This window comes from Triticum urartu, chromosome 2, assembly GCF_003073215.2.
Source record: "Triticum urartu cultivar G1812 chromosome 2, Tu2.1, whole genome shotgun sequence".
NCBI classification, from domain to species: domain Eukaryota; kingdom Viridiplantae; phylum Streptophyta; class Magnoliopsida; order Poales; family Poaceae; genus Triticum; species Triticum urartu.
Window position 1 is genome coordinate 465385449 of NC_053023.1, and position 72089 is coordinate 465457537.

Sequence of the window (72089 nt, forward strand, 5' to 3'; positions counted from 1 at the left end):
ATCATGTCATCTTGCCTAATGCGTTACTCTGTTCTTATGAACTTAATACTCTAGATGCATGCTGGATAGCGGTCGATGTGTGGAGTAATAGTAGTAGATGCAGAATCGTTTCGGTCTACTTGTTGCGGATGTGATTCCTATATACATGATCATGCTTAGATATTCTCATAATTATGCACTTTTCTATGAATTGCTCAACAGTAATTTGTTTACCCACCTTAATACTTATGCTATCTTAAGAGAAGCCACTAGTCAAACCTATGGCCCCCGGGTTTATCTTCCATCATATAAGTTTCCAACCTATTTTACTTTGCAATCTTTACTTTCTATCTATATCATAAAAATACCAAAAATATTTATCTTATTATCTCTATCAGATCTCACTATTGTAAGTGACCGTGAAGGGATTGACAACCCCTTTATCGCGTTGGTTGCGAGGTTCTTATTTGTTTGTGTAGGTTCGAGGTGACTTGCGTGTAGTTTCCTACCGGATTGATACCTTGGTTCTCAAAAATTGAGGGAAATACTTACGCTACTTTGCTGCATCACCCTTTCCTCTTCACGGGAAAACCAACGTAGTGCTCAAGAGGTAGCAAGAAGGATTTCCGGCGCCGTTGCCGGGGAGGCTTACACCAAGTCAAGTCAAGATTCGATCTCCCGCAAATGAGTGATTTCTGGCGCCGTTGCCGGGGAGATCTACGCACAAGTCAAGACATACCAAGTACCCATCACAAACTCTTATCCCTTTGCGTTTTCTTTGCCTTCTTCCCGTATGTATCTTTGTTTGTGTTTCCATGTGACTTCTATTTGATTGCATATTTGCTTGCTAAAAATCTATTGATATGGATCCACTTAAAGTGTTCTACTTGGATCATCTTCGATCCTTATATGCTCGTGCTGAAACCCCAACTAGCCTGGTTGATGGGAAATCTTTAGATGAGCATGCTCATTTTGTGCGTAACCGTTTGTCTGAAAAAGGGTGTCGGTGTACTAAAGAAGGGGTACCCTTAGTACCCCGAACTTGTGCACGGGCAGTCGCAGCGTCCCGCGGCAAGGCCTGCCAGGTCACCGCCAAGAACCTCCGTGGTCCCTTTGAAGACCATTCAAGAACAAAGTACTCAAGACAAGACCCCGACAAGAGGAGCTTGCCGGGAAGAAGGCAAGACCCCGGCAAGAGGAGCTTGCCGGGAAGGCCATCAGAAGCATCCCAAGGCCCCGGCAAGAGGCGCTTGCCGGGAAGGCCATCCAAGGCATTCCAAGGAACTTGCCGCGGCGCGCTACGCGCCCCGACAAGGCCCGGTGAGCGACAAGCTCCCGGAAGCGACAAGTCGACGGCCGCGGCAAGGCGCTTGCCGCGGCAAGCCCCCACTCCACGCCCGCGCTCCAGCACATCCACCCACGTGTCGCTCCGGGGCCCCTCCCAAGCGCACGTGGCAGAAGGCTGTGCAGCTAGGGGCGTGCGGTGGCACGCAGGCGCTGACAAGACAACCATCGTGGCAAGACGGTGGCGTCCCTAGCGGTCCCTTTCGGTGCTGTCTAGGCGACACAGACGGGCATTTAATGCCCTTGTCCCCTGCCGTCAGGGTTAGGTATGATAGCAGTGTAGCAGCTAGCTATGCCTACTACAGCACCTAGCTGTGCCTACCCACGGCACCCTTTTCCACTTTTGCCCTCCGTTGCTCTATGTCGGTAACCCCTTGAGCATATAAAAGGAGGCCCGGGGCAACGTAGAGGGGGGTTCAGCAATTCCACACACTCACGCTCGATCTCGAGTTGAGCATTTCCACACATCCACGCTCGATCTCGCTCCCGAGCTAGAAATCAATACCAATCCACAAAGCAGGAGTAGGGTTTTACGCATCCGTGCGGCCCGAACCTAGGTAAATCGCTCGCGTGCTTCGCTTCGATTTACTCCTGGCATGACCAGACCGCCCGCGAGCTTCGCCTCGATCTGCTCTTTGCGCGACCTCCGCCCCCCGCCGAACCAAAAGGGACCCGGTCCGCCGGTCCCATAGGTGCCCGTGGATCAGAAACCCCGGCAAAGGGAGACTCTTATGGGATCAAATAAACAGATTGCTGTGTTATGCTTGGAATCTTTGTGAAATTTATGATTTTACTTGTTGCTCTAAGAACCCTAAAAAACACCTCCCCTACCTATGTGAGTTTAATGATAATGAAATCTTATCTTCTTATGCAAAGGGTGTTTATAGTTACTATGATATCGAACAAATTGAAGAATTTGTTGCTTTTAAGGGTGCTTATGAAGTTGCTTCTTTGATTGAAAAGTATGATGTTACTCTCTACGAATCTGAAAATTTTGACATACTTAAATATTGCTATGAAAACTATGCTCATAATGTCCATGTCAAAGAATTTATTGAAAGCATGACCGCTGCTTGGGAAGAAAATAATGATATGCATGAATCTATAGATAATTATGATTCCGATGATTTGATTGAAATATCCCTTGATGAACATGATGCTTGCTATTCTTGTGGCCATGATGCCAATATTTATTAAAATGAGTTTGCTATAGTTCCTTATGTTAAACATGAGATCGTTGCTATTGCACCCATACCTGATAGTTCCTTCAATGAAAAGCATGATTGTAATGATGTTATTATAAATTGTCTTAATGACAATTGTGTTAATGATATGCAAAACCTCAAGCTTGGGGATGCTAGTTTTGCTATGACTACTATTTGTTGCAATGATCATGATTGGGGTGATTCTTCTTTTGATCTTGAAAATTTATTTAAGCCCCATGATGAATATGAGATTGATAATAGTGTTTGCAATATTATTGAAAGTGGGTTTGGAAGAGTGTCAACTTTAGATCCCACATATTTGGAGAATGTTCAATCTTATGAAGTTTTTGATAAAAGTGGGTTTGGAGAGGTCATGACTTTAGTTAATGTTAATCCCACTATTTTGGAAGAGTGTCAACTTTGCATGCATGTGGATCGTGTTGAAAATATCTTATGTGATAGCTATTTTGTTGAATTTGCTTATGATCCCACATGTAATTATTATGAGAGAGGAAATATGATTGTAGAAATTTTCATGTTACTAAATTACCTCTCGTTATGTTGATATTGCTATTGTTTCTTTCCGCTTCCTTGCATATGCTAGTTTTTGCTTGCTATGATAATTTGTTTGCCTATAAGATGCCTATGCATAGGAAGTATGTTAGACTTAGATGTGTTTGTCACGTGTTTCATGATGCTCTCTTTGTGCTTCAATTCTTGTCTTTCATGTGAGCATCATTGAAATCTCTATGCCTAGACCGAAGATCGTCCTCTCTAGAGCCCCGAACAGGCTCCAAATATGGCCTCCCGGTGAAGAACATGAGGTGGTGGCGGCTCCTAATTTTTTCTAGCATCGAAATTAGGGTCAACGGAGCTTCTTGGGCCCCACTACCCACCAGGGCACGCCAGAGAGGGGTGGCGCGCCCTGGTGCCTTGTTGCCGCGGCAAGCCCCCACTCCACGCCCGCGCTCCAGCACATCCACCCACGTGTCGCTCCGGGGCCCCTCCCAGAGCGCACGTGGCAGGAGGCTGTGCAGCTAGGGGCGTGCGGTGGCACGCAGGCGCTGACAAGACAACCATCGTGGCAAGACGGTGGCGTCCCTAGCGGTCCCTTTCGGTGCTGTCTAGGCGACACAGACGGGCATTTAATGCCCTTGTCCCCTGCCGTCAGGGTTAGGTATGATAACACTGTAGCAGCTAGCTGTGCCTACTACAGCACCTAGCTGTGCCTACCCACGGCACCTTTTCCACTTTTGCCCTCCGTTGCCCTATGTCGGTAACCCCTTGAGCATATAAAAGGAGGCCCGGGGCAACGTAGAGGGGGGTTCAGCAATTCCACACAGCTCGACGGTTCAGCACACACTCACGCTCGATCTCGCTCCCGAGCTAGAAATCAATACCAATCCACAAAGCAGGAGTAGGGTTTTACGCATCCGTGCGGCCCGAACCTGGGTAAATCGCTCGCGTGCTTCGCCTCGATTTACTCCTCGCACGACCAACCGCCCGCGAGCTTCGCCTCGATCTGCTCTTTGCGCAACCTCCGCCCCCCGCCGAACCAAAAGGGACCCGGTCCGCCGGTCCCATAGGTGCCCGTGGATCAGAAACCCCGGCATCAGAAACCCCGGCATCTCCGGCGCGCCAGGTAGGGGGCGTCGAAGTTGTGTGAATCAGATCCGGCGTTCTCGCGGGCTAGATCTTCATCTTCTTCATCGATCTTCGCCATCTTCGTCAACATGCCGCCGAAGAAGAAGGTTTCGGAGGCAGCTGCTCCGTCCGCTCCGAGCCACCCACCGCCGGAGCAAACGGCCGGTGGGGCAGGCGCCGGCGGAGGAACACGCGTCGACGAGGGAACTCTCGGTGCTGCCAGGTCCCAGGGCAGGGCTGCGCTGCCCATCGGCGGCGTGGCCGGCTCCCACAACGACCGGGCGCACTCCAAGACCTCGGCGTCCGTGCATGCACCGCGCCCATCTCGGGAGGCGCGGGGCCGACAGCGTCATGGTACTCACGGTACCATGCGCTCGCTGGATCAAGATCGAGCTGGTGGATCTCGGAGCGCCCAAGGTCACCATGCGCGTCAACACACCCAGAACAGATAAGTTGCCAAAGCCTGAGCAACCAGATCTCTAATTTTTGAGTTATCTCCCCTGGATCGGCTCACTTTGTATGAGAAGTCTGTGCGCGGAGGAGCCAACTCGTAGCTGGCTGCGCCCTTGCGTTGTTTCGAGCTCGCTCAACAACATTAGGTGAGCTGCGGCTGGTTGCTACACTAGCCACACCCTTGCATTGTTTTGAGCCTTCTCAACAACGTAAGTTAGCTGCGGCTAGTTGCTACACTAGCCGCGCCCTTACTTTGCTTCGAGCCCCGCTCAGCAACTTAAGTGAGCTGCAGCCGGCTGCGACAAGGTTTCTTGCTGGTAGCGGCACCGCCAGTTCCGCGCTCAGCGCTCGCGGTCTGGATGCCTGCACTGGCAAGTTCCCTAAAAGCGAAGGGTAAAAACATACAAAGTTGACGCCGAAATGGGAAGGCCCTTACCGGGTGAAACGAGTCACAAGGCCCGGCACTGTCCGCCTTGGGACCGAAGATGGCATCCCAGTGAGTAATTCCTGGAGCATCGAGCATCTTCGTAAGTTTTACCCGTAAGGCGCGGTTGTCGGAACCCGTTCCGGCAACCACCTCTTGTACAAAGTCTTGCCGCTGTTGCATGTAATCCTTTGTACGAGGCCGGGCGCAGATCCCGTGCGCAGCAGAGCTCGCGTGCTCCGCACATTTTGTCGATTTTATGCTTTCTATTTTCTGGCATATATGATCTGACATTTGTGCAGCACCAACCCCACGGCAAGCGTTGACGAGCTGCTAGGCTCTATATCTTTATTTTCTCTTCTTTCTTTTCTTCCTTCTTCCAAGGAAAGAAAGGATCCCTCGCCCACAAGTTTGCCGGGGGGGAAGGGAGAAGAGAAGGGTATGGACCAGGCGTCGTTCAAGAATTTCATCTTGCTGGGAAGCAAACGACAGAAAAACTAAGTTGCCAAAGTTTGAGCAGCCAAATCTTTTAAATTCCAAGTTATCTCCCTTGAACGACTGCACTTTGTATGGGAAACCTGTGCGCGGAGGAGCCAACTCGTAGCTGCGCCCTTGCGTTGTTTCGAGCTCGCTCAACAACATTAGGTGAGCCACGGCTAGTTGCTACACTAGCCGCGCCCTTGCATCGTTTTGAGCCTGCTCAACAACGTAAGTTAGCTGCGGCTAGTTGCTACACTAGCCGCGCCCTTACTTTGCTTCGAGCCCCGCTCAGCAACTTAAGTGAGCTGCAGCTGGCTGCGACAAGGTTTCTTGTCGGTAGCGGCACCGCCAGTTCCGCGCTCAGCGCTCGCGGACCGGATGCCTGCACCGGCAAGTTCCCTAAAAGCGTAGGGCAAAAACATACAAAAGGAGGAGTCAAGTAAAGGGAATAACATTGCAATGGCTATCCAGAAGAAATTTATATTACAAAATAGCTTGTCGCAGCTCTAATAAATGTTCTCTATGACATAGCTAGCAGCGACAAGGAAAGAAGGAAGCCGGCGGCCTAGTCGACGTGGTCGCCCTCAACCCTCTTGATCCCGCTCACCTTGTCCACAATGGGCGCGATAAGGGCCTTGAGCTCTTCCTGATCGATATCAGGCGGCAAGGATCTGAGGACGTTGTGGAGGCGGAGGCCTGGATTGCGGAAGGCCACCTTAATCAACACCTTCTGAAGGGCTCCCGCACAGATCTCGCGCGACTCGTCGGCCAGCCGCTTCGGGATCTCATTTCGGAGCCACTGGAGCGCCGTCGCCACGCCTTGGAAGAACATAGTGAGCTTGGCGCTAGGTTGGAGGTTCTCGTCGGAGGAGTACCCGAAGTCCTCCACCCCCAGCTGCGCCAGCTCCTTATCGATGTCCCCGGCGGCGTTCACAAGGCTCTCCGTCCAGTGCTCCACCGTGTCCCTAAAGGCATTTTGGGTGGTGGCAGCACTCTCCAGCAACGCCTTGTCGGCATCGATCTCCTTCTTCAGGGCCACCTCCCGCTCCTTGGCGCCGTCCAGCGCCTTGGTCAAAGCGACCAGCCTCGACTCGAGGGCGGCGTTGGAGTCCTTGGCGGCGCTGAGCTCTTCGCCATATGCTTTGCGGTCGGCCTCCAGCTGCACCACCTTCATCTCCAACACCTTTTTGGCGGCCTCGGCAGCGGCGGCAGCATCCTCCGCTTGCTTGAGGGCTCCGCCAAGCTTCTCCTCGCGCGCGGAAAGTTCCTCCTCGTGAGCGTCGAGGTGGACCTTCCGCTGCGCCTGCTCACCCTCTTCCGCAGCTAGCTTCACGGCGGCCAGTCGCTGCAGCTCTTCGGCTTCGGCCTTCTCGAGGAGAAAGGCCTTCTTCGCTTTAGCGAGCTGCTTCCGCTCCTCCGCCAGGGATCGGAGAGCTTCCCGGTGGAAACCCCCGAGCTCGTCTGCGTGCTTCTCAATGTCTGTTCCCGCCTTCGCGACAAGCGCCTCGCGGGACTCCAGCTTGGCTTGTCGCGCGCGGTAGAGCGACATCAACCTGCGCAGCAGCCGCTCCTCTTCGGGCTCGTTGCTGCTGCTGCTCGGCGCGTCGACCAGCTTCAGACCCGCGGAGGCAAGCACTTCCCCATCGAAGACCTCCCCCTCGACCGGCGCCCTGGAGCTTGACGCCCAGGGGAGGTTGATGAAGACGCCTTCGCCGGCCTTCAAGTAAGCGCCCGGCTGGGGCTCCTCGGTACTTGGCGCTGCGGCTTCGGCGGATGGATCGGCGGTCGGCGTAGCGCCTGGCGCTCCTGCGGCCCCAGGGCCGTCAGTACGATCGCCAGGTTCCTCGCCAGTTGCTGCGGCACCAGCCTTGGCGGCCTCGGCGCCGGCGGCGTCTCCAGCACCGGCAGCTTCGTCGGTGGCGACCTCTGTCTCCATCTGCTCCGCAGCGGATGGATCTGACGGCCGGCAAAGGGGGGAAGAGTCAAGCAAAATCCAGCCAGAAACTCAAGAAGATCAGAAGAAGAAGAACCCAAGGGAAATTTTGAAGCAAGGAGATTACCTGCGCTGGGCTCGGTGGCCATGGTCTCTGCCGCTGGGGGGATGCTGGTACCGTCCCTTGGCGGAGAGCTTCCCCTTGCCGGAGAGCCACCCCCTGCCGGAGAATCTCTTGCCGGAGAATTTTCCCTGGGCGGCGTAGTTGAAGCAGATGGCATGCCGGGGGCTGTCTCCGGACGCTCCTGGTGAGGCTGCTCCGCTTCTACACAAGGCAACAAACGGATATCAGCAAAGACAAGTACCCATGCGCGCCTCACCGCGGCAAGTAGTTCACACACTTACGCTGGGGGCTGCCATGGAGGAAAGTCGCCAGGTCCGGCAAGGTTGTCTCGGGCGCGCCACCCGTTGTCGCAGTGGGAACGTCCTCGATGATGACCACCGGGGCCTTAGCTCTCTTTGCCGCTCTCTGGGCCAGAGTCCTAAAAAGGAGCAGGTTCAGGGAAAAGCAATTGAGAAACAAGAACAACAGCAAAAACCGAAGAAATGCGAGTGCAGCAAGAGAAGCTTACTCTTCTTCATCCTCCTCGTCGGAGCTCAGCGCGGAGAAGTCGAAGCCCGGCGCGCTCCCAGAGCGAGGAGGCGGAGGAGAAGCTTCCCTTGGCCGCTTAGCGGGAGCAGTGGTGGCGGTCTGAGAAGACCCCGCTCCGGCTGTCAGCGTGGCACGGGAAGCAGTAGGGACCGAAGCGGCGGTTTGGCTAGACCCCGCTCCAGTTGCCGTCGTAGCATGAGGCACTCCCGCGGCAACGGTGTTTGCCGCGGTCGAGCGCGTCACGCGGCGTGGCGACTGTTGACCCGCTCGCCGCTCCGCCTCGTCGCCAACCTTGCGGAGACGCCTTCTGGGCGGCGTTGGGGGCTCTGCTTCTGGTGGGCTGTCCGGAGGCAAGGAGGAAGAGGAGTCGATTTGCCGCGAGCTGCCCGTGTCTTTGGCAGGCTCGCCCGGATCGGCGTCTTGCCCGGCAAGCCCCTCCTTGCCGGCAGGCTCCCCTTGCTCGCCACAGCTCGCCACATTTTCCGCGTCTGCTTCCGCGGTGGTGAACCCAAACTCGCCCGCGGCCGCGGCTTCCGCCGCCTCCTCCAGCCTGGTGGCGATGCGCGCCATCTTCGCGTCGGTGGTGTCGCGGGTAAGGCCGTCCTTCTCGTCGGGGCGGACTGCCACTTCCACCAAGTTGTCGAAGAACTGCTGCACGACCTCATCGGCAGGCTCCTGCCAAGTTGGCACAATCCCGTGCGAGTCGCATTCCGGCATCATTGCACGGATGCGGTCGAGCGCGGAGTTGTTGCACAAAGGCACGACGCCCCCCGGCAACCTGAACACCTCGGGATGCTGGGGGTCATATCTGAACAGCTCCTGCAGCATCGCATGGAGCTCCAGAACTGTGAAGTTGAAGTTGAGGCCCGGCCGCAGCCTCATAATGTCTGCCGCGTTCTTGAACTCCCAAGTTGGCCTCCCCCGCTCTTGCAGGGGGGCGATGCGGCGGCGGAGGAAATCTGCGCCAACCGCGCCGACAGTGAGCCCGGCATTCCGGAGGCGCAGGATCCTGGTGACGGCGATCCCCAGCCTATCGTCCTCCGGGGCCAGGACGCTCCAGTCGTCGCCGCGCGCCACCGGGGTTTGGCGCCGGGCGGTGAAAGGCTGCGGACTCTCCTCGACAATCCAGCACCAATCAGCCCTCCACTCCTCCCACTTGCCGCGGAACTCTCCCTCCAGATAGGTCTCCTTCTTGCCGGTCCTCGAGATCCAGGCGATTCCGCCGGATAGAGGCTCTCCCCTCTCTACTCGAGGAGTGAAGAAATGGCGGAAGAGGGCTACGTTGGGAAGAACTCCGACAAAGTTTTCGCACAGATGCGCGAAAACTGCCATTGTCAGAACGGCATTGGGGGTGAAGTCGAGGAGGTGGAATCCATAGGTGTTCATGACATCGCGGAAGAAATCAGAGAAAGGCGGGCAGAGCCCGCAGTGGAAGAACAATGCGAAGAAGGCGTATCCAGTGGGAGCCTCCTTGCAAGCAGCGGCGGGGAGTACCTTTGTGCGCGGATGCGCGCGCGTCTCCGCCGACCAGAACAAAGAATAGTCCTCCCACAGCTCCTTCGCGCCGAGCCCGGGGGGGAAAACAGCCCGCGTCTTCCGCAGCGCCGCGAGCCGATGCGCCTCGGTCGTCTTCACGGTCTTCCCCCTGTCGGCTTTCGGAGCCATGGCGGAAGCAGTGGAGGGGGTCGACGGCGTTGGTGGTGCTGGCGGCGGTGGGGGGCGAAGCGCTGCTCTCTCTCTCTTAGCTTTGGGGAGGCGAGGGAGCGGCGGAGATTTCTGAGATTGGGAACGACAACGGGCGAATGGCCTGACTGCCCCTGTTTCCCCTGCTTATAAGGGGGGAGGGGGGCGGACGTTCCACATTTCGAGAAAAGGAACCCCCACGACCTCTCCCACGACGCCGCATTCAACGCGTGCCGTTCGGGGGGAGGGCGCGGGGGAAGCGGAGGAAGATTCGGCGTAACCTAGGCCGCGCGTGCCCGTGCACTGTTTTGGGCCTGGCCCAACAGCGCTCGGCACCGTGTCTGGCCCAGGCCCGGGGGCTCCTGTCGGTGTACTAAAGAAGGGGTACCCTTAGTACCCCGAACTTGTGCACGGGCAGTCGCAGCGTCCCGCGACAAGGCCTACCAGGTCACCGCCAAGAACCTCCGTGGTCCCTTTGAAGACCATTCAAGAACAAAGTACTCAAGACAAGACCCCGGCAAGAGGAGCTTGCCGGGAAGAAGGCAAGACCCGGCAAGAGGAGCTTGCCGGGAAGGCCATCAGAAGCATCCCAAGGCCCCGGCAAGAGGCGCTTGCCGGGAAGGCCATCCAAGGCATTCCAAGGAACTTGCCGCGGCGCGCTACGCGCCCCGACAAGGCCCGGTGAGCGACAAGCTCCCCGGAAGCGACAAGTCGACGGCCGCGGCAAGGCGCTTGCCGCGGCAAGCCCCCACTCCACGCCCGCGCTCCAGCACATCCACCCACGTGTCGCTCCGGGGCCCCTCCCGAGCGCACGTGGCAGGAGGCTGTGCAGCTAGGGGCGTGCGGTGGCACGCAGGCGCTGACAAGACAACCATCGTGGCAAGACGGTGGCGTCCCTAGCGGTCCCTTTCGGTGCTGTCTAGGCGACACAGACGGGCATTTAATGCCCTTGTCCCCTGCCGTCAGGGTTAGGTATGATAACACTGTAGCAGCTAGCTGTGCCTACTACAGCACCTAGCTGTGCCTACCCACGGCACCCTTTTCCACTTTTGCCCTCCGTTGCCCTATGTCGGTAACCCCTTGAGCATATAAAAGGAGGCCCGGGGCAACGTAGAGGGGGTTCAGCAATTCCACACACTCACGCTCGATCTCGGTAGCACCACACTCACGCTCGATCTCGCTCCCGAGCTAGAAATCAATACCAATCCACAAAGCAGGAGTAGGGTTTTACGCATCCGTGCGGCCCGAACCTGGGTAAATCGCTCGCGTGCTTCGCTTCGATTTACTCCTCGCACGACCAACCGCCGCGCTTCGCCTCGATCTGCTCTTTGCGCGACCTCCGCCCCCCGCCGAACCAAAAGGGACCCGGTCCGCCGGTCCCATAGGTGCCCGTGGATCAGAAACCCCGGCAAAGGACTCTTATGGGATCAAATAAACAGATTGCTGTGTTATGCTTGGAATCTTTGTGAAATTTATGATTTACTTGTTGCTCTAAGAACCCTAAAAAACACCTCCCCTACCTATGTGAGTTTAATGATAATGAAATCTTATCTTCTTATGCAAAGGGTGTTTATAGTTACTATGATATCGAACAAATTGAAGAATTTGTTGCTTTTAAGGGTGCTTATGAAGTTGCTTCTTTGATTGAAAAGTATGTGTACTCTCTACGAATCTGAAAATTTTGACATACTTAAATATTGCTATGAAAACTATGCTCATAATGTCTATGTCAAAGAATTTATTGAAAGAATGACCGTTGCTTCGGAAGAAAATAATGATATGCATGAATCTATAGATAATTATGATTCGATGATTTGATTGAAATATCCCTTGATGAACATGATGCTTGCTATTCTTGTGGCCATGATGCCAATATTTATGAAGATGAATTTGCTATAGTTCCTTATGTTAAACATGAGATCGTTGCTATTGCACCCATACTTGATAGTTCCTTCGATGAAAAGCATGATTGTAATGTTATTATAAATTCTCTTAATGAATGTGTTAATGATATGCAAAACCTCAAAGCTTGGGGATGCTAGTTTTGCTATGACTACTATTTGTTGCAATGATCATGATTGGGGTGATTCTTCTTTTGATCTTGAAAATTTATTTAAGCCCCATGATGAATATGAGATTGATAATAGTGTTTGCAATATTATTGAAAGTGGGTTTGGAAGAGTGTCAACTTTAGATCCCACATATTTGGAGAATGTTCAATCTTATGAAAGTTTTTGATAAAAGTGGGTTTGGAGAGGTCATGACTTTAGTTAATGTTAATCCCACTATTTTGGAAGATGTCAACTTTGCATGCATGTGGATCGTGTTGAAAATATTTTATGTGATAGCTATTTTGTTGAATTTTTATGATCCACATGTAATTATTATGAGAGAGGAAAATATATGTAGAAATTTTCATGTTACTAAATTACCTCTCGTTATGTTGAGATTGCTATTGTTTCTTTCCGCTTCCTTGCATATGCTAGTTTTTGCTTGCCTATGATAATTTGTTTGCCTATAAGATGCCTATGCATAGGAAGTATGTTAGACTTAGATGTGTTTGTCACGTGTTTTATGATGCTCTCTTTGTGCTTCAATTCTTGTCTTTCATGTGAGCATCATTGAAATCTCTATGCCTAGACCGAAGATCGTCCTCTCTAGAGCCCCGAACAGGCTCCAAATATGGCCTCCCGGTGAAGAACATGAGGTGGTGGCGGCTCCTAATTTTTTCTAGCATCGAAATTAGGGTCAACGGAGCTTCTTGGGCCCCACTACCCACCAGGGCACGCCAGAGAGGGGTGGCGCGCCCTGGTGCCTTGTGGGCAGCTGGAGGGGGGGCCCTCCGGTGGGTCTTGGTTCCAGTATTTTTATTTATTCCAAAATAATTCTTCAAAAAGTTTCGTCCAAATCTGAGAACTTTTATTTCTACGCAAAAACGACACCATGGTAGTTCTGCTGAAAATAGCGTCAGTCTGGGTTAGTTTCATTCAAATCATGCAAATTAGAGTCCAAAACAAGAGCAAAAGCATTAGGAAAAGTAGATACAATGGAGACAATCAGGATCAACTTATAGACTAGAAGCTAGTGTGTACCACTGTTGGGGAACGTAGCAGAAATTCAAAATTTTCCTACGTGTCACCAAGATCTATCTATGGAGAGACCAGCAACGAGGGGAAGGAGAGTGCATCTACATACCCTTGTAGATCGCTAAGCGGAAGCGTTCAAGTGAACGGGGTTGATGGAGTCGTACTCAGTCGTGATTCAATCACCGATGACCAAGTGCCGAACGCACGGCACCTCCGCGTTCAACACACGTACAGCCCGGTGACGTCTCCCACGCTTGATCCAGCAAGGAGAGAGGGAGAGGTTGAGGAAGACTCCATCCAACAGCAGCACAACGGCATGGTGGTGGTGGAGGAGCGTGGCAATCCTGCAGGGCTTCGCCAAGCACCACGGGAGAGGAGAAGGACTTGGGAGAGAGGGAGGGCTGCACCAAAGCAAAGGTGTATCTCAAGAGGCCCTCCTACCCTCACTATATATAGGGATCCCAAAGGGGGGGGTGCGCCAGCCCTAGGAGATCCAATCTCCTAGGGGGCGGCGGCCAGGGGAGGAGTCCTTCCCCCCCAAGGCACCTAAGAGGTGCCTTCCCCTTCTGGGACTCTTCCTTTAGGGTTTCCCCAGGCGCATGGGCCTCTTGGGGCTGGTGCCCTTGGCCCATGTAGGCCAAGGCACACCCCCTACAGCCCATGTGGCCCCCGGGGCAGGTGGCCCCACCCGGTGGACCCCCGGGACCCTTCCGGTGGTCCCGGTACAATACCGATGACCCCGAAACTTGTCCCGATGGCCGAAATAGGACTTCCTATATATAAATCTTTACCTCCGGACCATTCCGGAACTCCTCGTGACGTCCGGGATCTCATCCGGGACTCCGAACAACATTCGGTAACCACATACAAGCTTCCTTTATAACCCTAGCGTCATCGAACCTTAAGTGTGTAGACCCTACGGGTTCGGAAGACATGCAGACATGACCGAGACGTTCTCCGGTCAATAACCAACAGCGGGATCTGGATACCCATGTTGGCTCCCACATGTTCCACGATGATCTCATCGGATGAACCACGATGTCAAGGACTAATCAATCCCGTATACAATTCCCTTTGTCTAGCGGTACGATACTTGCCCGAGATTCGATCGTCGGTATCCCGATACCTTGTTCAATCTCGTTACCGGCAAGTCTCTTTACTCGTTCCGTAACACATCATCCCGTGATCAACTCCTTGGTCACATTGCATATGATGATGTCCTACCGAGTGGGCCCAGAGATACCTCTCCGTTTACACGGAGTGACAAATCCCAGTCTCGATTCGTGCCAACCCAACAGACACTTTCGGAGATACCTGTAATGTACCTTTATAGCCACCCAGTTACGTTGTGACGTTTGGCACACCCAAAGCACTCCTACGGTATCCGGGAGTTGCACAATCTCATGGTCTAAGGAACTGATACTTGACATTAGAAAAGCTTTAGCATACGAACTACACGATCTTGTGCTAGGCTTAGGATTGGGTCTTGTCCATCACATCATTCTCCTAATGATGTGATCCCGTTATCAACGACATCCAATGTCCATGGTCAGGAAACCGTAACCATCTATTGATCAACGAGCTAGTCAACTAGAGGCTTACTAGGGACATGGTGTTGTCTATGTATCCACACATGTATCTGAGTTTCCTATCAATACAATTATAGCATGGATAATAAACGATTATCATGAACAAGGAAATATAATAATAACCAATTTATTATTCCTCTAGGGCATATTTCCAACAGTCTCCCACTTGCACTAGAGTCAATAATCTAGTTCACATCGCCATGTGATTAACATCACAGGTCACATCGCCATGTGACCAACATCCAAAGAGTTTACTAGAGTCAATAATCTAGTTCACATCACTATGTGATTAACACTCAATGAGTTCTGGGTTTGATCATGTTGCTTGTGAGAGAGGTTTTAGTCAACGGGTCTGAACCTTTCAGATCCGTGCTTTACAAATCTCTATGTCATCTCCTAGATGCAGCTACCACGCTATTTGGAGCTATTCCAAATAACTGTTCTACTATACGAATCCAGTTTACTACTCAGAATAATCTGGATTAGTGTCAAAGTTTGCATCGGCGTAACCCTTTACGACGAACTCTTTACCACCTCCATAATCGAGAAAATTCCTTAGCCCACTAGTTACTAAGGATAACTTTGACCGCTGTCCTGTGATCCATTCTTGGATCACTCTTGTACCCCTTGACTGACTCATGGCAAGGCACACTTCAGGTGCGGTACACAGCATAGCATACTGTAGAGCCTATGTCTAGCATAGGGGACGACCTTCGTCCTTCTCTCTATCTGCCGTGGTCGAGCTTTAAGTCTTAACTTCATACCTTACAACTCAGGCAAGAACTCCTTCTTTGACTGATCCATCTTGAACACCTTCAAGATCATGTCAAGGTATGTGCTCATTTGAAACATACGATTAAGCGTTTTGATCTATCCTTATAGATCTTGATGCTCAATGTTCAAGTAGCTTAATCCAGGCTTTCCATTGAAAAACACTTTCCAAATAACCCTATATGCTTTCCAGAAATTCTACGTCATTTCTGATCACAATATGTCAACAACATATACTCATCAGAAATTCTATAGTGCTCCCACTCACTTCTTTGGAAATACAAGTTTCTCATAAACTTTGTATACCCAAAATCTTTGATCATCTCATCAAAGCATACATTCCAACTCCGAGATGCTTACTCCAGTCCTCAGAAGGATTGCTGGAGCTTTGCATACTTATTAGCATCTTTTCAGGATTGACAAAACCTTTCGGTTGTATCACATACAACCTTTCCTCAAGAAAAATCGTCGAGGAAACAATGTTTTGACATCCTATCTGCAAGATTTCATAAATAATGCAGTGACTGCTAATATAATTCCAACATCTTAGCATCGCTACGAGTGAGAAAGTCTCATCGTAGTCAACTCCTTGAACTTGTCGAAAACATCTTAACGACAAGTCGAGCTTTCTTAATGGTGACTTACCATCATTGTCCGTCTTCCTTTAAAATCCATCTGTACTAACAGCCTTACGACCATCAAGTAGTTCTTCCAAAGTCTACACTTTGTTTTCAATATGGATCCTCTCTCGGATTTTATGGCCTCGAGCCATTTATCGGAATCCGCCCACCATCGCTTCTCCATAGCTCGTAGGTTCATTGTTGTCTAGCAACATGACTTCCAAGACAGGATTACGTACCACTCTGAAGTAGTACGCATCCTTGTCATCCTACGAGGTTTGGTAGTGACTTGATTGAAGTTTCATGATCACTATCATAAGCTTCCACTTCAATTGGTGTAGGTGCCACAGGAACAACTTCTTGTGCCCTGCACACACTAGTTGAAGAGACGGTTCAATAACCTCATCAAGTCTCCACCATCCTCCCACTCAATTCTTTCGAGAGAAACTTTTCCTCGAGAAAGGACCTTTCTAGAAACAATCCTTTTGCTTTCGGAATCTGAGACAGGAGGTATACCCAACTGTTTTGGGTGTCCTATGAAGATGCATTTATCCGCTTTGGGTTCGAGCTTATCAGCCTGAAACTTTTTCACATAAGCATCGCAGCCCCAAACTTTTAAGAAATGACAGCTTAGGTTTCTCTAAACCATAGTTCATACGGTGTCATCTCATCGGAATTACGTGGTGCCCCTTTTAAAGTGAATGTGGTTGTCTCTAATGCCTAACCCATAAACTATCGTGGTAATTCGATAAGAGACATCATGGTATGCATCATATCCAATAGGGTGCAGTTATGATGTTCGGACACACCATCACACTATGGTGTTCCAGGCTGTATTAGTTGTGAAACAACTTCCACAATGTCTTAATTCTGTGCCAAACTCGTAATTCAGATATTCATCTCTATGATCATATCATAGATATTTTATCCTCTTGTCACGACGATCTTTCAACTTCACCCTGAAATTACTTGAACCTTTCAATAATTCAGACTCGTGATTCATCAAGTAAATATACTCAACATCTACTCAAATCATCTGTGAAGTAAGAACATAACGATATCCACTACATGCCTAGCACTCATTGGACTGCACACATCAAAATGTATTACTTCCAACAAGTTGCTTTCTAGTTCCATTTTACTGAAAACGAGGCTTTCAGTCATCTTGCCCATGTGGTATGATTTGCATGTCTCAAGTGATTCAAAAACAAGTGAGTCCAAACGGTCCATTTGCATGGAGTTTCTTCATGCATATACACCAATAGACATGGTTCGCATGTCTCAAACTTTTCAAAAAACGAGTGAGCCCAAAGATCCATCAACATGGAGCTTCTTCATGCGTTTTATACCGATATGACTTACGTGGCAGTGCCACAAGTAGGTGGTACTATCATTACTATCTTATATCTTTTGGCATGAACATGTGTATCACTACGATCGAGATTCAATAACCATTCATTTTAGGTGTAAGACCATTGAAGGTATTATTCAAATAAACAGAGTAACCATTATTCTCCTTAAATGAATAACCGTATTGCGATAGACATAATCCAATCATGTCTATGCTCAACGCAAACACCAATCTCGATGGTAGAGGGAGCGTGCGATGCTTGATCATATCAACATTGAGAACACTTCCAACACATATCGTCAGCTCACCTTTAGCTAGTCTCCGTTTATTCCGTAGCTTTTATTTCGAGTTACTAACACTTAGCAACCGAACCGGTATCTAATACCCTGGTGCTACTAGGAGTACTAGTAAAGTACACATTAACACAATGTATATCCAATATACTTCTATCGACCTTGCCAGCCTTCTCATCTACCAAGTATCTAGGGTAATTCTGCTCCAGTGGCTGTTCCCCTTATTACAGAAGCACTTAGTCTGGTTTGGGTTCAACCTTGGTTCTTCACTAGAGCAGCAGCGAATTGCCGTTTCATGAAGTATCCCTTCTTGCCCTTGCCCTTCTTGAAACTAGTGGTTTCACCAACCATCAACAATTGATGCTCCTTCTTGATTTCTACTTTTGTGGTGTCAAACATCACGAACATCTCAAGGATCATCATACATGTCCCCGATATATTATAGTTCATCACGAAGCTCTAGCAGCTTGGTGGTAATGACTTCGGAGAAACATCACTATCTTATCTGGAAGATCAACTCCCACTTGATTCAAATGATTGTTGTACTCAGACAATCTGAGCACAAGCTCAACAATTGAGCTTTTCTCCTTAGTTTGCAGGTTAAGAAAATCGTCGGAGGTCTTATACCTCTTGACGTGGGCACGAGCCTGAAATTCCAATTTCAGCCCTCAAAACATCTCATATGTTTCGTGACGTTTCAAAACGTCTTTGGTGCCTCAACTCTAAACCCTTTAACTGAACTATCACGTAGTTATCAAAATGTGTATGTCAGATGTTCGCAACATCCACAGACGACGTTCGAGGTTCAGCACACTGAGCGGTGCATTAAGGACATAAGCCTTCTATGAAGCAAATGAGGACAATCCTCAGTTTACGGACCTAGTCCGCATAATTGCTACTATCAACTTTCAACTAAATTTTCTCTAGGAACATATCTAAACAGTAGAACTGAAGCGCGAGCTACGACATAATTTGCAAAACCTTTTGACTATGTTCAGGATAATTAAGTTCATCTTATGAACTCCCACTCAGATAGACATCCCTCTAGTCATCTAAGTGATTACATGATCCGAGTCAACTAGGCCGTGTCCGATCACACGTGAGACGGACTAGTCAACGTCGGTGAACATCTTCATGTTGATCGTATCTTCTATACGACTCATGCTCGACCTTTCTCTTCTGTGTTCCGAGGCCATGTCTGCACATGCTAGGCTCGTCAAGTTAACCCTAAGTGTTTTTGCATGTGTAAAACTGTCTTACACCCGTTGTATGTGAACGTAAGGATCTATCACACCCGATCATCACGTGGTGCTTCGAAACGACGAACTGTAGCAACGGTGCACAGTTAGGGGAGAACACTTCTTGAAATTGAAGGGATCATCTTATTTACTACCGTCGTTCTAAGCAAATAAGATGTAAAACATGATAAACATCACATGCAATCAAATAGTGACATGATATGGCCAATATCATATTGCTCCTTTGATCTCCATCTTCGGGGCTCCATGATCATCATCGTCACCGGCATGACACCATGATCTCCATCATCATGATCTCCATCATCGTGTCTTCATGAAGTTGTCACGTCATCTATTACTTCTACTACTACAGCTAACGGTTAGCAATAAAGTAAAGTAATTACATGACGTTTATGTTGACACGCAGGTCATAAATAAATAAAGACAACTCCTATGGCTCCTGCCGGTTGTCATACTCATCGACATGCAAGTCGTGATTCCTATTACAAGAACATGATCAATCTCATACATCACATATATCATTCATCACATCCTATGGCCATATCACATCACATAGCATACCCTGCAAAAACAAGTTAGACGTCCTCTAATTGTTGTTTGCATGTTTTACGTGGCTGCTATGGGTTTCTAGCAAGAACGTTTCTTACCTACGCAAAACCACAACGTGATATGCCAATTGCTATTTACCCTTCATAAGGACCCTTTTCATCGAATCCGATCCGACTAAAGTGGGAGAGACAGACACCCGCTAGCCACCTTATGCAACTAGTGCATGTCAGTCGGTGGAACCAGTCTCACGTAAGAGTACGTGTAAGGTCGGTCCGGGCCGCTTCATCCCACGATGCCGCCGAATCAAGATAAGACTAGTAACGGCAAGCATATTGAACAAAATCAACGCCCACAACTCTTTGTGTTCTACTCGTGCATAGAACTACGCATAGACCTAGCTCATGATGCCACTGTTGGGGAACGTAGCAGAAATTCAAAATTTTCCTACGTGTCACCAAGATCTATCTATGGAGAGACTAGCAACGAGGGGAAGGAGAGTGCATCTACATACCCTTGTAGATCGCTAAGCGGAAGCGTTCAAGTGAACGGGGTTGATGGAGTCGTACTCGTCGTGATTCAAATCACCGATGACCAAGTGCCGAACGCACGGCACCTCCGCGTTCAACACACGTACAGCCCGGTGACGTCTCCCACGCCTTGATCCAGCAAGGAGAGAGGGAGAGGTTGAGGAAGACTCCATCCAACAGCAGCACAACGGCATGGTGGTGGTGGAGGAGCGTGGCAATCCTGCAGGGCTTCGCCAAGCACCACGGGAGAGGAGAAGGACTTGGGAGAGAGGGAGGGCTGCACCAAAAGCAAAGGTGTATCTCAAGAGGCCCTCCTACCCTCACTATATATAGGGATCCCAAAGGGGGGGGTGCGCCAGTCCTAGGAGATCCAATCTCCTAGGGGGCGGCGGCCAGGGGAGGAGTCCTTCCCCCCCAAGGCACCTAAGAGGTGCCTTCCCCTTCTGGGACTCTTCCTTTAGGGTTTCCCCAGGCGCATGGGCCTCTTGGGGCTGGTGCCCTTGGCCCATGTAGGCCAAGGCGCACCCCCTACAGCCCATGTGGCCCCCGGGGGGCAGGTGGCCCCACCCGGTGGGCCCCCGGGACCCTTCCGGTGGTCCCGGTACAATACCGATGACCCCGAAACTTGTCCCGATGGCCGAAACAGGACTTCCTATATATAAATCTTTACCTCCGGACCATTCCGGAACTCCTCGTGATGTCCGGGATCTCATCCGGGACTCCGAACAACATTCGGTAACCACATACAAGCTTCCTTTATAACCCTAGCGTCATCGAACCTTAAGTGTGTAGACCCTACGGGTTCGGGAGACATGCAGACATGACCGAGACGTTCTCCGGTCAATAACCAATAGCGGGATCTGGATACCCATGTTGGCTCCCACATGTTCCACGATGATCTCATCGGATGAACCACGATGTCAAGGACTCAATCAATCCCGTATACAATTCCCTTTGTCTAGCGGTATTGTACTTGCCCGAGATTCGATCGTCGGTATCCCTATACCTTGTTCAATCTCGTTACCGGCAAGTCTCTTTACTCGTTCCGTAACACATCATCCCGTGATCAACTCCTTGGTCACATTGCGCATATGATGATGTCCTACCGAGTGGGCCCAGAGATACCTCTCCGTTTACACGGAGTGACAAATCCCAGTCTCGATTCGTGCAAACCCAACAGACACTTTCGGAGATACCTGTAATGTACCTTTATAGCCACCCAGTTACGTTGTGACGTTTGGCACACCCAAAGCACTCCTACGGTATCCTGGAGTTGCACAATCTCATGGGCTAAGGAAATGATACTTGACATTAGAAAAGCTTTAGCATACGAACTACACGATCTTTGTGCTAGGCTTAGGATTGGGTCTTTGTCCATCACATCATTCTCCTAATGACGTGATCCCGTTATCAATGACATCTAATGTCCATGGTCAGGAAACCGTAACCATCTATTGATCAACGATCTAGTCAACTAGAGGCTTACTAGGGACATGGTGTTGTCTATGTATCCACACATGTATCTGAGTTTCCTATCAATACAATTATAGCATGGATAATAAACGATTATCATGAACAAGGAAATATATAATAATAACCAATTTATTATTGCCTCTAGGGCATATTTCCAACAGCCACAAGCCATTATGGCCTCTAGCTTAGTTGGGCAGTTAGTGTGACCTGTTTCTGGGATAGGCTAGCAGATGTACAATATGTAGGTGTATCGGCCTATCGGTGGGTTAAGGGGGAATACATTTGAAAGACTATGTCTCGGTCTTTCGATCAAGGAGGTGGTCAAGTCTTGTGGGGAAAAGTGTGCAAACCTATGTAGAGTCAACCTAATCGATTAGCCTTGTCCCCAGTTACAGACATCTTGAGCACCTAGAAGTGGAATTGTCGGGAGATGTCATCACCCTTACTTTAATCAATTGGGTGTAAATAAACTTTAGGAATAGATTGATTTGGGGGGGGTACTATCTCAATCATATGCTATTTGTAGTGGTAGAATAATTTCTTTTATAATAGGGAGAAATCAACTTTATGTAAAAAAAATTAAACTAAGAGCTTTCCACCAGCCAAATCGAATGTACAAGTAGGATTATTATACTCTTATGATGTGGCTTGCCAGTACATTCCATGTACTTACCTACACGGCTGCAACCTATCATGTTGCAAATTTATCTGACAAGGACTAAGGTGTGGTAGGTCGATTGTCTACACTCAGCTTTTGCTCGTGGAGTTGATGGACTCATTTACTTCTATGCTTCCGCAATATTTGTTTTATTTGGCCTTACGCCATATCTTTGTAATAAATTTGTATTACTCCTGGACTATCAATGAAATAAGGATGTGTGTTATTTCTGTTATTTCATTGAGTACTGTGTGTGCTAGCAAGTCGATCCAAGGACTAGCACAGTAAGCACAGAGACTCCAATCCTTTTTGGGTTGGGTCGCTACAAAATTCCTTTTATTCTCCTACACATAAACCACCTGCCTTCCTTAAATTAGTCACCATATCTACTTATCATGGCATCCATGACCATTCCAAGATATATGTTCATGCAACTTCCTTCATCGTTCATTGCATGATTAGAGATATTTATTTGCCTTGCATGATGGTTAGAAAGCTAGCATGATATTTACATGGCTTTTCCATTTTTTATTTATTTGCTATGCTAGATCATTGCTCACATTGGTACCCTACCAAGGCATTCAATAGATGTTTTTGCATCATGTTTACTACTTGCATCATGTTCCAGTATCTTTAAGCACTTCAGAAAATGACTCGTGATCAAAACCTCATCCCCTTTTATTAGTATTGGCTTTCCTATGGACGAAATATGATATTTGATCACTTAACTGAAAATGCAGAGTCTTGAAGCTTTGCCAATCCATGTCCTTTGTAGCTTGAGGGATCCACATCTCCATCCATCTACTTGCCTAAGTTGAACCTTTCCTGAAATGTACTTGAGGAAAAAATTAGTCCAACAATATGTATGTTGACATGAATTACCAAAACCACCAAGGGAGCAAATGTGCTTTCAATCTCCCCCTTTTTGGTAATTGATGACACCATACATCAAATCTTAAAATAGGAGTATATCATAGAATTACATTAAATCTTTAAGACACATGTAACATACATAAGCTCCCCCTACAAGTGTGTAGTCTTTTTAAAGATGATTGCTTTTGGAATGCAAATGCACACTAGGGTAGGAAACTCAATATGTCACATGCATCTTGTACATATACATCAGAGTGAAGGATGTGAACGAAAGTGTTCATGTGTACATGACGACTTCTTGCAAACAAGTATGTGCAATAAGTAAGATACCATCATGCACAAGAGTGTGATGCATACATTTACCTTTAGGTGCTTGAGCATTGTACCCGAAGAAACAAAATTGAGAAAATACCAAGACTGGGATGACATGTATGGGAAGTAGTATCACAAGGTGAGTACTTATTCAAGAGCTGACATGTCCCCAAGAAAACAATAAATATTTGCAATAAAATTCCAAGGATTATTCTCCCCTAAAATTATAACTTCTCCCCCCTGAATCTGTGAGATTGTAGATACGGGGAGTAGGTAGGGTGAGACAAAATCAAATCAGAGAATTTATAGAATGATCAAGCAGATAAAAAATATATTAGTTGTATGTTTCTCCCCACTTGGAAACATATAGGTCTCTCTACTCTTATAATTGTGCATTCGCTTCATAAAGAGACGCTTTGCTGTATACCTTATACCTCTCTCTAAGTGAGGTTTTAGATAAGCTTTGATGCGATATCTCTCTCCTCCTTTGACATCAATTTTCAAGAAGGGTTTAGCTCATGGTGATGAATCAATTGGTAGGGTCCTTGAGGAGCACATCTAGCTGAGATAATACTGATTTTTGGTATCTCCGAGTAGGATCAATCAGTGAGTCCGAGGTAACTTGGAGCCAGGGGTTGATCACATCGGTGGGTGCGAGCCAGTTCACCACAATAAGACCTATGAACTTGTTAAGCAATCTAACTTGCAAACTCGGTGGCTCCGATGCATTTCGGATAGGAGGGACCGACTTCACCACAGAAAGAATGATTTGTCAATCTCAGCTCACTTTGCAATAAGGTCTTTCAAGGATTTGCAGTGAATTCAGATAAGATTTGCGAGGAATTAATATAAGAAAGTAAATAGCCAAATGAAGTAAAAGTAAAAACAACATGCAGTGACCCAACCCAAATGGATCGGTGCGTCTGTGCTTTTCTTTGCTATCCCTGGATTAGTTTGCTAGCACACACAGTACATCGATGAAATACCCTAACATCACATGTTAAAAAGATAATGTAGATTCAGAGTATACCTCAAATAACACAGCGGAAAAACAATCATAAGGGTGTGGACTTCCACCAACGCCAACGACAAGTTGAGTGTAGACCGCAACCCTACCATGTAACTCTTACTCGTCGAAATAAAATCCCGCAACATAAGTATTGCAGCCATATAGGTCAATATATTGAATGTATTGGCAAGTCACTCATAAAATGTCGGGGATAATTCTATCTCTATATGCAATTTGGTTGTTGGAGGCTCTGAGTTTAAGCTTTTGCATAAATACTAGTTTTTCCCTAACTCAAGATAAATCATAATAAGTAAAGTTGATGTCACTAATGAGATGGTTCCACCAAGCAATTCTCATATCCAAAAGTTGTAGGGTAATGTAGCATAAAAAAAATTCCGACCTACGCACCAGCCGAGGACCACTATGGAGACTGCATACAAGGTTTGATCTATAACCTCCCAACTAACGTAGCGCAGCGGGAAGTAGAGTCAATGACGATCGGCGGTGCAGATCCCCGCAGCTGGATTTATAACCTCCCAACCGCGAGGATGTATACCCTCATCTGCCCCTTGGACAACCCTCGGGGAGGTGGTCGGACAGTCCCCCGGACGGTGTCGCGGACAGCCCTTCGGGAGGACCTTCGAAACATGGATGGTCACTCGGATAGCCCTTCAGAAGGACGTTTGAAACTCGGACGGTCACACGGACAGCCCTTCGGGAGGAACTCTCGAACTAAGACCGAAACTACGATATCTCTACAGAGTTGCACACATACGGTGTCATCTATCCAGCAGGGCTTCGTCGTCCAGAACTAGTTCCCACCAGAACCCAGACAACCTTTCGGCTCTACGAAACTATTTGGCGGGGAGGGAGAGAGAAGACAGATCATTGCAATGGAACTTGTATGTGAGAAAGAGTGAGTGTGGAGAGTGCCTCTCCACCTCTATTTATAGGAAAACCCAAGGGGTAGGAGGCACATGAAAAACCCAAAATGTCCATACTTTATGTCACACATAAAGGGCATAAAGGGATGACAAGTGGAGCCCCATGGAGGAGCTGCACCCTCCAACGTCCCACCTTCATGGGACCCCCAAAGGGGGTTCCTTGATCCCCAAGTCCTTCTAGAAGCCTTTTGGGAAAAGCCCCAAAAGGTGGCTTTCCATAAATATCCCAAAAGGCACTTTCACTATTCACGACGACATTTTTCAGCGTCCGTTCAAACTAAAAATATTTATGTGGGCTTAGAACATTTCTAGTACCCACTAAAATAATTTTCAACACGTTCCGAAACAATTCTAGATTAATGATTTTCATCTGCGAAAAGCATATGAAGTGGTTCCGGTAGCTCCGGAGCATTTCTAGCTTTTATCCCGGAAAATTCGAGAAAGTTTGCAGAATGACTCTGGCACCCTCCTAGAATTATCAGGCATGTGCCGAAACCAATTTGACTTAATAGTATATCCCGAAAAAACTTTTTGGTTTCACCGAAACTCATCCGATGACCTCTCTCTGCGAAACTTCTCCGGTGTCTGAAACTTTTTTGGTGATTTTCTCTTAGACTCCCTGTCTAGTATTCAGCAGATAGATGACCCTTAAGCATGTGACCCTATAGGTTTGGTGAAGTATAGACATGACCCGGAACCCCTTCCGATCAATGATCAACATCGGAGCCATGGACACCCATATTAACCCCTATACCCACACAAAAAATATTTGAGTAAACCTCCAGTTGCAGTGAGCTATTCCTGTTGCTTCGTGATATGTCACAAACACCCGAGGTGAGATTTATTGCATCCCCGTGGACAAACAATTTGTCCACCATGCAAGTTACCTCATTACCGGTTTTGTTCTCTTTTCTCGTTTCCGTGTTCCGGCATCCCTGTGTTCAAATCACACTGTGTCTGGACAGATGATGATGGATACCGTAACACTGAGAGGGCCCGAGAATATCTCTCCACCATCGAAGGAGCAAATCCCAATCTTGAGCTATCTTGTTACTTGCCATACTTTTCCGTGAACCCGTAAGCCGCCGTAATAGCCACCCAGTTACGGATGACGTTTAACAAACCCCATAGTTCACAAAGCAAGCACGAAGGAACTCGATACTCTCATGGTCTAAGGTATTGTGCAAACATTAACTATCTCTATGATATTAACCATAAACTTGTGACGAAAAGAATCTCATAGCATACCATCAACTTGGGTCAATTCAACACATGTGTTCTACCAACATTGTGCCCTCAAAAATTGCCAGCATAGACATATGCCCATGATCAGGAAAATGGGATCATCATGCAATACATGAGCCAGTCTTAGAGGCAAGACTAGGAATACATTTTACTGTTTAGTATACCACACGTGCACATGAGTTTCCCTCCGAGCCTCGTGGATATTGCAGATTCGAGAATCATTGCGGTTATAACATGGAACATAAACATAATTATGAACTTGGAGATAAATAATATCATTTATTAGTGCCTCTAGGGCATATCTCCTACAGACTCCCACTTGCACTAGAGTCAATAATCTAGTTAATGCTAATGCACTTTACACCTATGGCATACAGGTGTAAAAAATGCTTCGCATGTGGTATAGCCTGATGTCCATCGGATCTGACAACTTCTGCTCCGTGTGTATCTCTGCATATCCTTGCGTTTTCACGCTTTCACAAAATTCATATTTTGTGTGGACTTGGCTTTGTATATATGTGAATCATTGGTCGAAACCTGATTCCTTAGACTGAGTTATGGAGCAACTATCTGCAATAGTATCCCATTGACCAAAGCCTTCTTGGAACCATACTAAGTTAATGAATGAACTATATGATTCATCATCTTTGTCTTTGTCGCTTCTAAAGCAGCAACATACTTAACCTCTATTATAGAATTCGCCACAGTAACTTGTTTTGAACAATTTCCAACTAACTGCCCACCATATTGTGTGTTACACAAAACCCTCAATTTAAATTGAAAATCGCATGGAGAAATGATGAAGATTTTATCGATGTAACCTTTTACAACGAACTCTTCATGATCTCCACTTGCGAGAAAACATGTCATCAGTGCTACTTTAGTACTCAATGATCCCTTTTCACTGTTGTCCCATGATCAGTACTTTTGGTCACTTTGGTATCTATACTCGCAACCGCTTGGGAGTATTGGACATATCTGGTTGTTTTACATACCATGGAATACATGATTAATCCAAACACAGGAGTGTGTGAAATCTCCATCATGTATTTTTCTCATTAGTGTTTTGGGACACTGATTCTTGCAAAAACTCTTTCCATGTGACTTCAGCAAGAATCATTCCTTGTCGTTCTTAGTGCTAAACAATTTTAGCATCTTGTCAATATGTATTTTTGCTCAGCCCTATTAGGTAAATCTATCTCCATAGATCATTATTCCTAATATCAAGGCTATTTAGCCCAAGCACTTCATCGAAAAACTATTTTCAAATGAAGTCCTAATTCGTGTCAAGAAATTTATTTCCAATTAACAATGTGTCAAGCACACAAGGTTTTCAGAAATATTACTATGCTCCCACTTACTTTCTTGAAACCACAAGCATCTTCATTACCCATTGATGAAGTCAAACCCCTTTGACCATTCCATCAAAAATGAAGATTCCAATTCCATTTTGCTCTCTTCTGTCCATTGCTGGAACTCTGAAGCTAGCATATTTACTAGCATCCTCTGGACCGACAAAATACTTTGGATTGTATCACATACAAGTCCTAGGTTATATTTCCATTTCATGGAAATTCTTTTGTCATCCATGTCTCATATCTCATGTTTGAAATATGTATTAATTGCTAGTTTAACCCGAACTGAATTTAAGCATTGCTATGGTGAGATAATCTCATTATAGTCAACTCCTTGAACTTTTTCTTGCAACAAGTCGAGCTTAATGGATAAAACATTTTTATCCGTATTAGTTTATAGTCCCATTACAATCTGTTAGACTCTAGGTCTTTCGGAGGGTTTATCAAGATTTTAATCTTGAATCATTTATGGAAACTATCTCGGATTACATTAGCATTTAGCCAATTCCGTAGTCAGGGCCCATCAATGCTTCCTTGTGTATCGTAGGTATACTGTTGTCTAACAACAATATCTCGTTTGTGCACTTGAGAGGTTTGCACGAGCTTTGCCTATGCTGTTCAGCTACAAGGTCGAACGAAGTCCATACATCTCATCTAGAGGCTTCCACATCAGTCGCAGTAGGAAACTCTGGAATTACTTCCAAGGTTCCATTCCTTTAACCTGATGACGAAGATACTTGTTATCGCGTCGAGTTGCACTATCCTCCCACTCACCTTTTGCAAGAACTATTCTCTATAAAATCATACCATTTTGTGGCAAAATCCTTGGCCTCGGTATAGTAGTAGGGGAATACCCAAAGTAGAACTTGTATGAAATAGGTATGTAACCTTTTACACAAGCCCCATATTCCAAATGTTAAGAAAAGATATATCATGGTTGGGCGTACCATACCATGTCGTCATTTCAACAAACCTAATGGAGCTCTTTTCAGTGTAAAAACCTCAGTCTCTAAAGCATTACTCTTTAAAAGTGATAATGGCAAATTTATTTATGTATCTTTGATCTTACCATGTCATAAATGGTTTTATTACATCTTCACAGACATTTCACTCATAGTGGTGTTCCGGGAGTTGTAAGTTATGAAAATCTTTTCACAACTCATCAGACATTCGCTAAACTTGTAACTCAGATATTCCTTTCTGCAATCAAATTGTAGAAACATAATTTCCGTGTTACAATAACTTCTACTTCATTTTTGAAAACCTTTCGAATGATTTCAAAAGATTCATACTTACGTCTCATCAAGCAAATATCCATATATCTACTTGAGTCATTTCTGAAGATATATAAATCCACTACTTGCAACAACATTTATTGAACTACACACATCAAAATGTATGATACCAATAAGTTTGTTGCTCATTCCTTATGGCCTGTGAACGGTATTTCAATCACTTCACTTTCCGGAGGAAAGTTGCAAGTGTCAGATGATTCAAAATCAAACAACTTCAAAATCCATCATAATGGAATTTTTCCATGCAAGTTTCTCCAATGTGACCAAATGCAGCGCCACACATGTGTGGTATTCTAATAGTCTTGCGACATTTAGCGTCAGTGTTATGGATGTATCGTTTTACCATCAATATTCATAACATACATCCCATCTTGGATGGAAGCATGGCCCTTCATGTTATTCATAATACTGAACAACAATTGTTGTTTTATGAACAACCCTTTTGCAATAAACATTGTGCAATGGGCTAGAGTGTAAGAAACTCTAAAATGAATTCTAAAAGTAAACACTGAGGTAATATACTAATATCATTATTCATAACATACATCTCATTCATAATGAAAGTATGACCCTTATGTTTATTCATAATACTGAACATCAAAAGTTCTCTTATGAACAACCTTCTTGCAAGATACCTTATGCAAATGGCTAGAGTGTGAGAAACTCTAAAATGAATTATGAAAGAAAATACATAGGTAATACACCGATGGAAGGTATAGTAACTTTTACTATGTTCCCAACACGTATTGAAACCTCATTCCTGGTTAGTCTTTCTAGGCCATAGTAGCTCTTACATCGATTCGCAACAGAATGCAATCGAGCGGGTATCTTTGTGATTAACTCACAATACCCAAGAATTAGTGGTTAATATGTTTAACCATAATTCCCAAGAACTATATCTTCGACTAGCCTTCTATACATCAAAACTTGTATGACATTCATACATGAGCTGGATATTCCAGTCATCTTTCTTCTGCCTTTATACTTCTAACAGTTTAACTTTTAGTATTTCTCCTACTTGCAAAAGAAGCACCCAACTTAAGAGTGGCGTTAGCCCTAGAATTCCTAGGCATGAAATTCATACTAACACCCTTTGGACACTTCCTTTCTCTTTAGGTTGTTGTTTTATTCACCTTTCATCATATGACATGCGTTCTTCTGGATCCCTCTCTTATCAGTCTAATGCATAGTAAACACTTTACTAATAATTTGCAAACAAACATTGCTTTGGATATTTCAAATCTTTTCAGCCTTTGTTTTTATTTGAAAATTAATTTCCAGTTCCATGAATATCACATAACTATCCCAAACTTTCGAAGTTCAAGTTTCATCGAAGCAAACATATTGCACTTGACCGCAATGGAATTCTAGCTTTTGGATCGAAGGATGAGAGTGTCATCATCCATTGCATTTAGTGGGAGTATACGGAAAGCATGCGATAGGACAAAGTCCTTCTCAGCACTTTTGAGGACAATCCTCACATTACGTTACCAATCGTAAAGTTGTAACTAGATATTTAACAACTATTCAATTTTAATAGGGAAGGTGGAAACGCGAGCCATTATTCTACAACTATTTTGCAAGAAACACTTAGAAAATGTTCATAATTAATTGCACTAAGAATTAAACATGTTAATTCAATAGTGTGCTCCCACTCAAATCAATGTCTCTCATAATTGATTTAGAGTGATTCAAGATCCATATTTCTATTCGATGCCATTGACGGGTTCATCACTGATGAGACGAATTTCAATCAGTAGGCAAACTTGCCGATCACATCTCTATGTGATTCTTGTTCATCTTTCGGTGGGCGTGTTCTGAGCTCAGGACTCTCCTGCCTAAACGTCAAAGACAACCAAGTGATCTTTCTATGAGGTCTGACCTCACCCGCCTCATTCCTCTCGATTCATCCGTGCTCATGTGTACATGGCGCACCCCGAAAAGATATGAATTTCAGATGGTGCTACACTTGGGTGAACACTAACTACTTTGATATTTTAAGTGAGAGGTCACCCTAATAAAAAGTGGCTACCGTGAAATCAAGAAGGGTGCATCATAAGGGATAAACATCTCAAGCAATTCATAATAGCATGATATGGTATAGCCCTTTATGACGGAGAAGTCTTTCATTCCTTCGTCTTCGGCATTCGCGTCGGTGTTCACCTTCACGAAGATTGCCACCACCTTTTCAATGCACCAGATAATATTGCTATCTCTATCAGTAATAAAATAAGTGCATTACTTAAGGTTGACACGCAGGTCATTAAAGTGACAATCATATGGCTCCAGCCATCATGCCGAATCATGACACGTAGGTCATGTTAATCAATTTACATCATATAGTCATTCCATACATAATCAAATTATTATGAGCACTGCTATACCATATGACATGCACATGCAAACCCTCCTGCAAAACCAAGTTAGATGCCTCTAATCGGTTCATGCAAAAACTTGTTTTCCGTGGCTTCTAAGGTTTCAAAACAAACCGAAGCTACCAATGTCCATCATCAAGTATGATAATTCAAGTCGCTAGATTAACTTTGTGGGGTGTATGAAGCACAAGATAATAAAATTTCAAACCCCATACTAAACTTCATCATACACATGACCCCCGTGCAGATCATATCTGCATTGCCCTTTCGTCTGCGAAACATCCATCTTTCTTTAACTATGGTGGAACCCAAAGAACTGTTAGCACTTCGTTGATCTGTCAATCAACATACTCAGGAGCAGCATGAAAGGATCGCGGATTGCTAGAACTTTGTGATATTCCACCATGCCGTCAAGATCAGGATTATGCAAATTCAAGGGAAGCAACAAGAACATCGGGTACCATATTTCATCTCCTACCTGCACAAATAATTTTTAGTAATAGATCTCATCTATTACCTAATTTTATTGTGCAACACCCATACATCTCTATGTATTCTAGATCGCAACCTGCATCTACGCATAGCACGACTCATGATGCCACTGTAGGGTAACGTAGCAGAAAACAAAAAATTTCCGACCTACGCACCAGCCCAGGACCACTATGGAGACTACATACAAGGTTTGATCTATTTCGTTACCGACTCATAGCGCAGCGGGAAGTAGAGTCGATGACGATTGGTGGTGCAGATCCTCGCAGCTAGGATTTACAACCTCCCAACCGTGAGGATGTATACCCTCATCTGCCCCTAGGACAGCCCTCTGGGAGGTTGCCGGACAGTCCCCCGGATGGTGTTGCGGACAGCCCTTCGGGCGGACCTTCAAAACTCGCACGGTCACTCGGACAGCCCTTCGGGAGGACCTTTGAAACTCGGACGGTCACACGGACAACCCTTCGGGAGGCACTCTCGAACTAAGACCGAAACTACAATCTCTTTACAGATTTTCACACATACAGTGTCATCTATCCAGCAGGGCTTCGTCGTCCAGAACTAGTTCCCACCGGAACCCAGACAACCTTTCGGCTCTACGAAACTATTTCGCGGGGAGGGAGAGAGAAGCCAGATCATTGCAATGGCACTTGTATGTGAGAAAGAGTGAGTGTGGAGAGTGCCTCTCCACCTCTATTTATAGGAAAACCCAAGGGGTAGGGGGCACATGAAAAACCGAAGATGCCCACACTTGATGTCACACATAAATGGCATAAAGAGCATAAAGGGATGACAAGTGGAGCCCCATGGAGGATCTGATCCCTCCAATGTCCCACCTTCATGCCCCCCCAAAGGGGGTTCCTTGATCCCCAAGTCCTTCTAGAAGACTTTTGGGAAAAGCCCCAAAAGGTGGCTTTCCATAAATATCCCAAAAAGCACTTTTACTATTCACGACGACATTTTTCAGCATCCGTTCAAACTGAAAATATTTATGTGGGCTTAGAACATTTCCAGTACCCACTAAAATAATTTTCAACGCATTTCGAAACAATTCCGGATTAGTGATTTTCATCTGCGAAAATCATCTGAAGTGGTTCCGGCAGCTCCGGAGCATTTCCATCTTTTATCACGGAAAATTCTAGAAAGTTTCCAGAATGACTCTGGCACCCTCCAGGAATTATCAGGCATGTGCCGAAACCAATTTGACTTAATAGTATATCTCGAAACAACTTTTTGGTTTCACCAAAACTCATCCGATGACCTCTCTCTGCGGAACTTTTCTGATGTCTCGAAAGATCCATCAATCCCTTTGGGTGTGGGTGGCCTTTACAAACTGGGTGATCACTGGTACATCCCCAGTATCCCCTGGCCAAGTCCTGATAGATATTAGGTGCCTTGGCAAGGTCGTAGAACTAGGTGATTACAGGTACATCCCCCGGATCCCCTGGCATGGCCGTAGAACTGGATGATCACTGGAACATCCCTAGGATCCCCTGGCAAGGTCGTGGAATTGGGTGATCGCTGGTACATCCCAGGATCCCCTGGCATGGTCGTAGAACTGGGTCATCAATGGTACATCCCCAGGATCCCCTAGCAAGGTCGTGGAACTAGGTGATCACCAGTACATCTCTAGGATCCCCTCTCCTTGCAATTAGTCCACCCAGAGGTGTATTGAAATTGTTGAAATCTTGAGGTTGATTTTGTCATCTTCACTCTCACAACTTTCATGCATCACTCATACCAATCCCCGTCTACTAAAGCATAGCAATAACAACTATTCATTGATTCTCAGGGCTTAGTAACAAGGGTGTTGGGGTTTCTACCTCATGATACTACTCAGGGACTAAAAATTCAATTTACCTATACTTGACGCAAGGTGGAAGGTGGCACTAATGCAATAAAACCTAGGAATTATAAAGAGATGATCAAAGTGACCTGCGTCAGTCTCTTGAAGATGAAAAATTCTACTCTGAGTCGTCTCTCCTTCACCTTATGATATATCTAACGATGAAAGAAAATAATTCAACACACTAAGAAAATCTAAATGAAGATCCAGATAAAAGATACAAATTATAGTAGAAATTATTTAGCAGGTAACTTTCTTAGGGAAGTTGTTTGGTTACTGGTTGAGATAAGATCAAGAATGGGAATATGACATAGGTGTTATTTGAGGGTTGGGTCAAATTGGAACAAAGTGAACATCAGGGGTTGAAGGGTTGTGAGGCAAGGTTCTATGACAAAGTCTATAATGGGTTTGATCGGAATATTTGACTTGGGTCCAATGAAAATGGTGGATGGAGTTGGTGGCATAAAAGTTTATGTTACAAAGATTTATGAAACATTTCCTAAGTCAAAATTTGTATAATGATGACACATGAACAGAGACAATACCTTCATTAACCATAAAGTGACACTTCTCCCAATTCAAGACAAGATTAGTTTGCTCAGATCTCTACAAAACTCAATCAAGGTTGCTTAAGAAATCATCAAAAGAGTTTCCGTAAACAGAAAAATCATCCATGAAAACCTCAACAATCTTTTCGCAAAAATTAGAGAATATAGCAGTCATACATCTTTGAAAGGTAGCAGGTGCATTGCATAAACCAAAAGGCATACGTCTATTAGCATAAGTTCCAAAAGGGCAAGTAAAGGTGGTTTTCTCTTGATCAGGTTGTGAAACAGGTATTTGAGAAAAAACAGAATATCCATCAAGAAAGCAAAAGTCCGTGTGCTTGGATAGTCTTTCTAGCATTTGATCAATAAAGGGCAGAGTGTAATGATCTTTTCTAGTTGCCTTATTTAATTTTCTAAAATCAATTACCATTCTATAACGAGTGACAATTCTTTGTGGAATAAGTTCATTTCTATCATTAGGAACAACAGTAATACCTCCCTTCGTAGGGACACAATGAACGGGACTTACCCATCTACTATCCACTATGGGATAGATTATACATGCTTCAAGAAGTTCTAATATTTCAATACGTACCACTTCTTTCATCTTAGGATTCAAACATCGTTGGTGATCAATAACGTGTTTAGCATCAGGTTCCATATTAATCTTGTGCTGACAGAGAGTGCGACTAATGCCCTTAAGACCATCAAGAGTATACCCAATAACAGCTCGGTTCTTCTTTAGAATTTTCAATAATCTTTCTTCTTGATGTTCTGAAATGTTAGCACTAATAGTAACATGATATATCTTTTACTCATCAACATAAGCATATTTCAAAGTGTCTGGCAACTATTTTAATTCAAACACAGGACCACCCTTAGGTGGAGGAGCACCTCCTAGAGTTTCAATAGGAAAATTGTGTTTGAGCAGAGGTCGTTGTTCAAAGAAAATTGTATCCATTTCATTTCTTTCATGCATATGCATATCATTTTCATGGTCTGGCTAATATTGTTCTAGTGGATCAGTAGGAGGCATGACAATAGAAGCGAGACCAATTATTTCATCCTTATTGGTAATTCTTTTTTATGAGGTTGTCTAATAAACTTGTGGAAATTAAACTCATGAGACTCATCACCAAAACTAACATCGACAGTTTGTTTCTCACAATCTATTTTAGTATTAACTGTGTTTAAGAAAGGTCTACAGAAAATAATGGTACAAAAATCATCTTGTGGGGAACCAAGCACTAGAAAATCAGTAGGATATTTTACTTCCCCACAAAAGACTTCGACATATCTAACAATCCCAAGTGGTGTGATAGTATCTCTGTTAGCATGTTTAATAGTAACATCTATGTCTTCTATTTCAGTGGGTGCTATGCCATTCATGATTTCTTGATATAAGGTAAAAGGAATAGTACTCACGGTAGCACCCAAGTTGCATAAACCATGATAAAAATGATCTCCTATTTTGACTGAGACAACAGGCATGCCAACAACAGGTCTATGTTTATCTTTTTCATCGGGTTTAGCAATTCTAGCAGCTTCATCACAGAAGTAAACAACATGCCCATCAATATTTTCTACCAGGAGATCTTTAACCATAGCAACACTAGGTTCTACTTTGACTTGTTCTGAAGGTCTAGGTGCTTTTGTATTACTTTTGCAAACCACAGTTGAAACCTTAGCATGTTCCTTTATCCTAACAGGGAAAGGTGGTTTTCAATATAAGCAGCAGGCACAACTGGATCAACATTGTGAATAATAGTTTCATCTTTAGCTATTACCGGTTCTTTGATTTCTTCTTTAATAGGTGGATGATATTTAAACCACTTCTCCTTAGGGAGATCAACATGAGTAGCAAATGATTCACAAAAGAGGCTACCATCTCAGAGTCAAGTCTATGTTTAGTGCTAAACTTGTGAAAGGCATCAATATTCATAAAAGATTTAACACAATCAAACTTAAGCTTAATACCTGACTCTTTACCTTCGTCGAGTTCCCAATCCTCAGAGTTGCGTTTAATTCTTTCTAAAAGATCCCACCTGAATTCAATAGTCTTCTTCATAGAAGAACCAGTATAGGAAGTATCGAGCATGGATCGATCATCATGAGAAAGCCGAGCATAAAAAATTTGAATAATAATTTCTCTTGCGAGCTCATGATTGGGGCATGAATATAACATTGACTTAAGCCTCCCCCAAGCTAGAGAAACCCTTTATCCTTCACACAAGGCCAATATATTCTGATCATGATGAACTAGATGCATAGAATAATTTTTTTGGTGAAATTCCAATTTCAATCAATTCCAATTCCAAGATCCAATATCATCGCATAGCCTATACCATGTCAATGCTTTTCCCTTCAAAGATAAAGGGAAAACCTTCTTCTTAGCTTCATCTCCAGGTAAACCTGCAAGCTTAAATAATCGACAAATTTCATCCACATATATCAAGTGCATATCAGGATGTTCAGTTCCATCTCCTTTATAAGGATTAACAAGTAGTTGTTCTATCATACCCGAAGGAATTTCATAACCAATATTTTCAGTAGGTGCAGTAGGTTGAGGGGCAACTAATTGTGGTTCCGGTCGAGGTGAAGATACCCCGTACAAACCCCTCAAAGGATGGTTCTCCATAGTAACAAGTAGCAATAATTTTCAGCACATAGTAATAATTTTTCCTTACCAATGTCCACTCACCAAGAGCACTTAACTCCCCGGCAATGGCGCTAGAAAAGAGTCTTGATGACCCACAAGTATAGGGGATCAATCATAGTCCTTCCTATAAGTAAGAGTGCCGAACCCAACAAGGAGCAGAAGGAAATGACAAGTGGTTTTCAGCAAGGTATTTTCTGCAAGCACTAAAATTGTCGGTAATAGGTAGTTTGATAGCAAGATAATTTGTAACGAGCAAGTAATGGTAATGGTAAATAAGGTGCAGCAAGGTAGGCCAAACCTTTTTTGGCAAAGGACAGGCCAAAACGGTCTCTTATAATAGGCAAAGCGTTTTTGAGGGTACATAGGAAATTCATCTAGTCACTTTCACCATGTTGGTTTGATTCGTGTTCGCTACTTTGATAATTTGATATGTGGGTGGACCGGTGCTTTGGTTCTGTTCTTACTTGAACGAACCTCCTACTTATTATTAACCCCTTCACAAGCATCCACAACTACGAAGTAGCGCATAAACTAGGGTTTAAGCTTCTGTCACTCTAGCAACCCATCATCTAATAACTACTCCACAATGCATTGCCTTAGGCCCAAATATGGTGAAGTTCTCCTGCCCAAGTTCCGCCTCGAGAGGACGACACTCCATCCCGAAAGTCCTCCCCTTATTTTATCTAGGTCAAAATGACCTATATACTAGAAGATGGGCACCGAAGGTGGGCCATGCTGGGCACAATCCACTAGGGCGCGCTTGGGGGCCCAGGCGTGCCCTGGTGTCTTGTGCTCACTAGGTGAGCCCCCTCTGGTAGTTATTTGCTCCAGTATTTTTTATATATTCCAAAATAATTCTCCGTAAATTTTCAGCTCATTTAGATATGTGTAGACTAGGTAACTCTCATAAAGCTTTTTCAAGTCCAGAATTCTAACTGCCGGTTGATACCTCTCCAACTTATCTATAATTTTTGATTGTTGCATGCTATTATATTATGTGTTTTGGATGTTAATGGGCTTATTTATACACTTTTATATTATTTTTGGGACTAACCTACTAACCCAAGGCCCAGTGCAAATTGCTGTTTTTTGCCTATTTTAGTGTTTCGCAGAAAAGGAATATCAAACGGAATCCAAACGGAATGAAACCTTCGGGAGAGTTTTTTTTGGAACAAACGTGATCCAGGGGACTTGGAGTGGACATCAAGAAATCAACGAGGACAGGAGGCAGGGGGCGCCTACCCCCCAGCGAGCCCTCCACCCTCGTGGCTCCACCGACCTACTTCTTCCTCCTATATATATATCCATATACCCCAAAAACATCCAGGAGCACCACGAAACCCTATTTTCCACCGCCGCAACCTTCTGTACCCAAGAGATCCCATCTTGGGGCTTTTTCCGGGCCTCCACCGGAGGGGGAATCGATCACGGAGGGCTTCTACATCAACACCATAGCCTCTTTGATGATGTGTGAGTAGTTTATTTCGGACCTTCGGGTCCATAGTTATTAGCTAGATGGCTTCTTCTCTCTCTTTGGATCTCAATACAATGTTCTCCTTGATATTCTTGGAGATCTATTTGATGTAACTCTTTTTGCGGTGTGTTTGTCGAGATCCGATGAATTGTGGGTTTATGATCAAGTTTATCTATGAACAATATTTGATTCTTCTCTGAAATCTTTTATGTATGATTGGTTATCTTTGCAAGTCTCTTCGAATTATCAGTTTGGTTTGGCCTACTAGATTGATCTTTCTTGCAATGGGAGAAGTGCTTAGCTTTGGGTTCAATCTTGCGGTGTCCTTTCCCAGTGACAGTAGGGGCAGCAAGGCACGTATTGTATTGTTGCCATCGAGGATAAAAAGATGGGGTTTATATTATATTGCTCGAGTTTATCCCTCTACATCATGTAATCTTGCCTAATGCGTTACTCTGTTCTTATGAACTTAACACTCTAGATGCATGCTGGATAGCGGTCGATGTGTGGAGTAATAGTAGTAGATGCAGAATCGTTTCGGTCTACTTTGTCGCGGACGTGATGCCTATATACATGATCATGCCTAGATATTCTCATAGTTATGCACTTTTCTATCAATTGCTCGACAGTAATTTGTTCACCCACCGTAATATTTATGCTATCTTGAGAGAAGCCACTAGTGAAACCTATGGCCCCCGGGTCTAGTCTCCATTATATTAATCTCCCGTCAACAAGCTATTTCTATTACCGACCATGTATCGCACATAAGACCGACATCTCGAGCCACTACTGGATGATGCCTCTGTAGACCTCCTCCTCGAAGAACTCCTAAAGATTTGCATTTTTATTTGCGTACAATTTCTGAAAATTTTAAGTACACAGAATATTTGTCAACAACACTTCACAATATGGATAGAAACTACTCATAAGGATGCATAGAGACCATATCAAGCATTCAAACTACTTAGAACTCTAAGCATTCAACAAGCAAGCTCATCTACAACATCACCAAGAGTACTAACTATTGAAAATACAAACCACTAAAGCAAAAAATAATTGGAGCAATGGAGGAGTCACATACCAAGTAGCAATCCCCCAAAACAGTTTTGGGAACGGAACTTCGAGCAAAGAGATCGAAATCCGCGGGTTTGAGAGCAAGAACACGAGAGAGAGAGAGAGCAATCGTGATTTTTTTCAGGAGGTAGGAGATGACATGGGCTAAAGAGATAAGTGAGGGCACCCATGTGGGGACCACAACCCACCAGGGCGCGCCTGGGGTTGCTGGCGCGCCCTGGTGTCTTGTGGTCACCAGGTGCACCCCTCTGATGTTATTTGCACCAAAAATTAAGAGATATTCAGAAAAAATCGTATTAAATTTTCAGGGCATTCTAAGCACTTTTATTTTTGGGTCATTTTTTATTGCATAGAAAATCCAAAAAATCCAGAAAACTGGATAAAGATGGCATTTTATTTTATTTAACCAAGAAAAACAGAGAACAAAGGGTAAGGACAACAGGTAGTGCCTACTAAATTCATCAACTTCATACCGCTCAAAAATGATCCATTAATAAGGTTGATAAGTCTTATTAACAACCACCTTCGATTAGCATGAAACTTAAGAACTTTTGTAAAACACTAAGTTACCTCAACATGGATATGCATGTACTACTGCAGGATGTGCTAACGCGACACTACGATCAGAGACCCTTCGACGAAACTGTGTGCGATGCAATAATCGCAAACGGTGGTGTAAAAAACCCGTCAAAAAGGTGCAAAATATTTGCGATGGAGGATGCATCAAACACGGTTCAGATTTTAGTTGCGTGTGCGATGCAGGGCACACGGTTCAGTTTAATTAAATGTTTGTGATGAGGAGGAACAAAAGAAACAGGCAGCTAGATGAAGGTGTGTGCGATATACAACATACGGTTCACTCGGATGAACTGTTTGTGATTAGGCAACATAAAAGAAATGGTCAGCCAGATCAAGGTGTGTGCGATATACCGCATGCGGTTCACTCGGATGAACTGGTTGCGTTGAGACAAGAGAACAGAAACGGTTCAATATATCAAGATGTGTGTGATACGCGACAAACAGGTCTGTAATCAGAAATGTGTGCGAAGACCGATAATAACACAAACAACTGCTTCTAATAAGGCGTATGTCATATGCTCTGTCTACACAACATCTATTGGCCATTGGGGGACGGGCGGTCATCTGGATATGCCATAAGGATGCGAAGAGGCATCCTATGTCAGCAAGGACTAGCTGTTCCACCAGTAGCTCATGTAAGAGAACTCTCAAGTTAAGTGTGCTCAGGCTAGAGCAGCCATCAGATGGGTGACTGGATGAGAAGTTCTGTTGATGTTAAATTAACTAATAGGATGGGTCATATCTGTCAAATTAAATGACTGATATGACCCATCCCATGAGTTAATTTAACCTCAAGGTCCTTGTTTTCATTTTTATTTTATTTTTAACACATGTTAAAGAAGGTCTACCGCATTACTTTTTGACAATGTGCGATACGTGGCATACAGTTGATACATCCGACCTGTTTGTGATGGAATAAGCCATGTGTGTTGTGGGCAAACACTTGCTAGTATTCAACTATTTGTGATTAATGAATTCTTCACCGATGGGTTCCCTAGTGTGGTCCATGTTCATCTGATCATCATCTACTTCTTGTGCTAGCTCGATGTTCCTTCTATGCTAATTTTCCATTAATTGATGGCGTTTTATGAACACACCACCGTTTGCCGCCATTTCCTCACTTGTTTCCCGCCACCCAGCGATATTGCGCATAAACCTAGGCGGCGCACGACACACGGAGGCGACAAGCGCAGCCTATAGCATGATAACCCACAAGTATAGGGAATCGTTTGTAGCCTTTTTCGATAAATAAGAGTGTCGAACCCAACGAGGAGCTAAAGGCAGAACAAATATTCCCTCAAGTTCTATCGACTACCGATACAACTCTACGCACACTTGACGTTTGCTTTACCGGAAACAAGTATGAAACTATTTTGCGAGGATAAAACTACAAGTACTTTGCGAGAATAAAACTACGAATAAATTGCAAGGTAATAAAATTGGATAGCTTGTGTCAACAAGAAAGTTATTTTTCCCTAGGCAATCGATAACAAGTACCGGTAATCATTCTTGCAATTTTATATGAGGGAGAGGCATGAGCTAACATACTTTCTCTACTTGGATCATATGCACTTATGATTGGAACTCTAGCAAGCATCCGCAACTACTAAAGATCATTAAGGTCGTGAAACCCAACCATAGCATTAAGTATCATGTCCTCTTTATTCCCATACGTCATACCCCACCTACTCGGGTTTAAGTTTCTGTCACTCTCGCAATCCACTGTAAGCGAACCAAGAACATATTGCAACACCCTACAGCGGGGGCCCCCTCACGTTTGCGCAAGAACGGAGGGCACCGTAGGACAGCACCATAAATAAAATATACAATCATACCAAGCAAGATCATGATTAACCCACAGGACAAAACGGATCTACTCAAACATCATAGGATAAACATAGATCATTGGGAAATAATATATGGAGTTGAGCACCATGTTTAAGTAGAGACTACAACAGGGGAAAGAGGTGTTACACCGCTGCATAGAGGGGGAGAGAGTTGGTGTTGACGGTAGCGAGATTGTTGATGTAGATCTCCGTCCCGATCATTGCCCGTCCCTAGTGGCACTCCGCGCCACCGGAAGCGAGGGGGAGAGAGCCCCCCCTGAGGGAGTCAAGGATTACGGGGTCCTCGGGCGTCCGGGCTATGTGATGTGGGGCAGACTGGTGGGCCGTGAAGAAACGAGACAGAAGACTTTCCCCCGTGTCCGGATGGGACTCTCCTTGGCATGGAAGGCAAGCTTGGCGTGCGGACATGAAGATTCCTTTCTCTGTAAACCGACTCTGTACAACCCTGCTACCTCTTGAGCACTGCGTTGGTTTTCCCTTGAAGAGGAAAGGGTCATGCAGTAAAGTAGCGTAAGTATTTCCCTCAGTTTTTGAGAACCAAGGTATCAATCCAGTAGGAGATCATGCTCAAGTCCCACGCACCTACACAAACAAATAAGAACCTCGCAACCAACGCGATAAAGGGGTTGTCAATCCCTTCACAGTCACTTATGAGAGTGAGATCTGATAGATATGATAAGATAGTATTTTTGGTATTTTTATGATAAAGAGAAATAAAGATGCAAAGTAAAATAAACGGCAATAGAAATAGCTAAGTGTTGGAAGATTAATATGATGGAAGATAGATCCGGGGGCCATAGGTTTCACTAGTGGCTTCTCTCAAGAGCATAAGTATTACGGTGGGTAAACGAATTACTGTCGAGCAATTGATAGAACTGAGCATAGTTATGAGAATATCTAGGTATGATCATGTATATAGGCATCACGTCCACGACAAGTAGACCGAGACAATTCTGCATCTACTACTATTACTCCACACATCGACTGCTATCCAGCATGCATCTAGAGTATTAAGTTCATAAGAACAGAGTAATGCTTTAAGTAAGATGACATGATGTAGAGGGATAAACTCATGCAGTACGATATAGACCCCATCTTTTTATGGAAAACTTTGTTTTTGCGACTCTAGCTTTTGCCAATTTTGCTTATGCCACTCTTGAATTTGACATCTCACTTTTTCCACTCTTAGCTTTTGACAATACATCACAAATGCCATTCCATGGCAAAAAGGATAATTTTTCATTTCACTTTTGCCACTGTTAGATTTTGAGAACGTATCACAATTGCCACTATGAAAATTTTGCTTTTGCCACGGAATGGCAAAAGTGATACATTGTCAAAAGCTAAGAGTGGCAAAAGTGATATGTCAAATTCTAGAGTGGCATAAGAAAAATTGGCAAAAGCTAGAGTGGCAAAAACAAAGTTTTCCCATCTTTTTATCCTCGATGGCAACAATACAATACGTGCCTTGCTGCCCCTGCGGTCACTCGGAAAGGACACCGCAAGATTGAAACCAAAGCTAAGCACTTCTCCCATTGCAAGAAAGATCAATCTAGTAGGCCAAATCAAACTAACAATTCGAAGAGACTTGCAAAGATAACCAATCATACATAAAAGAATCCAGAGGAGATTCTAATATTGTTCATAGATAAACTTGATCATAAACCCACAATTCATCGGATCTCGACAAACACACCGCAAAAATAAGAGTTACATAAAATAGATCTCCAAGAAAATCGAGGAGAACTTTGTAATGAGATCCAAAGAGAGAGAAGAAGCCATCTAGCTAATAACTATGGACCCAAAGGTCTAAAGTAAACCACTCACACATCACCGGAGAGGCCATGGAGTTGATGTAGAGGCCCTCCGTGATCAATGCCCCCTTCGGCGGAGCTCCGGAAAAGGCCCCAAGATGGGATCTCTCGGGTACAGAAGGTTGCGGCGGTGGAATTAGGTTTTCGTGGTGCTCCTGGATGTTGGGGGGGGGGTACGTGGATATTATATATATATATTATATAAAGTACATCAGTGGAGCAACGAGGGGCCCACGAGGGTTGAGGGCGCGCCCAAGGGGGGTAGGCGCGCCCCTTCTTCGTAGCCTCCTCGATTGTTTCTTGACGCCCACTCCAAGTCTCCTGGATCACGTTTGTTGAGAAAATCACGTTCCCGAAGGTTTCATTCCGTTTGGACTTTGTTTGATATTCCTTTTCTGCGAAACACTGAAATAGGCAAAAAACAACAATTTGGGCTGGGCCTCCGGTGACAAGCAAAGCAATTGTTTCATACTTTTGATGTTCTCAAACTTCTTCAATATTCACGCAATACATGAGCGTGAGCCATGGATATAGCACTATGGTGGAATAGAATGGTGGTTGTGGAGAAGACAAAAAGGAGAAGATAGTCTCACATCAACTAGGCATATCAACGGGCTATGGAGATGCCCATCAATAGATATCAATGTGAGTGAGTAGGGATTGCCATGCAATGGATGCATTAGAGCTATAATTATATGAAAGCTCAACAAAAGAAACTAAGTGGGTGTGCATCCAAGTTGCTTGCTCACGAAGACCTAGGGCATTTTGAGGAAACCCATCATTGTAATATACAAGCCAAGTTCTATAATGAAAAATTCCCACTAGTATATGAAAGTGATATCATAGGAGACTCTCTATCATGAAGATCATGGTGCTACTTTGAATTAAAAGTGTGGAAAAAGGATAGTAGCATTGTCCCTTCTCTCTTTTTCTCTCATTTTTTGGGCCTTCACACCTGTTTTATGGCCTTTCTCTTTTTTTTCGTCCAGAGTCTCATCTCGACTTGTGGGGGAATCATAGTGTCCACCATCCTTTCCTCACTTGGGACAATGCTCCAATAATGATGATCATCACACTTTATTTACTTACAACTCAAGAATTACAACTCGATACTTAGAACAAAATATGACTCTATGTGAATGCCTCCGGCGGTGTACTGGGATGTGCAATGATGCATGAGTGACATGTATGAAGAATTATGAACGGTGGCTTTGCCACAAATACGATGTCAACTACATGATCATGCAAGCAATATGACAATGATGAAGCGTGTCATAATAACGGAACGGTGGAAAGTTGCATGGCAACATATCTCGGAATGGCTATGGAAATGCCATAATAGGGAGGTATGGTGGCTGTTTTGAGGAAGGTATATGGTGGGTGTATGATACCGGCGAAAAGTGCGCGGTATTAGAGAGGCTAGCAATGGTGGAAGGGTGAGAGTGTGTATAATACATGGACTCAACATTATTCATAAAGAACTCACATACTTAGTGCAAAAATCTATTAGTTATCGAAACAAAGTATTACGCTCATGCTCCTAGGGGGATAGATTGGTAGGAAAAGACCATGGCTCGTCCCCGACCGCCACTCATAAGGAAGACAATCAATAAATAAATCATGCTCCGACTTCGTCACATAACGGTTCACCATACGTGCATGCTACGGGAATCACAAACTTCAACATAAGTATTTCTCAAATTCACAACTACTCAACTAGCATGACTCTAATATCACCATCTCCATATCTCAAAACAATTATCAAGTATCAAACTTCTCATAGTATTCAATGCACTTCCTATGAAAGTTTTTACATTATTCCTAAAAGCAAATTTCCATGTTGTTCTAAAGGACTCTCAAAATAATATAAGTGAAGCATGAGAGATCAATTATTTCTATAGAAAAAACCACCGCCGTGCTCTAAAAGGTATAAGTGAAGCACTAGAGCAAAAACTATATAGCTCAAAAGATATAAGTGAAGCACATAGAGTATTCTAATAAATTTCAAATCATGCGAGTCTCTCTCAAAAGTTGTGTACATAACGGATGATTGTGGTAAACTAAAAAGCAAAGACTCAAATCATACAAGATGCTCCAAGCAAAACACATATCATGTGGTGAATAAAAATATAGCTCCAAGTAAAGTTACCGATGGACGAAGACGAAAGAGGGGATGCCATCCGGGGCATCCCCAAGCTTAGGCCTTTTGGTGTCCTTTCATTTTACCTTGGGGTTCCATGGGCATCCCCAAGCTTAGGATCATTCCACTCCTTGTTCCATAATCCATCAAATCTTTACCCAAAACTTGAAAACTTCACAACACAAAACTTAAATAGAAAATCTCGTGAGCTCCGTTAGCGAAAGAAAACAAAACACCACTTCAAGGTACTGTAATGAACTCATTATTGATTTATATTGGTGTTAAACCTACTGTATTCCAACTTCTCTATGGTTTATAAACTCTTTTACTAGCCATAGATTCATCAAAATAAGCAAACAACACATGAAAAACAGAATTTGTCAAAAACCGAACAGTCTGTAGTAATCTGTAGCTAACGCAAACTTCTGGACCCCAAAAAATTCTAAAATAAATTTCTGGACGTGAGGAATTTATCTATTAATCATCTGCAAAAATAATTAACTAAATATCACTCTGAAAATAAAAATGGCAGCAATTCTCGTGAGCGCTAAAGTTTCTGTTTTTTACAGCAAGATCAAAAAGACTTTCCCCAAGTCTTCCCAACGGTTCTACTTGGCACAAACACTAATTAAACACAAAAAACACAACCAAAACAGAGGCTAGATAAATTTTTTATTACTAAACAGGAGCAAAAAGCAAGGAATAAAAATAAAATTGGGTTGCCTCCCAACAAGCGCTATCGTTTAACGCCCATAGCTAGGCATACAAGCAAGGATAGATCTAGGTATTGCCATCTTTGGTAGGCAATCCATAAGTGACTCTCATAATAGATTCATATGGTAATTTAATTTTCTTTCTAGGGAAGTGTTCCATGCCTTTCCTTAATGGAAATTGGAATCCAACATTCCCTTCCTTCATATCAGTAATTGCACCAAACGTTCTAAGGAAAGGTCTACCAAGAATAATAGGACATGAAGGATTGCAATCTATGTCAAGAACAATGAAATCTACGGGCACATAGTTCCTATTTGCAACAATAAGAACATCATTAATTCTTCCCATAGGTTTCTTAATGGTGGAATCCGCAAGATGCAAGTTTAAATAACAATCATCAAAATCACGGAAACCTAGCAAATCACACAAAGTTTTTGGAATTGTGGAAACACTAGCACCCAAATCACACAAAGCATAACACTCATGATCATTAATTTTAATTTTTATTGTAGGTTCCCACTCATCATAAATTTTTCTAGGGATAGAAACTTCCAAATGAAGTTTTTCTTCATCAGATTGCATCAAAGCATCAACTATATGTTTAGTAAAAGCTTTATTTTGACTATAAGCATGAGGAGAATTTAGCACGGATTGCAACAAGGAAATACAATCTATCAAAGATCAATTATCATAATTAAATTCCTTGAAATCCAAAATAGTGGGTTCATTGCTATATAAAGTTTTGACCTCTTCAATCCCACTTTTACCAATTTTTGCATCAAGATCTAAAAACTCCAAATTTTTGGAACGCCTTCTAGGTAAAGGTGGCTCATCTCCAGCCCCATCATTATCAAGATTCATATTGCAAAACAAAGATTTAATAGGGGACACATCAATAACTTTTAGATCTTCATTTTTATTTTCATAGAAACTAGAAGAACACGCTTTCACAAAGTAATCTTTTTTAGCACGCATCCTAGCGGTTCTTTCTTTGCACTCATCAATGGAAATTTTCATGGCTTTGAGATACTCATTGATATCATGCTTAGGTGGAATAGATCTAAGTTTCAAAGAATCAACATCAAGAGAAATTCTATCCACGTTCCTAGCCAACTCATCAATCTTAAGCAATTTTTCTTCAATCGAAGCATTGAAACTCTGTTGCGAAGTAATAAATTCTTTAATACTAGATTCAAAATTAGAGGGCATCTTATTATAATTTCCATAAGAATTGTTGTAGGAATTACCATAATTATTAGAGGAATTACTAGGAAACGGCCTAGAATTAGAATTACCTCTATACGCGTTGTTACCAAAATTGTTCCTACCAACAAATTTCACATCCATAGATTCATTATTATTATCAATCAAAGTAGACAAAGGCATATCATTAAGATTAGTAGGAGCACTCTTATTAGCAAACAATTTCATATGTTCATTCATCTTTCCACTCAAAACATTAATCTCTTCGATTGCATGCACTTTTTTACTAGTAGATCTTTCAGCGTGCCATTGAGAATAATTAACCATAATATTATCTAGGAGTTTGGTAGCTTCTCCTAAAGTGATTTCCATAAAAGTGCCCCCCGCAGCCGAATCTAAAAGATTTCTAGAAGCAAAATTCAATCCGGCATAAAAATTCTGTATAATCATCCATAAATTCAAACCATGCGTAGGGAAATTACGTATCATCAATTTCATCCTCTCCCAAGCTTGTGCAACATGTTCATGATCAAGTTGCTTAAAATTCTTCTTGCTACCTCTTGAGCACTACATTGGTTTTCCCTTGAAGAGGAAACGGTGATGCAGTAAAGTAGCGTAAGTATTTCCCTCAGTTTTTGAGAACCAAGGTATCATTCCAGTAGGAGATCACACTCAAGTCCCACGCACCTACACAAACAAATAAGAACCTCTCAACCAACGCGATAAAGTGGTTGTAAATCCCTTCACGGTCACTTACGAGAGTGAGATCTGATAGATATGATAAGATAATATTTTTGGTATTTTTATGATAAAGAGAAATAAAGATGCAAAGTAAAATAAACGGCAATAGAAATAGCTAAGTGTTGGAAGATTAATATGATCGAAGATAGACCCGGGGGCCATAGGTTTCACTAGTGGCTTCTCTCAAGAGCATAAGTATTACAGTGGGTAAACGAATTACTGTCGAGCAATTGATAGAATTGAGCATAGTTATGAGAATATCTAGGTATGATCATGTATATAGGCATCACGTCCGCGACAAGTAGACCAAAATGATTCTGCATCTACTACTATTACTCCACACATCGACCGCTATCCAACATGCATCTAGAGTATTAAGTTCATAAGAACAGAGTAATGCTCACTACTAGAAAAAGGCCTATTAGTGGCACACCTATTTTGGCCATTAATGGTGCACTATAGGTGTGCCACTTTTACCATGCCACTAGTAACAAATACTAATGGCGCACCTCTGGTGCGCCATTAGTATACCAGATAATAGTGGCGCACCTGATAGTGCGCCATTACTATGTCCAACAGTGCGCCATTACTATGCCTCCTAGGGGGCCATATTTACCTTTACGTATGCCCCCAAGTGTGCCATTACTATGCACCATAATGCGCCACTGGTATTTAGCCCTGGTGCGCCACTAATGCTAAACAAGGTGCGCCACTACTATGAATATTAGGATTTTTTTGCTTTTCTGATATTTGCACAGGTTACAAAATACATTACAACACAAAATATAAACAACACAATATATAAACAACAGATTTATCGAATGCAATAGAAGATTAGTCTCCGAATACAATTCATCATATTAGTCTCTGAATTGAAAATACCGAACAAAGTTAGAACATTACAAGTCTCGAGACCGCGAGTAGCGAGTTTGTCGTCACATTACAAAGTCGATATCGATCATCTAAACTACCATCACAAAGAAGAGAGCTGTGGTCACGACGAGCATCATCGCGATGAAACTGGTCTTCATCCGGTTCCTCCTCCACTCCCTCGTCTCTCCCGCTAGATAGCGCGCTTATCTAGCTTCCGCCTCCGCCCTAGTGGTGTACCCTTTGTAACTGTTACCGCTGAAACGGTGAACCTGTCTCCGACACTCCTCCCAGTCGTCGTAGACTCCGGGAACCTTACACTTGTACACGACATACGACGACATCTCTATGCACTAGACAAACAAAACGTTAGTAGCAATTCACAGACAATACATAAGCAATATATAAGTATGCAACAAAAGGATCGGAAGAGAAAAGCAACACATTAATAGCACGATTCATGGTCCTACTAATAAATAGCATCAATTACATATAAGTTGAACGACTGTCCAAACCAAAGAGACATACAAGTTCATTAAAGTTTAATTACAACATGAGCTAATCGATATTTCAGAACTACATAGCATCACTACTTTCGACTCAACTCAGGGACCGGAGCGCGGATGAAGCCGCCGTCTTTCGTGATGGTCATGAAATCACGATCGTTGTCAGCCTGCATTGGTAGCGTTGTTTCTATTTCACTGTTGGAAGGTTGATATTTGAGGTAGAACTGCCCCGAGGTATGAAGGACATCTTGATGGATGATTTCCACAAACTCCGACTGGATGCGAAAGAATTCTTGTCTGAGGTCCGCGTCCTGGATTGCCAACAAGCGCGCGGCCCAATCTTTGAGACTATTTGGTAGCAGAAGGTGATCATGGTCCTGTACGATCGCCCGCATGTGATGGAGGGGTTAGTAGGCATCCTTCTGACCGCCAGGTGGCTGCTTGACGCAGGGGAACGTCGTTACGTGGGTGAACACATGCTTGCCGTACCTAAAAATTGGCCTCCTGAAGGTGCCTCCAGATTTGGCGTAGCCAGGGAGAACATCATCAAGAACTTTCTTGATATTTGTGTACTCTTTATTCGACTGCCGGACCGAGTCGAAATACGTGGCCATGGAATGGTTCGGGCTTAAGAGGACGAGTGTGCAATGTGTGTTACTGCACAAAACACGGAATGTTAGAAAAAAAAAGAACGATCAAAATCTAAGAAATCATATGTTACGGGGCGGTGAGGGGATGACTTACCGGGAAAGTAAGGCACAAGGAAGTTATCCTTATCTGGGTTTGCCAGAATGACGCCTTCGAGGTATGAACTCGCGACTTGCCGGTCCCCAGCGCTGCCCAAGATCTTGGCACGCATGTAGAATGGGTCAACTATCAGGATGTCCGGGGTCTTGTCTCTAATGATTCACATCTCCATACTTAGCGAAAATAGCCAAATGAAGGTGTAGTGCAGCGGATGAAGGTTAAACATAGCAAAGATGTCATCAAACCGCAGGACGATCATACCCCCAATGGTGCTATCGACAAAGCCCTTGCCCTCTGGCACCTTGGCCACGAAAACCGGGTATGCCACATCATTCTCGGAGAGACGCCGCTTCTCCAAAGAAAGAACACTGTCATGCAGACTCCGCATAGCACCGGTTGCAGCATTGAGCAGATTAGTCGGTAGCATCGGCCTACCCACCACATGCACCCTCCTCAAGATATCCTTAGGTGAAGGTGGCCCGTCCTAAGCACCGATCGTACTCGGTGCCGGCTGGCTCGCACCCTTGTTATTCTTTCTTTTCCATCCCTTCTGCTTCTTCTGCTGTAATGGGATCGAGTTCTGCTCAGAGACCACCTTCTTGAGTGTGTTGGGGCTGATAATATTTCGCACCTCGGCTATCTGAGGCTCAGTGAAGGCGGCACCTGGAGGCGTCTCCTGAGAACTGAACGCCAGATGACGCCTATTGCAATTGGGTTTCTCCGCAACGCTTTCTCCGAACATGGGTATAGTGACGAATTCTTAGGGCCTCCTTCTCAAGAACCCAACCCTACAAAAGACGACCGTCATCATCGTCGTCCGGATCCTGTGCCATATGCATGTCCAGATCAGTTGATGGCGGTAGCGTCGCGGCGGTCTTGCCATGGCTTGGCGCCGGCACCACTGGCGGTGTTGTCTGTGGGGTGGTGTCCCCCGCCCCCAAATGAATCTGGCTCTTCGGCCAACGCATGGACCAGCTTATGCAGGCGCTTAGGGTCATCACATCATCTTCGTTAGCCCCAGGGGGTCGATACGGAGGTAACAAGTCGTCACAGCCCCGCAGCACCCGAACCAGTTGAACCCTATACACGTTGGGTGGCATCGGATTACCGTGGAACAGGCGGTTGCCCGGTTGAACGATTCTGGCCTTGGCGACATCGATCAACTCGCCATCCATGAAGTGCAGGAGAGTGCATGGAACGTCGACGGCGCCCTGCGAAAACATGTAGGGTGTCTGGGATGCCCAGTCAAAGGCAAGGAGGTGAAGTCATCGGCCGAGAGGCTTAGTTACCGTGATGGCATCGAGCTCGGCTAATGCCGGGGCACCACCAACGGCGGGCGTGCAAGTGACGGAGGGGCCGCTTGCTGCTGAGGTGCCGGCCGGCGTATTCTTCCCACACCCGGGTGCATTAAGCTCCAATGCCGGCGCCGATGCCGGAGACACCAATGGATCCGTCGGCGCGTTATGCGAGTTGCTGCCCGTGAAGCTGGGAATCGGCAGCGGCCCCTGTTGGCCGCCCGCAATCCACGCCTGCAGCCCCTCAAGCAAGGTAGGCATAATGGCGATGATCGTCGCTCCCAGTTGGACTCGCACTTTCTCTTTAACTATCTCCGGAATCCGCGCCACTTGTGCCTTGAGTTCTTGAACCTTGTGCTCCTGGCTTTCCGAGCTGGTCTTTCTCTCCTTTCGCCCAACGGTATAGTATTCCGACCATTTTGTGGACAAGTCTTTGCCGGCCACACTGTCGGATGTGGGGTTCTGGCAAACCCTTAAGGTTCGAACACTTGGGTGCGCATGAAGTCTTTCCTTCCTACCGATCTACACCCTAGCTCGCTAAGATCTCGCGGACGAACTCGACGAACTTGCAACACAGAAAGACACGAGGTTTATACTATTCGGGCCACCGTTGTGGTGTAATACCCTACTCCAGTGTGGTGGTGGTGGATTGCCTCTAGGGCAGATGATGAACAGTACAAGGGAAGAACAGCCTCCTAAGGTTGAGGTGTTCTTGTGAGTAGGCTCTTGATCCGGTTGGATCAAGCTAAGATGAGATGAGATGAGATGCGATCAGATCATATGCCCCTACTATGGTGGCTAGCTCTACTTATATAGTCCTCGGTCCTCTTCCCAAATATCGAGCGGGAAGGGAGCCAACAACGGCGGGCAATTTGAAGGGGGACAGCTAGTACAAGCTATCCTGACAAAAGTGGTCATTGCCTACGAAAAGCTCTGATGGTGACGCCGTCTTAGGCTCCACGATGACCTCTGTCTTTCCGTCCTCCTGGTCTTGGTCTTGTTGCACCAATATAGCAACCTTTCCTGATGCCTCGGTACTCTTCGCCTGCGCTGGCCTCCTTAGCACCAAAGAGGAAACAAGGACGCTGCATGCGCTGGCGCCCGCCTGGTGTCGTGCGTCATGGCTCACGTCATGAGGGCCTCGTGAGGTTTGCCCCGCCTTGATATCTCCGCTCCTCGTGAGCCTGCCTGGCTAGGCTACTCCAGAGGAGGTCTTGCGCCGTCTGCCTCACGAGGCTTGGACCCTCGCGAGGGTCTTGGATGCCTTATTGATGAAGATGGGTCGTACGGCCTGCTGGCGTAGCCACGCCGTGGGCCGCAGGCAGGCAAGTCTGGGGACCCCCGTTTCCAGAACGCCTACACACACGACCAGCTGACGTCACTTACTGAGCTTATCCTTGTGTTTCATTATGTTCAACGCCCTATTTAAAGTGGTGTCCCAAGGGGAGCTCTGAGACGACCCCGCGCTACTGCTTTCAGTTTCCTGCAGAAGGAACATGAACCATTTAGAAATTGTCTTCATTAATTAGAATGCAACCATATGGAGCTAATTACGTGGGGATGTATTCCTTACCAGAACAAGCTCAAGCACCTTGGTCTTCGGATCTGTGGTAAGCTCCTTTGTTACCGGGTCAATCTTGTACAGGGCCCTGACATAGTTCCTGGTCTGCTTGTCACGGTATTTATCAAAGAGGGGCGGTAGGCCTTGCTCGGCACGCTCCGCGTCCTCCTTGTCCCATATAGGTTCCGCCACTCTGTAACCGCCGGGACCGAGTTTGTGGACCCCCAAGTTCAAGTCCCGCACATCTTTCCCCCACTGACTTGATTCCGCGGTTGCGTTGCTCTCGCACTTGATCTTGAACTCCAGGTAGTCAGCTTCGCTGATCGAAGGATTTGTCTCCTTGATCTTCTCATAACTATCACCTTTTTCAATCCTTCTCTTCACCGCGGCTCTCCAAGTAGCCAAGGCCGTGCTCATCTTCATGAGGGCGGCACTGTTCACTTTATTCCCTGAGAGGCGTGTGTTTGCAAAGTCACTGGGGAACTTGTATCGTTCGTGCAATTTCGTGAAGAGGAGGTTGCGCAAATTCCCTCAGTCACGATGCCTTAGGTTCTCGGTGTTGATCGAGACGGTGCTCCGGAGAATGCACCCGAGCTGTCCCACGTACCCCTTGACTAATTCTTTGGGCGCCGTTGGCTGCTCACTGGAGGACACTTCAGTAAATTCCTCCTTGACGGTGCCGACTATGTTCGGGCGCTGGTCCTTCCATTGCCTCTTCGGTTGGCTGCCATCTCTGTGTGCGCTGCCATCATCAGTGGTGGCATCCTCGGCAGCACCATCAGTGGTGTCATCCCCGACGCCACTAGGGGTTGTGTAGTCGGGATCGGTGTCTTCCGCGGCGTCCTCATAGTGGTGAGGTTCTTCCTCCATCTCTTGGACCCTCGCGAGGGTCTTGGATGCCTTGTTGATGAAGATTGTCCGTACGGCCTGCTGGCTTAGCCACGCCGTGGGCCGCAGGCAGGCAAGTCTGGGGACCCCCGTTCCCAGAACACCGACAGTAGCCCCCATGCCCAAGGTGCGCTCGGGCTTGGCTTCACGGTGAAGCCAAGGGCCAAGTTCGGAGCACCGCGGGCCCCAAAAGCCCGCGGCCTCGGTTGACGCATGGCGGTTGATTGGATGTGGGCATCTCCGCTTCCCCATGCTGCCTCGGCAACTGCTTGACCTGACAAAAGGCTGGCGCAGGCAGCACTTGCCTTCGTTGCTTCTTCCTTGCCTCGCTCCAGATCCCCATTCTCGCTCTTCACCGCCGCTATCTCCAGATCTACCCCAGCCTTGCTCTGCATCTGCCGCTCATGGCACCACGCAAGGTCAAGACTTCCTCGGCACTGGCTTGGTACGAGCCCGCTCTCAAGGCGCCCACCATCACGGATAAGAGCCTCGCCTCCGTGCGCCTGCTGACAGCGAGAGAGAGCAACGAGTGGGGGAAGAGGAGGTGGACTCGGAGAAGACCCCGAAAGAGGTGGGGGAGACTTCCCCTCTGAGCAAGGCCGAGATTCTCTACGCCCTTACTAATGATGCCAAAGCCGACGCCTACCAAGGGGAGAGGGAGCAACCCCTCATCCCGACGAAGGGTATGTCGTCGCTGGAGGTTTGTGGTGCCGCCTCCACCCCAACACCTCCTGGGGCTGGATCCGGTTCTGCCTCCGCACCGCCTGGCGCTGCCGGAGCCCGAATGCCTGCCCTTCAGGTCCCGATGCTGTCAGGCTTCAAGCTTCTGAAGCGAAAGGTGGAGTACTTCGCGGCGGACCGGTAGGTGTCTCGAGCTTCGCTTTATCCCCGCCGGTACTTGTTATTTCCTGACGCCCCGCCCTTGGTTGATCAGGCCAGCATCTTCGGCGAAGAAGAGGAAAGAGGATACGGCGGCCGTGCCTCCCTCCGCAGAGAAAGGAGGCAGCAACGCCCCCATCTCCCCAGCCCGGTCATCCTTGCGGGTCCAAGAGGAACATCGCTGCGTGGAATCAGCCCCCATGGCCCCGCTGGCTCCGGAGGTCCCAGCTGCTCCGGTACCCGCGGTTTCCCAAGCCCTGGCGACGGTGTCGCTTCCTCCCACCGCAGCACCTCCACTCCCTGGTTCTTCTGCTCCTGCTACTGTCTTGGAGCGTGCCCTTTCGGAGATGACCCAGCTGCAGGCGGATCTCCTGAGCACGGACCCGCGCCTGGTGGCCGGGCGTCTGGAGTTGGCCTCTGGCTGGCTTCACTCTGACCTGGCGGTTCGCGCGGCACTGGGCTAGCCTGCTACGGCTTCTGAGGAGGAGAAGCAAGGAGCCGCTAGCGCTGCTGCCGATCATGAGGCGGCACTGAAAGACGCCAAGGCCGCTCGTGACCGCTGCCAAGTGCTAGAGGGCGGGTTGCAGAGCCTGCACGACAAGCACGGCGAAGAGGTACGCTGCCGCCAAGTGAAGGAGGACGAGATGAAGGCCCGGGAGGATGCTGTCAAGAACCGTGATGCTGAGCTGGCGGAGCTGGGGTAGAAGCAGGCTGCCGAGCGCAACCGGTTGGAAGAGTTGGAGCGGAATATGGGGACAAGGGAGGCCGATCTTGATGCCAAGGCTTGAGTCCTGGCCGAAGACCGCGTGGCCTTTGCCGATCTCGAGAAGAGGTCTCACAAGGCGCTGAAGACACTCTACGAGCACGGCTTGGAGAAGCCGCTGGACACCGACGAGGACAGCCCCGCCCAGTCGCTTCCTCTCGTGGTGAAGGCGATTGAGGAGGTCGTTGATGGCCTCGGTCCCATGGCGGAGGTAGAACCTCGCGTCCTATCTTCAGCCGCACTGACTCGCGTCTTCAGCCATCTGCACCTCTGCGACCCCAGTGCTCGCCTTGACGAGCTGCTGGAGCCTGTGGCTGAAGATCACTGCGAAGCTGCCGCCGCGGCTTTACAAGGTCATGTGGAGGCCTTGCTGGGGAGGTTCCACGGCTTTGTCTCCGATCCTCTATCTGGCGACGCCGCGGATCCTGCGGCTGGTGGTGAAGGTGAGAACATCGTTGCACACGGGGGAGCACCTTCCGCAGGAGATGGCGATATCCAGGGGTGACCTGGGGCTATTCTTCCCGTTTTGTTCCTGCGACATGTATCAGGCCTCATGGAGGCATGTAGACTTTTCATTTGGTATTGTGAGAACAATATGCTTGTAATATTTGCTTCGAGGTTTTGCGATTTCCTTCCTATTTGCTTTGCATTCTGCGTTGATAGAGCTTGGCCCCGCGCATACCTCAACAACAATTGGGCCGACCGAAGACCAGGACGAACCAAGGAGTGAGGGGCTACGTGACCAGTTAGGGTCCCGAGTCGCGATGCTCAAGAGACCCCCTTGACGCGCAAACAACATATAGGGAGAGTTCATGAGGATAGATCAATGTTCTACGTCGGCAGAGCCCGGCCACACGCTTACCTCAACCGCCATTGGGCCGACCGGAGACCAGGACGGACCAAGGAGTGAGGGGCTACATGATCAGTTAGGCTCCCGAGTCACGATGCTCAGGAGTCCCCCTTGACGTGCAAAAAATTTCCATACCTGCCCTTGCCGAGGCCTCGGGAGGGGCGCGCGACGCCCAGGTCCGGGGGACTTGGTTGGGTGGCGTGCGCTTGGGCGTGACCCGAGCGCAGCCCCCATGCCCAGCCCCCTCGTGCGGCTCTCCCGAGGGGAGGCGTTGTGGTGAGGCTGGGCGGTGAGCTCTGGGCTCCCTGAGGTTGGTACGACCGTGGGGCCGCCCTTAGTTGTTTATCGCCAGCGCGAGCATAGTGCTTCCACTTGTGCATGGGCATAGCCGCTCCTCGGCAATGTCGACAACTAGCGCGGAGCATGGTGCTTCCACTTGGGTGTGGGATGGGGGGCCCCTCCGAGAGGAGCCCCTGGGCGTGTACAGCCCCACCCTGACACGTGGCTTGCACGGCAGGGCTGCGAGGTGTATCTGGGCACTCGTGAGCCAGCGTGGGACTCACGAGGCCCTACCTCAAGGCGGGTTGCGCCTGGTCTTGAGTCTTGGTGACTGTATGTCCCTGCAAGGCGGTTAGATGAAAGCACTCTACGTCCTCGGGTCCCGGCCCTCGAGCGAGCTCAGCCGCCGCTGGTATGCCAGGTCGCGATGCCGTGGTCAAGGCTAGGGGGTGAGGGCTGAAGAGCCAGTAGGAGCTCCTGAGTCGCGATGCTCAGGAGCCCCCCTTCTAATGTGCAAGCGAATTGCATAGGATGAACAGACTCGTGGTGGGCAGCAATCGAGCAGGTGACAGCAGTTGGCAGGTTAAGCATGGAGAGAAGATCAATTTGGATAAATGCAGGAAGATACATGCCACAGGGTCCGGCCCGAGCGGCTTAGGGGTGATGCAGCCCGAGCGGCACCCCAACAAGGTAAGCTAAAGACGTAAGCAAAAGGGATACATGCCGCAGTGACGGACCCACGTGGCCTGGGAATAATGCAGCCCGAGGGGCGCTCCTAGCTAAACGAGCTTGGAAGATGTCACCTGGTTCTATAGACGAAGTAGAGTTGGTGCAGCTGAAGGCGTGCGTTGAAGAAATGACTCCTCATGAGCCACCAGAACCCTGAGCCTCGGGAGGCTCTGGGGGCTCGGGAGGTTCCCTGAAGACCATCTCCATCTCCTCCAAAAGGGCGTGGTACCTGGCTTCCTGAGCCACCAGGACACGTCGCATGTTGCGCTGATAGGCCGACGCCACGCTCGGCAAGCCAAAGGGCATACAAACGTAGCTGTGCGGTGGGCCCTCGCAGCGGCCCACACGCGAAGGCCAGAAACGCTCCTGAGATGCGGCCCTGTTGAGCCCTGGGACGTCGATGCAGTCACGCAGCCCAGCATCCTCGCCAGGATGTGGAGCTGCGCCTCGTGGGCGGCTGTCGCCGCGCATGGCTCTTGCTTCTTGTAGTTCCTGGGTGGTCTTGGTGATGAACTCCTGAGTGGTGGGCACTCCTTGCCCTGTGCTCTCCTGAGGGTCACGTGCCGCGAAGCACGCCTGCATGTGGTGCCCAAGCGCCTCCCCTGTGAGGTTGGCAAGGTCTGAGGCCCTCCAGAAGAGAGCCCCCGAGCCCTGCCTGAGGAGGGCGCCGGGCACGCCTTCCTATGCGATGGAGGGAGGCGCCCCTGGAGCGGGCGCTGGTCCTGACGAGGCTCCTGCTGCGATGCCATCCTCCTGAGGTCCTGTGCTACCTCTTGAGCACGGCGTTGGTTTTCCCCGAAGAGGAAGGGATGATGCAGCAAAGTAGCGTAAGTATTTCCCTCAGTTTTTGAGAACCAAGGTATCAATCCAGTAGGAGGCTACGCGTGAGTCCCTCGTACCTGCGTAAAAAAAAATAAATCCTCGCAACCAACGCGATAAGGGGTTGTCAATCCCTACACGGCCACTTACGAGAGTGAGATCTGATAGATATGATAAGATAATATTTTTGGTATTTTTATGATAAAGATGCAAAGTAAAATAAAAGCAAAGTAAAAGCAAAAGGAAATAACTAAGTATTGGTAGATTAATATGATGAAGATAGACCCGGGGGCCATAGGTTTCACTAGTGGCTTCTCTCGAGAGCATAAGTATTCTACGGTGGGACAACAAATTACTGTTGAGCAATTGACAGAATTGAGCATAGTTATGAGAATATCTAGGTATGATCATGTATATAGGCATCACGTCCGAGACAAGTAGACCGACTCCTGCCTGCATCTACTACTATTACTCCACTCATCGACCGCTATCCAGCATGCATCTAGAGTATTAAGTTAATGAAAACAGAGTAACGCCTTAAGCAAGATGACATGATGTAGAGGGATAAACTCATTTAATATGATGAAAACCCCATCTTGTTATCCTCGATGGCAACAATACAATACGTGCCTTGCTGCCCCTACTGTCATTGGGAAAGGACACCGCAAGATTGAACCCAAAGCTAAGCACTTCTCCCATTGCAAGAAAGATCAATCTAGTAGGCCAAACCAAACTGATAATTCGAAGAGACTTGCAAACATAACCAATCATACATAAAAGAATTTAGAGAAGATTCAAATATTGTTCATAGATAGACTTGATCACAAACCCACAATTCATCGGTCTCAACAAACACACGACAAAAAGAAGATTACATCGAGTAGATCTGCACAAGAGAGGGGGAGAACATTGTATTGAGATCCAAAAAGAGAGAAGAAGCCATCTAGCTACTAACTATGGACCCGTAGGTCTAAGGTAAACTACTCACACTTCATCGGAGGGGCTATGGTGTTGATGTAGAAGCCCTCCGTGATCGATGCCCCCTCCGGCGGAGCTCCGGAACAGGCCCCAAGATGGGATCTCGTGGATACAGAAAGTTGCGGCGGTGGAATTAGGGTTTTGGCTCCGTATTTGATCATTTGGGGGTACGTAGGTATATATAGGAGGAAGGAGTACATCGGTGGAGCAATAGGGGGCCCACGAGGGTGGAGGGCGCGCTTGGGAAGGGGGGGTAGGCGCGCCCCCTACCTCGTGGCCTCCTCTTTTGTGTCTTGACGTAGGGTCCAAGTCTCCTGGGTCTTGTTCGTTGAGAAAATCACGTTCCCGAAGGTTTCATTCCGTTTGGACTCCGTTTGATATTCCTTTTCTTCGAAACCCTGAAATAGGCAAAAAAATAGCAATTCTGGGCTGGGCCTCTGGTTAATAGGTTAGTCTCAAAAATAATATAAAAGTGGATAATAAAGCCCAATAATGTCCAAAACAGTAGATAATATAGCATGGAGCAATCAAAAATTACAGATACGTTGGAGACGTATCAAGCATCCCCAAGCTTAATTCCTGCTCGTCCTCGAGTAGGTAAATGATAAAAACAGAATTTTTGATGCAGAGTGCTACTTGGCATAATTTTGATGTAATTCTTATTAATTGTAGCATGAATATTCAGATCCGAAAGATTCAAGACAAAAGTTTACGTTGACATAAAAAAATAATACTTCAAGCATACTAACTAAGCAATTATGTCTTCTCAAAATAACATGGCCAAAGAAAGTTCATCCCTACAAAATCATATAGTTTAGTCATGTTTCATTTTCGTCACACAAGAACGCTCTCATCATTCACAACCCCGATGACAAGCCAAGCAATTGTTTCATACTTTAGTAATCTCAAACCTATAAACTGTCATGCAATATATGAGCACGAGCCATGGTCATAGCACTATGGGTGGAATAGAATATAATGAGAGGGGTTATGTGCAGAAGACAAATAAAGGAGAAAGTCTCACATCAACGAGGCTAATCAATGGGCTATGGAGATGCCCATCGATTGATGTTAATGCAAGGAGTAGGGATTGCCATGCAACGGATGCACTAGAGCTATAAATGTATGAAAGCTCAACCAAAGAAACTAAGTGGGTGTGCATCCAACTTGCTTGCTCACGAAGACCTAGGGCACTTGAGGAGGCCCATTGTTGGAATATACAAGCCAAGTTCTATAATGAAAAATTCCCACTAGTATATGAAAATGACAAAACAATAGACTCTCTATCATGAAGATTATGGTGCTACTTTGAAGCACAAGTGTGGCAAAGGATAGTAACATTGTCCCTTCTCTCTTTTCTCTCATTTTTTGGGCCTTCTCTTTTTTATGGCCTTTCTCTTTTTTTATAATTCCTCACTTGGGACACTGCTCTAGAAAATGATGATCATCACACTTCTATTTATTTACAACTCAATGATTACAACTCGATACTAGAACAAAAGATGACTCTATATGAATGCCTCCGGTGGTGTACCGGGATATGCAATGGACCAAGAGTGACATGTATGAAAGAATTATGAACGGTGGCTTTGCCACAAATACTATGTCAACTGCATGATCATGCTAAGCAATATGACAATGATGAATGTGTCATGATAAACGGAATGGTGGAAAGTTGCATGGCAATATATCTTGGAATGGCTATGAAAATGCCATAATAGGTAGGTATGGTGGCTGTTTTGAGGAATATATAAGGAGGTTTATGTGTGAAAGAGCGTATCATATCACGGGGTTTGGATGTACTGGCGAAGTTTGCGCCAACTCTCGATGTGAGAAAGGGCAATGCACGGTACGGAAGAGGCTAGCAAGGATGGAAGGGTGAGAGTGCGTATAATCCATGGACTCAACATTAGTCATAAAGAACTCACATACTTATTGAAAAAATCTACAAGTCATCAAAAGCCTCGGCACTACGCGCATGCTCCTAGGGGGATAGATTGGTAGGAAGAGACCATCGCTCGTCCCCGACCGCCACTCATAAGGAGGACAATCAAATAACACCTCATGTTTCAAATTTGTTACATAACGTTTACCATACGTGCATGCTACGGGACTTGCAAACTTCAACACAAGTATTTCTCAATTTTACAGCTACTCAACTAGAACGACTTTGATATTACTACCTCCATATCTCAAAACAATCATCAAGCATCAAACTTCTCTTAGTATTCAAAACACCCATAAGAAATTTTTACTAATCTTGAATACCTAGCATATTAGGATTTTAAGCAAATTATCATGCTGTTTAAGACTCTCAAAATAATCCAAGTGAAGCATGAGAGATCAGTAGTTTCTATAAAACAAATCCACCATCGTGCTCCAAAAGATATAAGTGAAGTATTAGAGCAAAACTATATAACTCAAAAGATAGAAGCGAAGCACATAGAGTATTCTAAAAAATTCCAAATCATGTATGGATCTCTCAAAAGGTGTGTGCAGCAAGGATGATTGTGGTAAACTAAAAAGAAAAGACTCAAATCATACAAGACGCTCCAAGCAAAACACATATCATGTGGTGAATAAAAATATAGCTCCAAGTAAAGTTACCGATAGAAGTAGACGAAAGAGGGGATGCCTTCTGGGGCTTCCCCAAGCTTTGGCTTTTAGGTGTCCTTAGATTATCTTGGGGGTGACATAGTCATCCCCAAGCTTAGGCTCTTGCCACTCCTTGTTCCATAATCCATCAAATCTTTACCCAAATCTTGAAAACTTCACAACACAAAACTCAAAGTAAAAAATCTCGTGAGATCCGTTAGCGAATGAAAACAAAATACTACTTCAAGGTACTGTAATGAACTCATTATTTATTTATATTGGTGTTAAACCTACTGTATTACAACTTCTCTATGGTTTATAAACTATTTTACTAGCCATAGATTCATCAAAATAAGCAAACAACACACGAAAAACAGAATCTGTCAAAAACAGAACAGTCTGTAGTAATCTGTAGCTACCGCAAGATCTGGAACCCCAAAAATTCTAAAATAAATTTCTGGACGTGTGGAATTTATCTATTAAGCATCTTAAAAAAGAATTAACTAAATATAACTTTCCAAATAAAAATGAAAGCAGTTCTCATGAGCGCTAAAGTTTCTGTTTTTTACAGCAAGTTTAACAAGACTTTCCCCAAGTCTTCCCAACGGTTCTACTTGGCACAAACACCAATTAACACAAAAAACACAACCAAAACAGAGGATAGATAAATTATTTATTACTAAACAGGAGCAAAAAGCAAGGAATAAAAATAAAATTGGGTTGCCTCCTAACAAGTGCTATCGTTTAACGTCCCTAGCTAGGCATAACAAGCAAGGATAGATCTAGGTATTGCCATCTTTGGTAGGCAATCCATAAGTGACTCTCATAATAGATTCATAAGGTAATTTATTTTCTTTCTAGGAAAGTGTTCCATGCCTTTCCTTAACGGAAATTGGAATCTAATATTTCATTTCCTCCATATGAATAATTGCACCAATCGTTCTAACGAAAGGTCTACCAAGAATAATAGGACATGAAGGATTGCAATCTATGTGAAGAACAATAAAATCTACGGGCACATAATTCCTATTTGCAACAATAAGAACATCATTAATTATTCCCATAGGTTTCTTAATAGTGGAATCCGCAAGGTGCAAGTTTAGGGAGCAATTATCGAAATCACGGAAACCTAACAAATCACACAAAGTCTTTGGAATCATGGAAACACTAGCACCAAAATCGCATAAAGCATAGCATTCATGATCTTTAATTTTAAATTTAATAGTTGGTTCCACTCATCATAAAGATTTCTAGGGATAGAAACTTCCAATTCAAGTTTTTCTTCATAAGATTGCATCAAGGCATCAACGATATGTTTAGTGAACGCTTTATTGTGACTATAAGCGTGAGGAGAATTTAGCACGGATTGCAACAAGGAAATACAATCAATAAAAGAGCAATTTTCATAACTAAATTCCTTGAAATCCAAAATAGTGGGTTTAGCAACATCTAGGGTTTTAATTTCTTCAATCCCACTTTTATCAATTTTAGCATCAAGATCTAAAAATTCCGAATTTTTGGAACGCCTTCTAGGTAAAGGTGGATCATATTCAGTCCCATCATTATCAAGATTCATATTGCAAAACAAAGATTTAATAGGGGACACATCAATAACTTTTAGATCTTCATCTTTATTTTCATAGCAACTAGAAGAACACGCTCTTATAAAGGCATCTTTCTTAGCACGCATCCTAGCGGTTCTTTCTCTGCACTCATCAATGGAAATTCTCATGGCTTTGAGAGACTCATTGATATCATGCTTAAGTGGAATAGATCTAAGTTTCAAAGAATCAACATCAAGAGAAATCCTATCAATGTTCCTAGCCAAATCATCAATCTTAAGCAATTTTTCTTCAATCATAGCATTGAAATTCTTTTGCGAAGTAATAAATTCTTTAATATTAGATTAAAAATCAGAGGGCATTTTATTATAATTTCAATAAGAATTGTTGCAGGAATTACCATAATTATTAGAGGGATTACTAGGATAAGGCCCATGATTGAAATTTCCTCTATACGCGTTGTTACCAAAATTGTTCCTACCAACAAAATTCACATCCATAGATTCATTGTTATTCTCAATCAAGGTAGACAAGGGCATATAATTAGGATCAGAAGAAACACTCTTACTAGCAAATAATTTCATAAGTTCATCCATCTTTCCACTCAAGACATTAATTTCTTCTATCACACACACCTTTTTATTAGTAGATCTTTCAGTATGCCATTGAGAATAATTAACCATAATATTATCTAGGAGTTTAGTAGCTTCTCCTAAAGTGATTTCCGTAAAAGTGCCTCCCGCAGCCCGAATGTAAAAGATTTCTAGAAGCAAAATTCAATCCGGCATAAATTTTTTGTATAATCATCCATAAATTCAAACCATGAGTAGGGCAATTACGTATCATTAAATTCATTCTCTCCCAAGCTTGTGCCACATGTTTATGATCAAGTTGCTTAAAATTCATAATATCGTTTCTAAGAGAGATGATCTTAGCGGGAGGAAAATACTTAGAGATAAAAGCATCTTTGCACTTATTCCATGAATCAATACTATTTTTAGGCAAAGACGAAAACCAAGCTTTAGCACGATCTCTAAGCAAAAAAGGAAATAGCTTCAATTTAATAATATCATTATCCACATCTTTGTTCTTTTGCATATCACATAAATCAATGAAGCTATTAAGATGGGTAGCGGCATCTTCACTAGGAAGGCCGGAAAACGGATCTTTCATGACAAGAGTCAGCAAAGCAGTATTAATTTCACAAGATCCATCATCGGTAAGAGGATAAATCGGAGTGCTAATAAAATCATTGTTGTTGGTATTGGTGAAGTCACACAATTTAGTGTTATCTTGAGCCATTGCGACATGCAAGCAAACTAACACAAAAGCAAACAAAAAACAAGCGGGCAAAAAGAGGCAAACGGGAAAGAGAGGGAGGATAGAGAGATAGAGAGAGAGGGCAAATAAAACGGCAAGGGTGAAGTGGGGGAGAGGAAAACGAGAGGCAAATGGCAAATAATGTAATGCGAGAGATAAGGGTATGTGATGGGTACTTGGTATATTGACTTTTGCGTAGACCTCCCCGGCAACGGCGCCAGAAATCCTTCTTGCTACCACTTGAGCACTGCATTGGTTTTCCCCGAAGAGGAAGGGATGATGCAGCAAAGTAGCGTAAGTATTTCCCTTAGTTTTTGAGAACCAAGGTATCAATCCAGTAGGAGGCTATGCGCGAGTCCCTCGTACCTGCACAAAACAAATAAATCCTCGCAGCCAATGCGATAAGGGGTTGTCAATCCCTACACGACCACTTACGAGATTGAGGTCTGATAGATATGATAAGATAATATTTTTGGTATTTTTATGATAAAGATGCAAAGTAAAATAAAAGCAAAGTAAAAGCAAAAGGAAATAACTAAGTATTGGTAGATTAATATGATGAAGATAGACTCGGGGGCCATAGGTTTCACTAGTGGCTTCTCTCGAGAGCATAAGTATTCTACGGTGGGTGAACAAATTACTGTTGAGCAATTGATAGAATTGAGCATAGTTATGAGAATATCTAGGTATGATCATGTATATAGGCATCACGTCCGAGACAAGTAGACCGACTCCTGCCTACATCTACTACTACTACTCCACTCATCGACCGCTATCCAGCATGCATCTAGAGTATTAAGTTAATGAAAACAGGGTAACGCCTTAAGCAAGATGACATGATGTAGTGGGATAAACTCATTTAATATGATGAAAACCCCATCTTGTTATCCTTGATGGCAAAAATACAATACGTGCCTTGCTGCCCCTACTGTCATTGGGAAAGGAAACTACAAGATTGAACCCAAAGCTAAGCACTTCTCCCATTGCAAGAAAGATCAATCTAGTAGGCCAAACCAAACTGATAATTCGAGGAGACTTGCAAACATAACCAATCATACATAAAAGAATTCAGAGAAGATTCAAATATTGTTCATAGATAGACTTGATCATAAACCCACAACTCATCGGTCTCAACAAACACACCGCAAAAAGAAGATTACATCGAATAGATCTCCATAAGAGAGGGGGAGAACATTGTATTGAGATCCAAAAAGAGAGAAGAAGCCATCTAGCTACTAACTATGGACCCGTAGGTCTGAGGTAAACTACACACACTTCATCGGAGGGGCTATGGTGTTGATGTAGAAGCCCTCCATGATTGATGCCCCCTCCGGCGGAGCTCCAGAATAGGCCCCAAGATGGGATCTCATGGATACAGAAAGTTGCGGTGGTGGAATTAGGGTTTTGGCTCTGTATCTGATCGTTTGGGGGTATGTAGGTATATATAGGAGGAAGGAGTACGTCGGTGGAGCAACAGGGGGCCCACGAGGGTGGAGGGCGCGCCTGGGGGGGGGGGGGGGAGGCCCCCCCCCTCCCCCGTGGCCTCCTCTTTTGTGTCTTGACGCAGGGTCCAAGTCTCCTGGGTCTTGTTCGTTGAGAAAATCACGTTCCTGAAGGTTTCATTCTGTTTGGACTCCATTTGATATTCCTTTTCTTCGAAACCCTGAAATAGGAAAAAAAACAGCAATTCTGGGCTGGGCCTCCGGTTAATAGGTTAGTCCCAAAAATAATATAAAAGTGGATAATAAAGCCCAATAATGTCCAAAACAGTAGATAATATAGCATGGAGCAATCAAAAATTATAGATACGTTGGAGACGTATCATCCTGCACGGTGCGGCTTCTTCTTCTTGGGGATGGCCTCCAGAGGGCCTTCATTTCTGCTATCGGGGTCGTCGATTGCTGCGGCTTGAAAGGCGTGCTTGAGGGAGCACACCGCATCCCTCTCTTCACACGGGACCGTGATGATTCCTCCGCTTCGTGGCATCTTGAGAATGTTGTAGCCGTGCTGAATGACTTCCATGAACTTGGCCAGGGCTGGATACCCGAGGATGGCATTGTACGGCAGGCAGATGTGTGCGGTGTCGAAGTCGATGAGCTTGGTGTGGTAGTTCTTGCGCTCCCCGAAGGTGACGGGCAGGCGGACCTGCCCTATCGGTGTGGTGGAGCCGTCGGTCACTCCTGAGAAAGGCTTGGTGGTCTGAGCTGTTCATAAGGCACTTGGAGGTTGTTGAACGTGTCGACGGACAGGACGTTGAGCCCTGCGCCGCCGTCGATGAGGGTCTTGGTGACCTGCACATTGCTGATGACCGGGGAACACAACATAGGGAGGGCGCCAGCGGTGGCTGCGCACTTGAGCTGATCCGCCGAGTTGAAGGTGATGGCGCATTGGGACCACCAGAGCGGGCGCGTGGCCTCGAGTTTGGGGAGCACCGCGTTCACCTCGCGAGCGAACTGTTTGAAGGTGCACTGAGAGGCTGGGGCCTGTGCGCCGCGCAAGATGCAGGCGATCGCACGTGGCTCCTAGAAGCCCCCGGCCCCCTCATCCTGGTGGTGGTCGTTGTTCCTTCTTGGTGGCGGTAGCGGGGGAAGACCAGCGTTGCCCTGGGGGAGATCTTCACGCGGCGGGTCCCTCCAGGCGCCCTCGCGAGGCTGGTCCTGCCAGCGATCCTCACGAGGCCAGTCCGCCACGCCTGGCACGGGCCACGGTTGTCCCAACGTCCGCCTCCACGTCCTCCTCCGCGGCCGTAGCCCCGGTCGTTGCGCTCGGGGCGTCGACCATGGCGTCCTTCTCGTATGGCTCTGAGCTCTTGACAGTCGCTGGTGTTGTGGGTGTTCAGGTTATGGAAGGCGCAGAACGGTCGGCCGTTCTTGGATGACTTGGGCTGATCTCTGCCCCGCTTGATGTCGGGCTCCGCTGCGAGCACAGCTCCCTCCTTGCGCTTCACGTCCTTGGCCTTAGCCTTCTTCTCCTCCATGCCCACGCTGGCAGCTCAAGGAGAGAGAGGCGCCCCTCCTCAGCTCTTGCGCACTTGGTTGCCAGATTGGGGATCTTGAGGTGGGTGTTGTTGAAGCGCTGGATGTACTTCTGGAGGGTCTCTCCTGGTTGATGCCTGATGCGGCGTAGATCACCCGCGGCTGGTGGGCGGTCGCGAGTGCCCTGGAAGTTGGCGACGAAGCGGTCGCGCATCTCGTCCCAGGAGGAGATCGAGACGTGCTGCAGGTTCAGGAGCCAGGAGCGAGCTCCATCCTTGAGAGCCATGGGAAACAAGTTCGCCATGACCTTTTCGTTGCCGTTGGCCGCTTCGATGCTCAGCTCATAGAGCTGCAGGAACTCTGCGGGGTCGGCGGTACCGTCGTAGCGAGGAGGCAGATCCGGCTTGAACTTGCCCGGCCAGGCGACGCTACGCAGCTCGGGGGTGAAGGCGCGGTAGCCCACTTCGGAGGTGGAGCTTGGTCTTTGACGAGGTCCGCGCTGCACCGCTGCGGGCGGTGCGCGGTCTTGACGAGGTGGCGTGGGGAGCGCAGGTGCAGCTTCTCGCGGTCGCGGAATTTCTTGGCAGCTTCTCTCTTCGTGCGCGGGCGCCGGGTGCGGCGGATCACGCCACGGAGCTGCGTGCCCTGGTGCCAAGGCGCCGTCTTGGGGCTGAGGTGGTGGAGGCACGCCATGAGCCCCATTGCCCGCAGCTAGTTGAGGGGGAGGCAGAGAGTGGGACGGCATCGGAGAGCCCCATGCAACGCGGGCGAGCTCGGCGACGCGGTCGAGCCACTCCTCGTAGAGGTCGTCGACGGGGCGGTAGTGCAGGAGCTCGTTCGCCGCGAGGAGCGCGGCCCGTGCCTCCATGGGAGTGCGGTGCGCGTGAGATGAAGAACCGGCAGGGGTCAGCGATGGAGTGGCGGTGCGGCCGTCCTGCCGCACCGAAGGATGCTGCGAGGACGCCTGCTGCTCGTTCCCCGCCGGGCCGGTGGCAGCGTTGGCGGAGGGAGACGGAGAATGGCGTTGTGGCCCGCCGATGAGAGCCGTTTGAGCGACGCGGGCGATGAGGGCAGCTCGACGCTCAGCTCGAGCACGACGAGCGTCCGCCATGGAGACGACGGAGCGACGGAGCAACGAACTGATGGAAGGGAAGCTACGACTGTCGGATGTGGGGATCCGGCTAACCCTTAAGGTTCGAACACTGGGGTGTGCGCGAAGTCTTTCCCTCCTACCGATCAACGCTCAAGCTCACTAGATCTCACGGAAGAACTCGACGAACTCACGACACAGAAAGACATGGGGTTTATACTGGTTCGGGCCACCGTTGTGGTGTAATACCCTTCTCCAGTGTGGTGGTGGTGGATTGCCTCTTGGGCTGATGATAAACAATACAAGGGAAGAATACCCTCCTGAGGTTGAGGTATGAACTTGTGGTGTGTCTCTGGGTCTGATGCGACCTCTCCTACTATGGTGGTGGCTAGTCCTATTTATAGAGGCCTTGGTCCGCTTCCCAAATATCGAGCGTGAAGGGAGCCAACAATGGCGGGCTAATTTGAAGGGGGACAGCTAGTACAAGCTATCCTGACAAAATTAGTCTTCGCCTGCACAAAGCTCTGGTGGTGACGCTGTCTTGGGCTCCACGATGACCTCCGTCTTGCAGTCCATGGTCTTGGTCATGTTGCACTGAAATGGCAACCTTTGCCTGAGGCCTCGATACTCCGCGGCTGCGCTTGCCTCCTTTGCACCAAAGGGGAAACAAGGACGCTGCGCGCGCTGGCGCCCGCCTGGCGCCCGACTGGTGTCAATCATCATTGCTCACGTCACGAGAGCCTCGTGAGGTTCGCCTCGCCTTGATATCTCCGCTCCTCGTGAGCCTGCCTAGCTAGGCAACTCTAGAGGAGGTCTTGTGTCGTCCGCCTCGCGAGGCTTGGCCCCTCGCGAGGGTCTTGGATGCTTTGTTGGTGAAGATGGGCCGTACGGCCTGCTGGCTCCGCCACGCCGCGGGCCGCAGGCAGGCAAGTCTGGGGACCCCCGTTCCTAGAACATCGACAGTAGCCCCCGGGACCAAGGTGCGCGCGGGCTTGGCTTCGCGGCAAAGCCAAGGGTCAAGCTCGAAGCACCGCGGGCCCCAAAAGCCCGCGGCCTCGGTTGACACGTGGCAGTTGATTGGAAACGGGCGTCTCCGCTTCCCCATGTTGCCTCGGCAACTGCTTGACCTGACAAAAGGCTGGCGCGGGTGGCACTTGCCTTCATTGCTTCTTCCTTGCCTCGCTCCAAATCCCCTTTCTTGCTCTTCGCCGCCGCTACCTACAGATTTGCTCCGGCCTCGCTCTGCATCTGCCGCCCATGGCGCCGTTCAAGGTCAAGACTTCCTCGGCCCCGGCTTGGTACGAGCCCGCTCTTGAGGCGCCCACTATCACAGAGAAGAGACTTGCCTCCGTGCGCCTGTTGACGAAGGGAGAGAGCAACGAGTGGGGGAAGACGGAGCTCCGACTTGCCTCCGACGAGCCAGAGCCTGAGGGGAGCACCTTCTTTCCCTTCTTTTCGAGCAGCGTTGCCGTCGGGTTGGTTCCTCCCTTCTCTGATTTCTTCTATGAAGTCCTCGACCACTATGGGCTACAAGCGTTGCATCTCCATCCCAACTCTGTCCTTCTCCTGTCCATCTTTGCCTACTACTGTGAGGCGTACCTGGGCATGATGCCGTCCATGGCGCTCCTGCGCCATTTCTTCTTCTTCCGTGTCAGCGAGGGTCACATCTCTGGATGCGCCAACTTCGTTGCGTCCGACAAGGCCAACTCGATCTCGAGCACCGGGAAGAGGCCCGACAGCATTCGATCCAAATGGGTCATGGTGGACGCCAAGCTCGCCCATCCGCGCCTGGTGTTGCCGATGGAGGCGCCCCGGCAAGGCAAGGAGTGGCCTAGGGCAGAGCTTGTCGACGAGTGGGCATCGTCAGTGTTGGGGCAGATGATGACTGACCTGAAGCCGGGCAATGCGAGGGCGGCCAAAATAACGGGAGCGATGCTCCTGAGGGAGTTCTTGATGCTGTGGGTTGCCATGCTCCAGGCGCGCGCGCCCCTTCCGGGAGCTTGAAGGAGGGGAAAACAAGGCACGCCTGAGGCCGGGGGACCTGCCTGACGACGAACTGGACGCCGTCCTGCGTCTCATAGTCGGAGACAACCAGGAGTACCCGCCTAGCGCCTTCATTCCCCCTGTTCCAACGCAGGGACCGGGAGGAATTTGTCGCCTCTAGGCCGACTTTTGATACGTGCAGGCTGGTGTCGCCGGTGTTTTCGGGAGCTCCTTCGGCGCAGAAACCGGTGGAGTTGTCTTCTGATGAATCCCGCAGAGAGGGGGAAGAGGAGGCGAACTTGGAGGAGTCCCCGGAAGAGGTGGGGGAGACCTCCCCTCCGAGCAAGGCCGAGATTCTCCACGCACTTCCTGATGATGCCGAGGCCGACGCCTACCAAGGAGGGAAGGAGCAACCCCTCGTCCCGATGAAGGGTAGGTCGTCGCTGGTGGACCGTGGTGCCGCCTCCAACCCAACACCTCCTGGGGCTGGATCCGGTTCTGCCTCCGCACCGCATGGCGCCACCGGAGCCCGAGCGCCTGCCCCTCAGGCCCCAATGCTGTCAGGCCTCAAGCTTCACAAGCGGAGGGTGGAGTACCTCGCGATGGACCGGTAGGTGTCTCAAGCTTCTCTTTATCCCTGCTAGTACTTGTTATTTCCTGACGCTCGCCTTTGGTTGATCAGGCCGACATCTTTGGCGAAGAGGTAGAAGGAGGGTACGGCGGCTGTGCCTCCCTCCGCAGAGCAAGGAGGAAACATCGCCCGTGTCTCCCCAGCCCGGCCGCCCTTGCGGGGCCAGGAGGAACATCGCCGCGTGGAATTAGCGCCCATAGCCCCGCTGGTTCTGGAAGTGCCGGTGCTTGGCGCGGCTGACGAGGTCCCAGCTGCTCCGG